Below are 72,089 nucleotides of genomic sequence, written 5' to 3'. Positions count from 1 at the left end.
TGAGACACAAACCAGTGCCTTTTTGAGATGCTGATGCCACAGCACAGTTCTGACCCCAGTTTTCATTTTTTAAAATTTGTTGAGGCACATGTTCTATGGGTTAGTATATGGCCTATTTTAGAGAGAATTCCATGCACTGATGAAAAGAATGTTTATTCCACAACTGTGGGATGAAATGTCTTGTAGGTATCAATTAGATCTATTTAGTCAATAGTGTAGATTAGCTCTGTTGTTTCTTTGTTGACCTATTTGATCTACTTGATGTCCACCTTGGATATCCCCCCAAAGATAGCTTTTTATTAATATTTGTGACATATGTATATATATAGTATACATATCTAAAACATTGTATATATATATATTTAGCATATGTGAAAATAGATACTTCATATATATGAAAATGATATAGAGAAGAGATATAGAAGTGTTGATATCCATATAATTAGAGTTGCTAAACTAAGAGGAAAAATGAAAAACATAATCGATGAAAAACTGACCAATTGTTTTATGGAATTAAATATAAAGGAATTATCATTGAAAGAGCTCATAGAGGGGCAAACATAAGTGACAAGGACAGTATTAAAACAAATTGTAAGAAATTTTAAAACTATCACAGTTGATGAGGAAATATTAAGACTGATTAGAGAGAAGGAGGCTTCAGTAATGCTGGGGCAAGAAGGAAATGAAGTGTTTTTTATAAAACATGCTGAAAGAAGAGATTTTAAAGGGTTATATATCCAGTAGAGTCTCATTTAAGTCAGAAAATATAGTAAGTGTATTTTTTGACGTAGGAGATCATAGGCAGGAAACTGGGTTGGAGGTGGAGTATCTGGGACTCTACACTGATATGGGGTGCAGGCATCCCAAGTGAAGGCTTAACCTGCTGTGCCCAAAAGCCTGAACCCAATGTGCTTATCATTCTTGCAGTCATATCTGTAGGCCACATTAAATTAAAAATGCAGGACATGTGGTTTGTGACGCGCATTGTAAGAATCCTAAGAAAATTTTTGCTTTAATTTCTAGTGGAAAGTAGAGGGCAAGCAGACACATGCAGAATTAGCAAAGCATGAAGGGTACCATCAATTTATGACCCACTCTTGTGGGAAATAATACAGTCCTGTGAGAACTACTGTGATCTAATCACTCCAGAAAGATCCAATCATCTCTCAGCACTGATACACTGGGGACCAAATTTTAACATGAGTTTCACACTGGAAAAAAAAAATAATTTAAAAAAATATTGATGGCTCTTAAAATTTACTGAGAATCTTATCCTATGGTTATAATTAAAAATCCCTTCTTATCCATCAATGTCTACATATATACATTTTGAGGCTTATTTCATACTATTACTGGTTTTTTATATTATGGAGTTTAGTGATTATATGAAAACCATGTTCATCTTAGTCTTATGAAAGTATATCAGTTTTCTTTGCATACATAAAAGAAGAGAGAAAGTGGTTCACTGAGGACAGCTTGCTTCCCATTTGGCTCTTTCCTGGTCAGTACAGGAAGGTCACATAGACTGGAAGGCTCCAAAGTTCTGGCATGTGAAGTTGATAATGTAACAGAGTGATAATAGTGACTCACCCCAGGATATTCATTGTGCTTGGAATATTTATCATCTAAGGATTGATGACTGAGTAGAAGGACTTTGCTTGTTCAAGTCATAAGTTTGGACTGTTTAACATACCTGGATTTGTCAGGTCATTATGTCTGGACTGCAGAGTATATGAATAAACAGATGATATGACTAATAATGTAAAGAACAATTCCAGATGTTTAAAACAAATCTGAGAGCCAAGAGGAGACAAAATAAATTGTAATTAAAAGGGTTATCTTTTTGGGTTGTAGGATAGTTAGGTCCAGATTCTTGTCTCCAATGTAAGAAAATAATTTGAAGAACAGAAGCAGTAAAGATCAGCAGAGGAGCAATGTTTATTTAGGTGTGAAGTTCAAGTATACACTCAGTATGGAGTGTGGGGAGCAACTCGGACTAGACTAAGTTACTGGAATTAAGACTTATTCTATGCATCTGCTTTCCCACAATATGGCCCTGAGAAGGGAAACAGCTTCTACACAGCTGCCTCCAGTTCAACCAATAAACTGTAGGACCTGCTCCTGATGGGAGGAGAGCAGCGTACTCGGCGTGTGGGTAGCAGAGTTGGGATTGGCGGAAGAGGACTATAAAGGAGGAGAGAGACAACATGGACCAGGAACATCTAAGGGGAACACCTGAGGAACACCTGTGCAGCCCCCGAGAGAGCCGGCCGGCAGTGTGCCGCTCCCCCGCGGAAGTGGGGAATGTGGCAGGGGAACCGCCCTTCCACGGAGGTGGAAGGGACGGTAGCCAACCCGGGAAGAACCAGCAGCAAACCCGGGGAGGGCCGAGCAGACGAAAGAACAGTGCAGGGTCCTGTGTCGTTCCTCCACGAAGAGGGGGAGCGACAATGGAGTATAGGCATTCTCAAGTAAAAAGTTCCACTCAGAAAGGTTTGAGGACACCCTTTTATATGATCTGGAGACATGGGTGTATTGTATTTGGCAGAGTTTAATTGAATATTCATAGGGGGTAGAATTTGGAGGTGAGAATTGAGTGCCACCCATTTCTTAACCCAGTTTTGAAAGTCTTAGTGTCATGGCATCAGGTGCATGATGGGAGGGTGAGTGTCAGCCATTGTCATTTTTTTAAAGATTTTATTTATTTATTTGACAGGTAGAGTTAGACAGTGAGAGAGAGAGACAGAGAGAAAGGTCTTCCTTCTGTTGGTTCACTCCCAAAATGGTTGGCCGGAGCTGCGCCGATCCGAAGCCAGGAGCCAGGTGCGTCCTCCTGGTCTCCCATGTGGGTGCAGGGGCCCAAGCACTTGGGCCATCCTCCACTGCCTTCCCGGGCCACAGCAGAGAGCTGGACTGGAAGAGGAGCAGCTGGGACTAGAACCTGGCGCCCATATGGGATGCCGGTGCTGCAGGCGGAGGATTAACCAAGTGAGCCATGGCGCCGGCCCCCGCCATTGTCATTTTTTAATAATGGCTTTATAACAAGTTAGAGGTCAGTCTAGAGATTTAGCTGGCATCCATGTTGATCACTTTTAGCATATGCCAGTTGTAAGAAGCAAAATTGTAGAAGCTATGGTTTTCTGCTGCACTAGAAGTAGGTGATATGGGTGCCACATGCAGGGCTGCCACAAGGGGATGGTTACTTTAGCTATCTTTGCTAGCAACCTCCCTATCTATATCAGTAGGAGCAGCAGCATTTGAATAGGCCTCATTACATTTGTTATGCTTATAGAGAATTATGGACTTAATTCTAGGGAGAAATTTAATAACTACTAGTAGATTATAATACTCTATAAGTCAGAACTTTTTTAGGCACTTGAGTAAAACAAAAAGGCAATGTAAGTCTCAGTTAACCCAGCAAAAGTCAAGAAAGAAAATAAAACAGTCAAAAATGAAATGAATAAGAAAAAGAACAAAACATTAGCCTTAAGATCAAATGTATTACTCACCTCTAGAAATGGTTTTAATTCCTTTTGATTTTTCTCATGAATAGTATCTGGGTTTGTATGACAGAGCCAAACCATCTTTGAACTATTTATGACAAGATGACATCAGAGAATCAAAATCACAGAGATGGGAAAATGCATATTAGAAATATATATATATGAAAAGAATATAAGATTAAAAGTTTTTTTTTTTTAATTTTAGAGGTAGAAGTGAAAGAGAGGAAGGATGATCTTATTCACTGGCTAACCCCACTATATGTTGGCAATAGCCACAGGTAGACAAGGGTTGGAACCAAGAGACAATCCAGGTCTCCTAGATGAGTAACAGGAATAAAATTACTTGAGCCATCGCTGCTGCCTCCCAGGGTCTGCATTGGTGGGAAGTTGGAGTCAGGTGTTAGAGCGAGAATTGAAACTAGGTGTTAGACATGGATGTCCTGAACTGGGCCACTCCACTTTAAAACATTCAATACCAGACAAACTAATAAGGAAATAGAGGCTTTAGCAATGAATTTGACAGTTATAAAGATGTTTGCCATATATACCAGTATACCTCAAAAATTATGAAAAAGTAGAATCTAAAGGTAAGTCTATGTTAGTGCAAAAATTTCCTTCTCAGTTAAAATCATTGCTTTAGTTACTTCAGAACCTTGTCTCTTGGCTTCCCTCTTCCATCTGACTACTGCTTATTTTTTCTTTGGTTTCTTTATCTTCAGGTGTCATTTATGGTATTTGGTGCTCATTTTCTCTTTTGGATAAAAAGTATCTGCTGATGATTTCCAAATTTCAGTGCAGAGTCCCAATTCCTTTTCAGATAAATATCCATGTATATTGAAGTACCTACTCCCATTTGCCAACTTGAAAGACTTACAGGGACTCCAAAACATTTCCAATGGGCATCATCATCTTCTGTTTTCCACTTTCACTTCCTCTATGGCTTCTGAACCTGCTCATTTTGCAGTGACTCCTATAGGTTACAAGTACCCCATGCAACCAGGTTTAAAAGGGGAAGACTGATTGCCCTCCTTTGTCTAGCTCTCAATCCATCATCCAGACTCACTTATTCCTCTTCCTAAATGCTTTTCATACACATGAGCTTTACTTTGTATCTAGACATTAAATTGGCAAGTTATAACTCTCCTCTCTAAAATACTGAGTGTTTGTATTTTTACTTTCTCTAATAAATTCATTCCTTTGAACTTTCCCTTTCTCTCTCTTTCTTTCTTTCTCTTTCACTCTTTTCCTCTCTCTTTCTTTCTAATTTCTTTCTTTCTAAGATTCATTTATTTATTTGAAATGCAGAGTTGGGGGGGGGAGGGAGTGAAGGAGGGAGAGAGAGAGAGAGATCTTCCACCTTCTGGTTCATTCCCCAGATGGCTTCAACGGCCAAGGCTGGGCCAGGCAGAAACCAAGAGCTGGGAGCTTCATTCAGGTCTTTCATGTGGGTGGCAGTGGCCAAGCACTTGGGCCATCCTCTATGCTTTCCCAGGCACACCAGCAGGGAGCTAGATTGGAAGTGGAACAGCCAGGATGTGAAACAGCATCTATGATGCCGGCATTGCAGGCTGCAGCTTAACCCTCTACATCACATGCCGGCCTCCTCACTCTCTTTCTAGTTCCACTTTTCTTGCCCTCTCTTCCCATCCTCCTTCCCTCCCCTCTCCTTCTTGTTTTTCTACAATTTTAAATATTTTTGTTAAATTGAGACTTTTTTGTTGATCATGGAAATGATTTAACAATAGTCATATAAAGCATCATTTTGAAATATATACTTTTAAAATTAATTAGTAGAACTTAATTGAGGAAAGTGATAGTAAAACTGAAAAGGACAAAATTTCTAAAATTATTTCATCCATTTTCGGTTGTTAACAACACTTGAAGAGTATTTGAACAATATTCCTAGATATACACAATAGCATTGCTGCTTGCTAGTAAATACACCAAGACAAAAACTATAATTCTGAGTTAATTTCTGATGCATTCATGGCTTTTTTCTTGTTCCTGGAATATAGAACAAATACTTTTGTTTACTCTTCTTTATGTCATCTGAAACATATTTCCTGCCAAGTCTCAGTGGATGCATTATGCCTTTAGTAAAAACAAATAGAATGTGTACAGAGGCAAAGCGCAAACTGGGGTAGAAGTTTACTTGTGAATTTGTGATTCTGAGGCACCTAAGAATATTTAGATTTAAATTAGAGCAAATTGTCAGTCACAGGACTTTAATTCCAAAAATAGATTTTGGGTTTTGCTATTTTTTGTGTATTGTTCACGTCCAAATATGACTTGTTAGTGTCCTTCTGAAATTCTGGTTATCCCAGGCAAATGTCACCTCTCCTTTTCTCCCAGAGTAGTATTATAGTTAACCTGTGTTGTTAAATTTGTTAGTTCTTTTTCATTGTTTGTTTATGCATTCACTATTTTATGAATTTCATAAGGCTTTCTGTTTTAATTTGAAAAAGATTTATTTATTTGAAAGGCAGTTACAGAGAGATAAAGGGAGAGAGAGAGAGAGAGAGAGGAGAGGGTAGTGGAGGGGAGGGGAGGGGAGGGGAGAGGAGAGGAGAGGAGAGGAGAGGAGAGGAGAGGAGAGAGATCTTCGATCTGCTAGTTCACTTCCCAAATGCCTGCAATAGCCAGGGCTGGACCTGGTTGAAGCTAGGAGCCAGGAACTTCATCTGGGTCTCACAAATAGATGTCTGGGGCCCAAGCACTTGTGTCATCCTCCACTGCCTTTCCAGGCACATTACCAGAGAGTTGAATCAGAAGTGGAGCACCCAGACACAACCCGGTACTTATATGAGATGCTGGTGTCCTAGTTGGGAGCTTAACCTGCTGTACCACATGCCAGCCACAAAGCTTTCTTTTATTGCACTAGCATAGTACATTTTTTTCAACTTTTATTTAATAAATATAAATTTCCAAAGTACGACTCTTGGATTACAGCAGCTTTTCCTCCCATAATCTTCCTCCCACCCGCACCCATCCCATCTTCCACTCCCTCTCCCATCCAATTCTTCATCAAGATTCATTTTCAATTATCTTTATATATAGAAGATTAACTTAGTATATACTAAGTAAAGATTTCAGTAGACTGCACCCACACAGACACACAAAGTATAGAGTACTGTTTGAAGACTAGTTTTACCGTTAATTCGCATAGTACAACACATTAAGGACAGAGATCTTACATGGGAAGTAAGTGCACAGTGACTCCTGTTGTTGATTTAACAATTGGCATTCTTGTTTATGACATTGGTCATAACTGAAGGCTCTTGTCATGATCTGCCAAGGCCTTTGCAGAAGGCCAGACACATAATGGGCACTGACAAAGTACATTCATTGGATATCTTAATTATTCATTTTATTTGTAGATATTTATAAATCAAACAACAATGCCATTTGGCTCCAACTGGTATAGTATTTCTGGTGAGGAGGAAAGTACAAACCAGTGAAAAACAATCTGTTTCACAATTACATGTTAACATATTTGACTTGAACCTTTCAATCATTACCACAACTGGAAAATAGAGGCTCCCGTGGATGACAAATGGACACAGAAATTTCAGAATTTAGTAGCTCTTTCAAAGAGATTAAAATGTTTGCCTGAAGGCATGTGAGACTCCATTCCTTAGGAAATCTTTCTGGATTAACAGAGATTGCAATAAAAGCAGCGAAAAAGACTTCCTTAAGTATATGTGAAATTATACCCAAGAAATGTAATTTTGGATCAAAACTAGACATACAGTGAAAGCAATGAAGATAAGTTTCTGAAGAGTGCTATTCTCCAAAACTTTGTAAGCTGATCAGTGAGATAGAATATTAGAAAATTTTAATTTTTTCCCCAATGGAAATCTTTGTTGTATGGGATAAAATCTCTCTGTGGCAATGACAGAATTCATAATCAGAATGCTGGGGAATGTGTTCATCGCACTGGTAAATGGCTCTGAAAGGCTCAAGAATCAAAAGACCTCCTTAGCTGAGCTTATCCTCACTTGCTTGACCATCTCCAGGATCAGTCATCTGTTGACATCATTGTTAGACTTATATATAATAGAACTCTTTCCACATTTATATGGTGATTATAAAGTTGCAAAACCTATTAACATGCTTTGGAGAATGACTAATCACTTAACCACCTGGTTTGCCACCTGCCTCAGCATCTTCTACTTCCTCAAGATGGCCCATTTCTCCCACTCCCTCTTCCTCTGGCTGAAGTGGAGAATGGGAAGAGTAGTTCTTGGGATGGTTATGTTTTCTTTTTTCTTACTGATACTTGAGTTTCTGTGGCTTGATGATTTTATTGATATCTCACTGATTTTCTTCATCACAGATAAAGGTAATCTGACTGTATTTAGAGGAACATAGAAGTCATTAGCTTGAAACCCTGGCTCTTCTGAATGTGACCTACTTCATCCCCTTTGTTCTGTCCTTGACATCTTTGCTCCTGTTATTTCTGTCCTTGGTGAGACACACTAGAAATCTGCAGCTCAGTTCCATGATTTCTGAAGACACAAGCACACAGGCCAATGAGAAGGCCATGAAAATGGAGCTGTCTTTCATTTTCCTCTTTACACTTCATTATTTTTTCCATGCACTTGACATATTGGATGTTCTTTACATTGCAGAAGAAAGAGTTCACTAGGTTTGTTACATGAGCACTCAATATCATCCCCTCTGGTCACACATTTGTTCTGATTCTGGGAAATGCAAGTGGCATCAGGCAGCCCTGAGGGCCAGGAGTCATCTTCAGAGCCCTGGGAAGAGTGAACCCTTCGCCCTTATATACAGGTTTTCCAGAATGTTTTCTAAGAGAATAACAGAATTAGGAGTCTTTGAGGATCACTTTTACTGCTGTTTTTTTTTTTTTTTTAAACTGGCTTCCTTTAATTATTATTGAACGTACCTGACCAGTTTGCATTTGATAGTAATTCCTACCTGGTTAGACAATCTAGTTAGAAGTAATCATTTTTATATAAAGTCCTGACAAGGGATGTCATCAGTTCTCAAATATGATTTCAAAGAGATAAATCATTTAATTTTATATGCAAAATATATATAATTGAAACTCACAGGGGGAAAAGTCTTCTAAATTGTAAATAACATTAATGATGAGAAATTTTACTAAAAACTTTGAGTATGATGAAATGGGTTATAACATTGTATAGATGATATACACTTATATAATGCATTTACTGGACAATGAGGGATTGATTTATAAGGCTTAACTATATATTGTGTTAAAACACAAAAGTTAAATTAAATGATGCTATGGGCATATAAGTTAAACTTGATGTAGTCCTAGGGATGCACAACACTGGCTGTGCTCTGCAGCTGGGAATGATATTAGAATTATTAACACTTCCCACCCATACATAAAACTATGCTTCTGAGCTATTTAGTGGGTCTGTGCCTTGTATTAATATGGTTTTAATGATAATATGACATCCATTTTTCTAACTAGTTTGCATTATACAAAATGAAATGTGCATATGTTATTTTGGACGCTAGCAGTACGTTATCAAAAATTATGGTTATAATCATCTTCCCTTGATGAAGGGAATGTATAAATCAAGCTGAATGTATTTTACAATTAGATATTGAGTTTTCTTTGTTTAGAAGATATTCTTTCATATAAATAAAGACAACTTTATACTCTTTAAGATAGAGCAAATAAAGATACTTGGTTTTTAGTGTCAATAAACATTTCTTTGGTAAATGAGATAAAGTAATTGGGCAGCCTTTGTTTCTAAGTGAGCCTTAGGGGTAAATGAGGAAATGTCTACCAGAAGTGAGTCCACAATTAGACCACAACCTCAGGGAGGTGGAACGATAAGAAACAGGACCTTGTTATTGACAAGAGGAACACAGCAAAGGACCAGTAAAAGAAGTGGAGGCCACAGGCTAGGCGATTGTAATTAATGTCTTGTAATCTGCATGTCTGCTTGGCAAGTGAGATCAAGCCCTACCTACACCTGTACTACTCTCACAGCAGGGGACTCAGCATCAGCCAAGCTGCAACCTAGGAAGAGCTACTGTATCACCTGCTTTGCTGGCCCGGCCCATGGAACCTGACAACAAAGAATGATGTGATTCTGTCCTGTTCTGGGACAAAAGTGTTGGGTTAAAGAAGGGAAGTATTGATTCCTGTTGACTACCCTCCTCTCACATGTGAAATAAATTTTCATTTTAAGAGTCTGAGTGTAATATGATTGTTTTTACCATTCATACAGCCAGTTGATTTATAGGAGAAGAACAAATAAACAGTTTATGCTGTTGAAATTGGCATACCTCTCACACCTGGGTCAAATTCTGAAGGCCTCTGATAAGTCATAAATCATGTTCACCAAGTCATTTTTCCTTGAACTCTGTGAAAGAGGCATATCAATTCCTCCTCAATGTCTCAGGTGGTATATGTTCTGTCTCAACAGGTGGCTCCTCCTACTAAAATTTTGATTAGAATCTATCTCCTTGAGCCAGTGTTATGTTTAATGGATATTTGCCTGATGACAAAGTCATTCCCTTTCCCACATTGTCCAGAAAAATCTACTGAGACACTAAGACCAAGCTCCACTTAAACAGATTGATCTGAAAAGTTTCTTGGTTAGTTTGGGAAACTTTTATAGGCAGCTCTTCTTGTCTCTTTATAAAGCAAAACATTCACAGATTTTCAAATATTAAAAAAAATCAATGTGAATTCATTCATGGAAGACTAAGGAAATGTGTTCAGTATTATATTGAACCTGACCTTCTAATGCTCACCAATGGGGAGATTAGTGTTAATAAGTTAATTGGACTTGACTCTCACTGGGATTAAACATGACAATAGGTCTGATCTGATTTCATCATCATTTAAAAAAATCATCTATTATTTTTCACTTTATGTTTCTGTGTGGGAGCAAACTGTTGAAATCCTTACTTAATGTATACTAAGGTGATCTTCTGTGTATTAAGATAATTGAAAATGAATCTTGATGTGAATGGAAGGGGAGAGGGAGTGGGAAAGGGGAGGGTTGTGGGTGGGAGGGACGGTATGGGGGGGAAGCCATTGTAATCCATAAGTCGTACTTTGGAAATTTATATTCATTAAATAAAAGTTAAAAAAAAATAAGTTAATTGGAAGTATCATGGAATCTGGATCATGATGTGTCAATGTCAGTCTTGTGATTTTACTATAATGAATTATAAGCTAACAGTATCACTTGTGCCAATGCAAACAGCAAAAACGTTTGAAGCTATGCTTATTTGCTACGTGGAAGTGGATTGGTGTTTACAGTTATAGGCAGGGCTGCAACCAGGGCCTGGTGACCTCAGCTCTTCCATGTTAGCCGCCTCCGGGCCTTCGTCAGGTGGAGCAGAAACATTATAATAGACCTTGTAAAATTTGATGCTTGTAGAGAATTATGGATATAATTCCCTATAGAAACTATTAATGGCAACTCCTGGTGGATTAGAAATATTGTAGAAATCAGAAATTTTTAAAATTTGAGTAAAAAAAAGGCTGTATAAAATCCTCATCAACGCAGAAAAATTCAGGGAAGGAACCATAAAGGCAACTAAAAATCAAATAAAGAAAATTAAAATGATATCAGTGATAAGATTGAATGTGATAGTCACTTCTCGAAAAGCATTTAATTCCCTTTAATTTCTCTTATAAATAGCCAGATTTTGATTTTATAACAAAGCAGAATACATTTATAAGTTATTTATAATAAACTGATATTAAAGGATAAAAACAGATTGAAATATACACATCAGATATGTACACACAAAAATAACACAAGATACAAATTTTTTTTTGTTTTATTTTAGAGGATGAGAAAAAGAGCAAACAAACAAGGGAGATCCCATTCACTGGTTCACTCCTGAAATGTTTGCAAAAGTCAAGACTGGGCAAGCGATGGAACCAGGAGGCAGGGACTCAGTCCAGTTGTGTAATGTGGGTGGCAGTAGTATCTCAATTATTGGAGCCAATATGATTGCCTCCAAGTACCTGTATTGTCAGAGAGTTGAAGATAGAAAGATGGAGTTAGGAATTGAAACCAGAACCTCCAATATGGGATGCATGTTTCATAGTTCTGGGTTAAATGCCCACTCTAGTTTGAAAGATTTAATATCATATAAACCAATAAGAAAACAGAGGATTTCACTAATGAATTTGACATTATATAACTGTTTGAAATAAATACAAAGATACAATACATTTATGAATAAGATCCTTTTTTCATAATATCCACTTTGCATGTACTTTTTGAAGACTCCTATATGTCTATATATTGTCAAATTATACCAAACATTCTCTTTTAACTTGCTAGAATACATCTGGTCCATTAATGTGGTGATAAAAGCAGAAATGTGTGCCAGTGTGTTTATACTCATAAATGTTTGCCTTGAGTTATGTCATTATTGGCTTCTGAAAAGTGATGATTAAAATTAAATGTAAGGCCGGCGCCGCGGCTCAAAAGGCTAATCCTCCACCTGCGGCGCCAGCACACCGGGTTCTAGTACCAGTTGGGGCGCTGGATTCTGTCCCAGTTGCTCCTCTTCCAGTCCATCACTCTGCTGTGGCCCGGGAGTGCAGTGGAGGATGGCCCAAGTCCTTGGGCCCTGCACCCTCATGGAAGACCAGGAGAAGCACCTGGCTCCTGGCTTCAGATGGGTGCGCTGCGGCTGGCACACCGCCACAGCGGCCACTGGGGGGTGAACCAACGGAAAAGGAAGACCTTTCTCTCTGACTCTCTCTCTCTCACTGTCCACTCTGCCTGTCAAAAAAAATTTAATTTAAATAAATGTTTAAGTGTTTTCTCATGAGAGATATCAAAGATAAAGGAGATATAACTGGATGGTGAACAAAGGGAGCATGTTTCTTTTTTCTGGCCATATTATACTAATACACATAAAGTAAATCAAAGAAGTGGAAATCTATACAAATATTAAGAAAATAACTTTCAGTGTTGAATTTTGTGTCAGATGACAACAGAACACAATTACTAGCTTTCCTTTACAGCTTTATACTATACTAAAGTTCTTGGCAAAAGCCTGCTGGCAATAGGCATAATTTGAGATTGAAAATTAGTAAAATGGTATTTTCAGCAATTTAAGATTGCAAAATTAACAACCAATTTTTTTTCACTTTAATCTTTCACATTCAATTAATGTATAAATTCTTGTTATGTTCATTATTTATGTTTATGACTGAAAAAATCCTTGGTTTTTCTCGATCTTGACCCCTCATTCTAATTAAAGGTAAAATCAAATTACCTGGGCTATTTCAACAGCCTCTTGACTAGACTCTGTTTTCACTATGACTCCCACTATCCATTATCTACTCTTCAGCTATCATCATCTTTAACAAATGCAATTTTGGTGGGGCCGCTGTTGTGGCACAGTAGGTTAAGCCTCTGCCTGTGATGCCGGCATCCTATATGAGTGTCAGTTCAAGTCCTGGCTGCTCTGCTTCTGATCCAGCTCCCTGGCTCTGAGTCTGAGTAGGCAGAAGATGATAGTCCACGTACCTGGGCTTGTACCACCCATGTAGGAGATCCACTGGAAACTCCTGTTTTGGGCTGGCTCAGCCACGGCCATTGTGACCATCTGGAGAGTGAGCCAGAAGATTAGAGATCTATCTCTGTTTCTCCCTTTCTCTCATTCTGCCTTTGAAATAAATAAATAAATAAATAAAGCAATTGTTAACATCCCAAATTGCTACTTACCCCTACCAAAGTCTTTTCACTTGTTTTACAACAAAGAAAAAATTATTTATAGGAGTATATACTTGTTCTGACCACTGACAGGGAATTTCATTCTTATCTCACAATGTACTCTCTCTTTTGCTCAACAATGGTCTCTTTAGAATGTCTAGAGTATTGGTCTTATTTTGTTGTTGATCATTGGGACCACTCCCTCTACCCAGAATACCCTTCATCTCCTTTCTCCCTACTCAACTTCTATATCCTCATCATATCTCACTTTAAATGTCACTTTCTCAGGAAAGTTAGTTCCAGAGATCATTCCTTTCCTTCAAAGTCCTCACTTTAGTTTACACTTGTACCCTGGTATAGTGTCTGTCTTCCTCCCCACATTTTGAGTTTCTAAAAAACAAAATAATGTATGACAGGGCCACCATTATATACTTCGATCTAGCACAGTCAAGGACTTGGTAGTCATTCAACAAATATTTACTTATTTAATGAATCAGTTTATTTACTTTGATCATTTTTGTGAATCTTGGTAATGAACATAAAACATAAATATATCAATATTAGCTTTGAAAACTTGTATTTAGTGCTATGTTCACTGGAATCTGAGAGTAAAGAACAAGTGACAGTATTTGTCATAATAATGACAATTTTGATCATAAATGAAGATGGTGTGATTATGTTGGTTCAAGAACACCTGTATTCCCTTCTTGAAATGAATTCATTGAAATTGTTTCCAGCCTGAATTTAGCCTGTTTTAGGGTGGCTTCTTTGGAATATGTTTGATGTTCCCTGCTACTTTTTCTTTATAGACTTGTGGAGGCTGAGGGTGTGGTGGTGATCACTGGAGCCGTTCCCTTCCCTCCAAATGTAATATAATACAACATGCTGAAATCCTAGAGGACTCCTCTACAGTAAAACAATTAAACAGCACTTTAAATATGAATGTAGACAAAAAAGACTAAAATTATTCTTTTAATTGTATTACAGTAGTTTTAAAAGTTAATACTATAATGAAACAGGAGTTTTTTCTATATAGGTTGCATCAACATTAGGAATGTATTAAACTAAAAACAAATCTTATAATAGTAAATATAAAAGCAATTATTCATTATTTGTGAATATGATAAAATGTGTTGGATATAATTTGGGGTACATTGCTGTGAGATGCTGACATTATTAAGGGTCACCTATAAGATATTAAAGAGAGGTCAGTGCTGTGGCTCAGCATGTTAAAGCCCTGGCCTGCAGTGGCAGCATCCCATATGGGTGCCAGTTTGAGTCCCGGCTGCTCTATTTTCATTACAGCTTTCTGCTATGGTCTGGGATAGCATTAGAAGATGGCCCAAGTCCTTGGGTCCCTGTACCCCCGTGGGAGACCCGAAAGAAGCTCCTGGCTCCTGGCTTTGGATCAGCTCAGCTCTGGCTATTGTGGTCATTTGGGGAGTGAACCAGTGGATGAAGACCTCTATCTCTCTCTCTGGCTTGACCTCGCTCTGTAACTGTTTTTTTTTTTTTCAAATAAATAAAATAAATCTTTTTAAAAAGATATTAAAAAGAAACTTGGTATTTAAAGCTAAACTCTTTAAACATTATCAGGGAATCTAGAATCAAACAATATATTTCAAATATATCATATGGAATTTTTCTAAACATCTTATTTTTATGAAAATACTAAGTAGTAAAGGTGACATGTTAAGAGAAGATTTACAGCTTATAAAACAAGCAAAAGAATTTCATTTACTGTAGACCTTATGACTGTCTACATTAACTACACAGAATTTATGAAAAAAATTATACTTGGTGGCTTTTCCAAGGGAAAAGACATACCACTTTAAGCAAGAGAACAATAGCAGAAAAAAAGTGGAGGAAGTGCATTCCCAGGAGAGAGTTGGAGAAAAATCTACAGTGGAAATTCTACAGAAGGAAGAGGGATGCCACAAAGCGTCATGGAAGGTGCAGACACACAGCAAGAGCATGGACAGAACACAAGATCCCTACAGGCGAGAGCTGGAGGGTACCCCAGCTTTAGAGAGCAAGATGAGAGCAGACTTCAGTGTCCTGTGCCACTAGTGATACTCCTGGAGGTAAGACTTATGGACCACACTGTATTTGAGTCTGGCCTGGAATTGGAATCATAAATAGGGGCAGGGTGCCTGAATAACCCAGTGGAAAAAAAAACACAAGTGCACCCAGAAACCAGGGGGAGGAGGCATCATTTTGACACTAGTAGTGTCATCAGTAGCTCTTGAATTCATGTATGATCAGGTGATTTTACCAGAGGGAAAAATCTACATTCCATGCTAACATTAAGTCTCAATGGAAGGGTTGACAGGGGTCTGCACACCCATGAAGTATTGTGAGGTACCCACAGCCTCTCAACATATCAAAGGCTCTGGGGCTCAAACCACCAGCATGGAGCAGAAACAAGCAGCAGGCTCTGGGAACGAATCTTCTCTCTCTGTTGATAGGCCAGAGTAGTGGGATGGAGTGGCTCCACTGCACCCTCTGATTGTGGGAGCCGTGCATGCTGCGATTGTGGGAACTCTGTGACTGCACTATAAGGTATGCATTTAGCTTGGTCTCTTGGCAACCATTGTGTCTGGCACCAGAGACTTAGAGATCCCTGATTACCTAGGGTGGGTCACTGCAGCAAGATCCGTGCTTACACTGAGGAATGCACAGATGCTTCATGCAGTTCCTGCAGATGCTCAGGTGAGTGTTGCACTGTGGGATAACCCAGGGCATTAATCACCTTGGGAGAAAGGAAGTGAGGTTGTGATTGCAACAATAGAGGTGATCATGATTGTATCCTCCACCTTGTTGAAAATAGAGATCTACCACAATCAGTTTGTGTATCACCCTGGATAGATGCCCCATCCTGGAGCACTGAACAGAGCTCCCTGGACACACCCAGCAAACACCTCTGGGTATTCACTGAAAGAGCAGACACTCCACTAAGCCACAGAGGAATAGTTAAAAGATAAATACATCAGAGGAGAAAACCAACAAATATTTCCACAAATGCCTAAAAATAAATGCAGAAATTCAAGAAACAAAAATAAGGAAGACAACATGATTCCCCCGGAGGAACACAAAAACAGTTCAATATTAGGATATGAAGATGAAGTGATTGATATATGCCTGAAAAGGAATTCAAATTCAGAAGCAATGAGAAGCAAATTCACAAGTTAAAAAAATGCATGCATGACATGTTGGAAAAATTTTAACATGAAATATAGATTTTGAAGAAAATTCAAACTGAAATACTGGAAATGAAGATTTCAGTATGGCAAATAAAAAATACAAACCATTGGAAATATCACAGTCAGACCAAAAAAAAGCCAAAAGAAAGAAATTAGAAAAATTAAAAACTTGTCTGAGATATATGGGATACTATTAAATGACCCAACATACTGGTCGTAGGAATTCCTGAAGTTGTAGAAAAGGAGAATGTGTTAGAATGCTTATTCAGTGAAATAATTACAATTAACTTCTCTCATTTAGAGAAAGAAAGGAGCAGTCAAGTACATGAGGCACATAGAACTCTTAATAGACATGACCAGAAAAGATCTTCACTACAATACACTGTAGTGAAACTTTCAACAGTAAAACATAAATAAAAGATTGTACAATGTGCATGAAATAAACACCTGATCACTTTCAAAGGATCTCCTATTAGACTCACAGCTGATTTCTCATCAGAAACCCTACAGTCCAGGACAGAATGGAAAGACATAGTCCAAGTCTTAAAAGAAAATGTCAACCCAAAGTACTGTACCCCACAAAGCATTGCATTATTAATGAAGAGCTGGTTTTTTGAAAAAGTGAGCAAAATCGAACAGCATTGACCCAATTCATCAAAAAAGAGGGAGGTGACCCAAATAAAGAAAATCAGAGTTGAAAAAGTAGATGTAACAACAGATACCACAGAAATTAAAAGAATTATCAGGAATTACTTAAAAGAGCTATATGCCAAAATAAATCAGAAAATCTAGAAGAAATGTATAGATTCCTAGACAGATACAATCTACCAAAATAGAGCCATAGAACCTAAACAGACCAAGAACCAAGACAGTGATTTAATCAGTAATGAAGTCCCTCCCAAAAAAGAAAAGTCTAGGACTGGATGGCTTCACTATTGAATTCTGTCAGACATTTAAAGAACTAATTCTAATTCTTCTCAAGCTATCTAAAACAACTGAAAGGGAAGAAATCCTCCCAAACTTCTTCTATGAAGACTAAATCATCTTAATTTGTAAACCAGAAAAAGTTACAGCAGAGAAAGACAACTGTAGATCAATTTCACTAATGAACATAATGAAAAAAAAATCAACAAAATACTAGCCAATCGAATTCAGCAACACATCTGAAAGATCATTCACCTAGACTGAGATTTATACCTGGTATGGAGGGATGGTTCAGCATATGCAAATAAATAAATGTGATCATCACATTAACAAACTGAAGAGTAAAAACCATATGGTTATCTCAGTAAGTGCAGAAACATTTGATAAAATACAACATCTTTTCATTATGAAACCTTAAATTCTGTATAGAAGGAACATTCCTCAATACAATGAAAGAAATTTATGACAAACCCACAATCAGCATCTTATTGATTGAGGAAATGTTGGAAGCATTTCCACTAAGATGCAGGGCCAGACTAATATGCCCACTCTCAACATTGCTGTTTAATATATTCTTGGAAGTTTTAGCCAGTGACATTAGTAAAGAAAAGTCTAAGGGGCACACATTGGGAAGGAGGAAGTCAAACTATCCCTGTTTGTGGATGACATGATTCTAAAAATAGGGGATCCAAAAGACTCCACTACAAGACTAAAGGGACTCAGAAAAAGAATTTGGTAAAGTGGCAGGGTATAAAATTAATACACAAAAATCAGTAACCGTTGTATATACTGGCAAATCCATGGCTCAAAAGAACTTCTAAGCTCAATCCCATTCCCTATAGATAAAGAAAAAAGTTAAATATGGAATACATCAAGGAGATGAAATATCTCTATGATGAAAATTACAAAACCTTAAAGAAGGAAATACAACAAAACAAAAAAAGTGGAAAAAATCTTCATGGAATGGAAGAATTAATATCAAAATGTCCATGCTACTGAAAGCAATTTACACATACTCATTGTAATCACAATCAAAGGCCAATAATATTCTTCTCATGTCTAGAAAAAAATGATGTTAAAATTCATATAAAGCACATAAAACCCTGGAAAGCAATCATAAACAACAAAAACACATCTGCGAGCATAACAATTTCAGATTTCAAGATGTACTACATGAAAGTTATAATCAAAATAGCTTGATACTGGCACAAAATAGATGTATAGACCACTGGAACAGAATAGAGGTTTAGAAATCCATCCGTACATCTATAAGCAATCAATCTTTGACAAAGGAGAGCTTAAATCAATCCTTGAAGCCTGGACAGTGTCTTCAACAAATGGTGCTGTGACTATTGGATCTCCATGTACAGAAGATTTGTAGTTAAGTCTTGCCTCTATAAAAATGGACTAATAAACTTGTGTGCTATGATATTCACATATTTATTCTACAGAAATTTATCTCTATACATTATTTTATGGCTTGAATAATAGTATGGCAAATATTGTTATTTATGTTCTTAGATGAATATGTGCACAAATGCGTATAAATCATTATAACTAAAACTAGACGTGTAGTATGAGTTATATTAGGCTAATTGTTCTTGTTATTATTGTCATGATTATTTTTATAAGTAGTAAAATGTGTGCCTAGATTTGCTCATGAATTCTCCATCAGATATTTTGTGGTTTCTTCCCAGCTACTTGTTGACTCACTTCTAAAATTATTCAGGTGTTTTAAAAAAGGCGGCCATTGGAGGGTGAACCAATGGCAAAAGGAAGATCTTTCTCTCTGTCTCTCTCTCTCACTGTCCACTGCTGCCTGTCAAAAAAATTAAAAAAAAAAAAACAATTAAAAAAAAAAGACAGACACAGACAAAAGGATGTAAATAACAAATCAGTGACTAGCTTGAACCTCAGTGAGAAAGACTCTAATTAGTTCAAGCATCCTTTATGCTAACATAAAAAAGGCAAGTTCTGGCAAGCCAAATTGCCTTTGTCCAGTTCTTAGACTTTTTTAAAAGATTTATTTATTTATTTGAAAGTCAGAGTTATACAGAGGAAGAAGATGCAGAGAGAAAGAAAGAAAGAAAGAATCTTCCATCCACTGGTTCATTCCCCAAATGGCTGCATGACCAGGCTTGGACAAAGCTGAAACCAGGAGTCAGGAGCTTGTTCAAGTTCGCTTATGTGGATTTGGGGGCCAAAGAGCTTGGGCCATCCTCCACTGCTTTTCCAGGCACATTAGCAGGGAACTGGATTGGAAGTGGAACATCTGGGACTTGAACCGGTGTCCATCTAGGATGCTGGCATCATAAGCAGTGACCTTATCTGCTGGTTTTCTTACACATTGTAGACTAGAGAATATCATAGATGTTTTAGATATTAACTCCAGTATTGCTTCAGATACAGATTCTCTGTATCAATACAGAGAATGGGGCTGTGGTATACTGCAACTAGATGTATTTGTAAAATGATCAAACAACTATGCTTAATTACAGTGTGTGGGGCCTGCCACAGACCCTATTCTATGCTAGTCCATGTACAGATCAACAATCAAGGAGCATTTACGTTGTATTTTTAAATTGACAATTTGTGAATTCTCACCCAGATCTTCCATGCTAAAAATTCAGGCTCAAATTTGTTAGGCAAAGAAAAATGCAGAAAGAGTGACAGAATACATCAGCATTTGTGAGTTATCAAAAGAAAGGTTATCTGGTCACACATGCTGTTATATGCAAAATTATAGTCTTTATAAAGAAAAAACATCAGATGACTGGGTAGATTTGTATCCAGAAACCTTGCTAAATGATGGTATTCTAACAATTTACAGACTGATACATTCAGATTTTCTATTAATGTCAACATAATCTGTGAAAAATGACAGTTTCTGCTTTATAATTGATTATCTTTTTTCTTTTTCTTGTATTACTATGATTGGTGAAAATCTCCAAAACACAGTAATGAAAAATATGGTGACCACTGAGCTTGTTCTAAACTCAGGGGAATGGCTTATGTGGTTCTTTAATAGGAATCACAGTTCCTCTGTGTTTCTGTAGACATCTTTTTTATTTTATATAAATCAGGAAAAATAATGTTTCAGTCTATTCTCTGCTTGCTAAAAATATCTAGAATGAATAGATGAGGAATTTACTTTTTAATGTTTTTCTCCTTTAATCTGTTCATGTATTGATTTATATTAACTGGTTTTCAACTGTGTTTTTATTGGGTTATCATTGGATCTTTAATCCAGGGTCAGTTGCCTTCTCTTTTATTAAACTGCTCTTAGAAAATTCAATACAGGGCCGGCGCCACGGCTCAATAGGCTAATCCTCCACCAGTGGCGCTGGCACACTGGGTTCCAGTCCTGGTCGGGGTGCCAGATACTGTCCCGGTTGCCCCTCTTCCTGTCCAGCTCTCTGCTGTGGCCCGGGAGTGCAGTGGAGGATGGCCCAAGTGCTAGGGCCCTGCACTCCATGGGAGACCAGGAGAGGCACCTGGCTCCTGGCTTCAGATCAGTGTGGTGTGCCGGCCACAGCGGCCATTGGGGGTGAACCAATGGAAAAAGGAAGACCTTTTCTCTGTCTCTCTCTCTCTCTCACTGTCCACTCTGCCTGTCAAAAAAAATTAAATAAAATAAAATTAAAAAAAAAGAAAATTCAATACAGAATTCCTGGGACCCTATCCATTTCTGAAAGAGAAATTCATTTGGTATGAGGAAGTGTGGATCACTATCCTTGTTGACTTGGTTATTTCAGAAAATCTTCTCTTGGCTTCCTTCTTCTACCTGACATCTTCTTAGTTTCCCTTTTGGTTTCTTTATCCTCTGGTGTTCTTGAGAATCCTTAGGACACATCATCTCCTCTGGAAAAAAGTATGATGATTCCCAAGTCTCCACGGAAAGTGCCAGTTCTTTTTCTGAGACACATCCACATGGACTCAAGTGTCTACTGCAGTTTGCCACTGGAACATTCATAAGAACTCCAAAATGTCCTAACCAGATTTACCATCTTCTAACTTTTCCTTTCTCCTCCTCTTTGTGTTCTGAACCTGTTCTTTGTCCATGACCTCTGTAGGATACAGCACTGCATGCATCCAGATGCAAAAGGAGAGGATCGAATGTCATCTCAGACTCCTCTCCTTCTAACCCTCAATCCGTCACCCAGACCTACTGATTGTCCTTCCTGAATTTCTTTTGTTTTTAATTTATTATTTTTTGACAGGCAGAGTTAGACAGTGAGACAGAGAGATAGAGAGAAAGGACTTCCTTCCGTTGGTTCGCCCCCAAAATGGCCACTACGGCCGGCGCACCACGCTGATCCGATGGCAGGAGCCAGGTGCTTCCTCCTGGTCTCCCATGTGGGTGCAGGGCTCAAGCACTTGGGCCATCCTCCACTGCCTTCCTGGGTCACAGCAGAGAGCTGGACTGGAAGAGAAGCAACCGAGACAGATCCTGGCACCCCAACCGGGACTAGAACCCAGGGTGCCGGCGCTGCAGGGGGAGGATTAGCCTAGTGAGCCATGGCGCCGGCCCCTGAATTCCTTTTATACTGAGTTGCCCTCTGTCTCTCAGCATTAAACTGACCAAAGCTATCATTCTCCTCTCTAAAAACTATGAAATTTCTGTATTTTTACTCAATCTTGCTCTAATGAATTCATTCTTCTCAACCCATCCCTTGATACCTTTCTATCCCTGTATCTTCATTTCCTCCTCTTCTCTTCCACAATCTCCTCTTCCTTATTTCCTTCTCTTTCTATAATTTTAAACATTTTTGTTGAATTGAAAGATTTTGTCACCAAAAATAATTTATCAATAGTTCATATATATCAATCTTGAAATTTATAGTTAAAATTAATTAATAGATTTTAATTGTGGATGGTGGTAGGAATATTGAAAAAGACTATATTTATAAAATGATTTCATTCATTTTGGGGTTTTGTGCAATACAAAATAAACAATACTCATAAAAAAAAACAATAGCATTGCTGTTTGCTGATAAATAAACCAAGACACAAACATAATTCTGAGTTCATTTCTGATGCATTTATGACTTTTTTCTTGTTGCTGTTGCTGATATATAGAACAAATACTTTTTTTAAACTTTATTTTATTTATTTGACAGATAGAGTTAGACAGTGAGAGAGAGAGACAGAGACAAAGGTCTTCCCTCCGTTGGTTCACCCCTTAAATGGCCGCCACGGCCGGCGCTGTGCTGATCCGAAGCAAGGAGCCAGGTGCTTCCTCCTGGTCTCCCATGTGGGTGCAGGGCCCAAGCACTTGGGCCATCCTCCACTGCCTTCCCGGGCCACAGCAGAGAGCTGGACTGGAAGAGGAGCAACCGGGACAGAGTCCAGCGCCCCAACTGGGACTAGAACTTGGAGTGCTGGCGCCGCTAGACGGAGGATTAACCAAGTGAGCCATGGCACGGGCCCCAGAACAAATACTTTTGTTTTCCCTTCTTTATGGCATCTTAAACAATTTTGTCCTTTTCTGTTAAGTCTCAGTGGATGTATTATGTCTCTGGCCAGAACAAATATAGCATGTACAAAAGAAAACAGCAGACTGAAGAACAAGTACAGGTGTGTGCACATGACCCTCAAGCACCTGAGGAACATTTAGACTGAAATTAGAGCAAATTGGTAGGTACAGGAATTTAATTTCAGAAAAGCAGTTTAGGATTTGGTATCTTTTTCTGTGTTGTTTGAGTAGTCCAAATATGACTTGTGTGTGAAATTCTGAGTATCTTCCAGGTCCCAGGAAAATACTGTTTCCTGTTTTCTCCCCTTCTAAGTCTTTGGAGTTACCCCATATGTGTTATGTTGCATTTTATGTTAGTTATTTTTTCATTGTTTCTTTCTATTTTCACTATCATTATCTTTGCAGAAGGTCAGGCACATAATGGGCACACAAAAATGTTATTGGACAACTAAATTATTTAGATTATTTCTAGGGCATTCTGTTGGGGGAAAAAGTTCATCAGGATAGAAGTGATACAAAATTTCAGGTGAGGAGGAAAGTACAAGTCAGTGAAAAAGACTTCCATTTGCATGTTAACTTACTTGATTTTAACTTTTTAATCATTACCACAAATGAAAAACTAAAGATATTGTATGTGATAAATGGACACAGAAAGTGTTGGTTTGGAATTTAGTAGCTCTTGTAAAGTAATTAAATTGTTTGCCTGAAGTCATGGGAGACATTCCTTAGGATTAGAAGCATTCCTTAGGGTTATAATAAAGAAGGAAAAATGATTTCCTTAAGTATATGTGAAAATGTGTCCAACACATGGAGTTTTGGATCAAAGACAGGGATTACAACAAAAGAATGAAGATAAGGTTCTGAAGCGAATGCCTTTATGCAAAAGTTTGGTTGTAAGTTGATCAACAAGATAGAATACTAGAATTTTGTAATTTTTTTCCTATGGAATTGTTCATTGGGTGGGATAAAATCTCCCTAACACAGATTATGGCAGAGTGCATAATCAAAACACTGGGGAATGTGTTCATCACACTGATAAATTGTTGTTTGGACCTGTTCAGAAAGGTGTGTTGGGACAATGATCTCTCTCTCTCTCTCTCTCTGTCTCTGTCTCTGTAACTCTCACTTTCAAATAAATAAATCTTTAATAAAAAAGCAAGATGTGACCTATTATTTTGTACTAAATATGAGCAAAGCATAATGCTGGACAATTTTTATATGTTGTCTGATTTTTTGGAGCAAGATTTTATTTATTTATTTGAGAAATAGAGTTACAGAGAGAGGGACAGACAGAGAGAGATTATCCATCTGCTGGTTCACTCCCCCAATGGCTACAGCAGCTGGAGCTGGACTGATCCGAAGCCAGGAGCCAGGAGCTTCTTCTGGGTCTCCCATACGGGTACAAGGGGCCAAGCACTTGGGCCATCTTCTACTGCTTTCCTGAACAACAGCAGAGAGCTGGATTGGAAGATGAGCAGCCAGGACATGAACCAGCATGGGATGCTGGAGCTGCAGGTGGAGTGGAGGCTTAGCCTACTGTGCCTCAGCACCAGCTGCTGATTTTTTTGTCAATTTCATTCATACACATTACATTTTTTGTACTCTATATATTAGCTTCCACACATAAGAGAAAATATATGGCATTTGTTTTGGGGGGATTGGCTTATTTCAGTGAACATAATGGTCTCCAGTTGCATCCATTTTGTTGCAAAAGACAGCAAAAAAAAAGATTTCCTTTTTTATGACTGAGTAGTATTCCATTGTTATACTTGTCAAAGTAAACCTTCATAAATAAAGTTGTTGCAGCATTTTAAAGGAAAATGCGATATTGCCAGTGCTAAGCAGCTCTCCTTCAGTCCCTTCCCAATCATTGTCCTCACACACCTTATTAAAGGTAGTAATTATATCCTGATTTCTTATACTACATAAAGTTTTGAATCTTTATAAAGTTGAATAAGTAAACTTCTGGGTTGTGAATTTGTTTCACCCCAAAAAAGCATATTTATTTGCATGTTTTTTGGTATGGCTAATAACATAATGAATAGTTCTGTGTATGCTGTTAGATGAATATGTGTAGAAATAGATATAAATCATTCTAATCAAAACTAGCCATACAGTGTGAGTTATATAAAGCTAAGTATCCTTGTTATTGTTGTTATAGTTATTTTTATATTTATCAAAACATATGCCTAAAGTAGTTTTTAATTTCCCCACCAGATATTGTGTGGTTTATTTCAACTGATTTATAGACTAAATTCTAACGTCACATGGTTCTTTTACAGTTGACACACATGAACAAATGGATGCAAATAACATATCAGTTACCACCCTGAACCTCAGTGAAAAGCATTCTTATTAGTATGAACATTCTTTATGCTAACATTAAAAGTCCAAATTCCAGCAAACCAAATTTCCTTTGTTCAGTTCTTGGCCTTTTTAACAAGAGGATGTCATAGATGCTTTGTATGTTCACTCCAGGATTACTTCAAATATTGATTCTCCTGGGGCCAGTGGACAACTCAGAGAATGAAGGCTACAATGTAGTGTAATTAGATGTGTTTGTAAGTGATCAAACAGCTCTGCTTAAGTACAATCTGTAGAGCCTGCCATAGATTCTATTCTTTCTATTCTAGCCCATGTGTGGCCAAAATTTTTCTCACAAACTTGAAGAGATATTTATGCTGATTTTTTAAAAATTTTTAGTGTGCTTGCCCCAGGTCTCCCATTACTGAAGATTCAGACTTCAGTTTGTTAGGCAAAGAAAATGCAAAAACAGTGACAGGCTAGTAGTCTGTATTTTGTATATTAACAGAAGAGAGGTTTTCTGATCACCCATCACTTCACATGGAAAATTTCATTGTATATCTTCAGTAGAATGAAAAAAATATTTAGTGAATGGACTGGGTGGATTTATATCCAGAAACTTTAGTAAGCGATCAAATTCTAACAATTTATGAATGGGCACATTTGGATTTTCTAAGTAATTTCAATCATAATCTGTGAGCAGTAACATTTTTTGCTTTTCATTTTCTGTATTTTATGTATCTTTCTTGCTTATAATTGATGAAACATCCAAGACATATATAGTAAGGTGGTGTCTACTGATTGGTCCCAAACTCAAGGACAACTTCTGTGATTCACTGATAGATATTATATTTGCTCTAGGTTTCTGTAGACATCTTTTTTTTTTTAATCAGGAAAAAGAATATTTCACTCTATTCCCCATTCACTAAGAATGTCTAATATGAATGGTTGTGAAATTGACTTGTATCTTGGTGTTTCTCCTTTAATCTATTAATTCTTTGACTTATATTAATTGATTTTCTAATGCTTTATTATGTGGCTCTCATTGACTCCTTAATCCAGGGAAGCTTGCCTTCTCTTCAGTTAAACTGGTGTTTGTAAAGTCCCTGAGGACTTCCTTGGACCTATTCCACTTTTGTATGTGACCTTTCATTGATATCAGGAAGTATTAATCACTCTTCTCCTAATGCTCCTTGCTTTGGTTGCCTCAGAACCCTCATCTATCTCTTGGACTCCTTCTTCCATATGATTGCTTCTTTTCCTTTGGTTTCTTTATCCTCTAGTATTCCTCAGTGTCCTTGGAGTTCACCTTCTCTCTGGACAAAAGTATGGGCAGATGATTTCCAAATCTCCATGTGGAGTCCATGCTCATTTTCTGAGACACATCCACTCATATTCCAATTTATCACTTGGATCACTTATAAGAACTCCAAAGTATTTAAGCTGGAATTGATCATCTTGTAACTTTTCATCTTTTTCTTCTTTGGCTTCTGAACCAGCTATTCCTCCAGCGACTCCTATAGGTGACAGTACTAGATGCAAAAGGCAAGCCCTGTAATCTATAGACAGTACCCAGTACTGTAACCTACAGAGAGTACTCGGTACTCAGACTTCTCTTCCCTTTTCTAGCCTTCGATCTCACCACCTAAACTTGCTGACTCTTTTTACTGAATGCTTTTCATAGCCATGACTTTCTCTCCATAGCTAGACATTAACCAAGCAAAAGCTATATTACTCCTTTTAAAAATACTATGAACATCTGCATTTTTACTCATTCTTTCCTAATAAATTTATTGTTTTCAATCCTCTTCCCTCCTTTCCTAGTCTCCTTTCTCTTGCCCTCTCTTCAGATTTCTCTTCCCTTCCACCCTCTCTTCTTCTTTCTTATTCTTCTTTAATTTTAAATATTTTGCTAAATTTAAATACTTGTGAACATAAAAAATAACTTACCAACAGTTAATACACATCATTTTGAAATGGACACTTTAAAATTAATTTCAGGAATTTAATTGAGGAAAGTGATCATAACATTGAAAAGGGATAAGTCTCTAAATTGATTGCATTCATTTTTGGTCCTTGTGTAGTATAGCATAAATAATACCAATAAATACTAAAAATAGCATATTTACTTGCTGATATTTAAACTAAGACACAAAATCTATAATACTGAGTTCATTTTGATTGTTTTAAAAAGGTTTATTTATTTACCTTGAATTTCAAAGTTATACAGAGAGATGGGGAGACAGACAGGGATCTTCCATTTGTTGGTTCATTCCCCAGATGGCCTCAAAGGCCAGGGCTAAGCCAGGGCGAAGCCGGGAGCCAGGAACTTTATCCCAGTCTCCCACATGAGTGGAAGAGGACCAAATACATGGGCTATATTCTGCTGTTTTTCCAAGGAGACTACCAGGAAGCTGGATTGGAAATGAAGCACCCAGAACACACATCAGCATCCAGATGGGATCCCAGTGTCACATACGTGACTTTACTTGCTGTGTTGCAAGTCTTGACCCCATTTTTGATGTTTTAAGACTTTTTAAAATTTTTATTCTGGGAACGTAGGAAAGGTACTTTTGTTTCCATTTCTTATGTCATTTGAAACAGTTTTCCTCCTATTAGTCTGAATGGGTGCATTTTGTCTCTGGCAAAAGAAGAGCACGTGTAAGGTCAAAGGCAAACGGGAGGAAGTTCAATTGTGAATCTATGATTCTGAGGCACCTGAGGAACATTTAGACTGAAATTCAAGGAAATTATCAGTTCTAAGACTTTGATTTGAGAAATCAGTTTGTATTTTTGTATCTTTCTGAATATTGTTTGAATAGAACATATATGACTTGTCCAGTTCCTCAGGAAATTCTGAATATCTTCAAGATTCCTGAATGTCAGCTGCTTCTTTCTCCCCCAGAGTAGTCTCACATGTGTTCCATTATATCTTAGTTCTGCTTCATTGTTTCTTTCAGCTTTCACTATTGTATGAATTACATAATTTCCTTTTTTTGCCTTAAGATAGTACATTGTAGAAGTCCAAATACATAATAGGCACTCACAAAATGTATTCCCTGAATACATAAAATATGTAGATTATTTCTAAATATTTCTATGAAAACAGCAAAGCAATTTGGTTCCAACTGGTGTAATATTTCAGTTCAGGAGCGAAGTGCAAATCAGTGAAATGATCTGATTTATATTTGCATTATTTTATATTATATTAGCCTACTGCCATAGTTGAAATTGTCTTGCCATGGGTAAGATTAATGGGCAAATCAACCTGAATATATTTTAGACTTAGACACTGAGTTTCTGAAGATACTCTTTCACATAAAAAGCTTAAATATAACCTTTTCCTTTTTACAAGATGAAAACCAAAGATCTTTAGTTTATAGCATGATTAAACATTTCTTTGTTAAACAAGATAGAGGGTCTGGCGCCATGGCGCAGTGGTGCGGCACCTGTGGTGCCGGCATCACATATTGGTGCTGGTTCTAGTCCCGGCTGCTCTTCTTCCAATCCAGCTCTCTGCTGTGACCTAGTAAAGCAGTATGGCCCTAAGTCCTTGGGCCTCTGCACCTGCGTGGGAGATCAGGAAGAAGCACCTGGCTCCTGGCTTCAGATCAGTGCAACTCTGGCTGTTGTGGTTATCTGGGGAGTGAACCAATGGACGGAAGATCTTTCTCTCTGTCCCTTTCTCTGTCTGTAACTCTACCTCTCAAATAAATAAATAAAATCTTAAAAAAAAAAAAGATAGAGTAATTCAGCCAGCTTAAGAGGACCTTATAGTTTAATGAGGAAATGCCTAGAACTATGTAGCAATGAAGCAGCAACTAGAATTAGGTAGCAACCTTATGGAGATGGAACTCCCTAGATGGAACTCCTTGCAATTAGAATTAGGCAGCAACCTTAGGGAGATGGAACTAAAATGAATAGGACTTTATTCTTTGCAACAGAAGAACAGCACAGGACAAGTAACAGAATTGAGGCTATAATTTAGGTTTATTTTAATTAATGTCTTTTAGTTTGCACATCTGTGTAGCAAGAGCAATCCCTGCAAATGCAGTATTCCCATAGCGGGTGACTCAGCAGCAGGCAAGGCTTCATCCAATCAGACACACTCCAACACATTCATTGCAGGGCAGCCTGAAGCATCTGGGGTAGAAAGACCAACGTGAACCTTTACCGTCCTGGGACAAATATATTGAGGGAAAGGAGGTTATCACTGATTCTTCTTTACTACCCTCCTCTCACATGTGAAATAAATTTTCATTTTAAGCGTCTGTTTGTAGTGATTGCTTATTTTATTCCTACAACCAGTTACTTTATAGGAGAGGAACAATCAAATAGTTTCTACTGCATAAATCAGCTTATCTCTCATGCCTAGGACAATTTCTGAAAGCATCTGGTAAGTTATAATGAGATGAAAGTAGGAAGACAAAGAGGAACTGAAAATATTTAGTATAATAATGTAAATTTGTATCTGAAGTATGATAAAGTGGATGGTGTGATTGTGTTGGTTAAAGAACATCTGTATCCCATTCTTGGCATGATTTTACTGAAATTTTTTTCAAGCCAATATTTGACCTATATTTATACTAGCACCTTTTTATTCTAATATTTTCTAAAATGAATGCCTTTGTGTGACTAATGCATCATCTGTTTCATCACTTGTTTTACCCTTGCCTATTGATTCATTCTTAATATCATCACTTTTTACCAATTTCATGATACAGGAGGCGTTCGGGCTTGTGTGAACACTGATTAGATTTCAAAGCCTCTGACAATAAATGGAGGAAACTGGGAGTTCAATGAGTTTACAGGGCAGTCTTGCACTGATAATGCTGCTGTTCTCGGGGGAATTGATATAAACAGGGTTTGAGATAAGCTGTAATAAGCTTAATCTCCAATTGTGATGGCAGGCTGAGCGTTAGGTACAAAACTGGTGTCTTGTTTGCAGCATGTTTGGGATTCCTCACTCACTTCTGTTTAGGGACATGTGGAGGCTGAGGAAATGGTAATGGTCCCTTGGGCCATTCTCTTCAATCCTCCTGTAATATAATACAACATGCAGAAACCCTAGAGTACTCCAGTACGAAACAATTAAACAAATCTGCTTTTGAATATCGAAAAATATCAAAAATACCTCAAGTGATTAATTTCACTGTATTACCTAAGTCTTAAAACTTAGGACTATGAAAAATAGAATTTGCCCCTCTATAAGAGCTTAAATACCTTAGAATATGTTCAACCAAGATGTGAAATATCTCTACAATGAAAATTATAAAATATTAAGGAAATAAATAGGAGACACAAAAAGTGAAAAAAATCTTTCATGTTCATGGTTTGGAAGAATTAATATCATCAAAATGTCTATACCACCCAGAACAAGTTACACGATCAATGCAATCCCAAATAGCTAAAGCAATCTAAAACAATGAAAACATAGCTTTAGGCATAACAATATCAGACTTCAAGACATATTACAGGGCACTTGTTATCAAGATAGCCTGGTTCTGGCACAAATCAGACATGTAGACGAATGGAACAGAATAGAAAACCCATAAATTAACTCACACATCTACAACTGACAAGTGACTTAAAAACCAATCCCTGCGGAAAGGACAGACTCTTCAACTAATGGTGCTGAAAAAATCAAATCTATATATTCTGAAGTATGAAACAAACCCTACTTTACACCTTACACAAAAATCAACTCACAATGGGTCAGGATCTAAATCTACAACCTAACGCCATCAAATTACTAGAAGAAAACATTGGAGAAACTCTATATGACCTTGGCATAGGCAAAGACTGTTGGAAAAAATTTCAGATGCACAGGCATTAAGAGCAAAAATAGATGAATAGGATTACACCATTCTACAAAGTTTCTGCACAACAAAATGAACTCTCAACAAAGTGAAGAGGTAACCAATAGAATGAGAAAAATATTTTTAAACTATGCAATTGATAAAGGATTAATATCCAGGACCTATAAAGAGCTAAGGAAACTCAACAACAACAAAACAAACAATCCAGTTAAGAAATGGGCAAAGAATATGAACAGGGAATTTTCAAAGGATGAACTGCAAATAGCCAACAGGCCCATGGAAAAATGCTCAGAATCACTAGCCATTTGGGAAATGCAAATAACAATAAGGTTTCACCTCATTCCAGTTACAATAGCTATCATCTAAAAATCAGAAACAATGCTAGTGAGGATGTGGGGAAAAAGGTACTGTTACACTGTTGGTGGAAATGTAAACTAGTACAAGCAATGTAGAATACAGTAGGGAGATTCCTCAGAGATCTGAAAATAGATGTACCATGTGACCTAGCAATCCTGCTCCTGGAAATTTACCCAAAGGAAATGAAATCAGCATATGAAAGAGTTATCAGCACAACATGCTTATTGTAACTTAATTTGTGATAGCTAAGATTTGGAATCAACCCAGATGTCCATGATCTGATGACTGGATAAAGAAAATGTATATATATATATATATATATATATATATATATATACACACACACACATACACACACACACACTATGGATTACTATTCTGCCTTAAAAAAAGAAGGAAATCTTGTCTTTGGCAACAAAATGGTTGCAATCAGAATCATTATGCTTAATGAAATAAATCTGTTCCAAAAAGACAGATATGTTTTCTATGATACATAGTGATTAATATAAAATACAAAAATGTATGGGAATGAAACAGAGATCTTTTGAGTTGATTGTTGTTTTTAGCCCCTATTTATACTCCTGTGGAATGTGGTCTTTTTTACTTGTTGAATATTATGGTTAGTGGTACATTATGTCTGTGATTATAGATTGGACTGAAATTATGTATTTGTAAAAATTAAAGAAAAGAAATAAGGAGGGAGATTGAGAGAAGGGGAAAAGGAGGGAAGTATTATAATTATCTTTTTAGATTTTTCCTATGAAATCTGTTTTCTTGTATTAATAAAACCATGATGGTTTCTGCTCTATAGTTTTTATTTTTTATGTCTTTTCTTGTCTTCATGTGATTGGTGAAAACATCCAAAACCAGGCATGGTGACCACTGGTTTGCTCCCAGATGCAAGATGAATGACTTCTGTGAATCACTGAGAGGAATCACATTTGTTCTAGGGTTTTGTAGACAAAAGAAAAGAAAAGAAAGATGTCATCCTATTCCCTGTTTACTAAGAATGCCTAGCAGGAATAGATGTGGAGTTGATTTTTTTGTTGTTTCTTTTTTAATCTTTCCACATGTTGACTTATATTAATTGGTTTTTGAATGATTTATTATTGAGATATCATTGATTCTTTAATCTAAGGCTTTTTGCCTACTCTTCAGTTTAGTTGTTGGTAAGTTTACTTTGGACACAGTCCAGCTTTGAAAGTGACCTTTCATTGGTATTTGGAAGAGTGGAGCCCTCTGTTCAGAATACACTTTGTCTTGGTTCCACCCTTGGCTTCCCTCTTACACCTGACTGCTTCTTAATTTTCCTTTGGTTTCTTTTTAAAACTTTTAAAAATTTTATTTAATTTATATAAGTTTCATGTAGTTTCATATATACAGATTTAGGAACATAATGGTACTTTCCCTCTAACCTCCCCTGCAACCCATGCTCCAACCCTCTTTCTCCTCCCTCTCACATTCCCACTCTTAATTTTTACAAAGATATATTTTTAGTTTACTTAATTATCATATAGTTAACCCTATACCAAGTAAAAGAGTTCAACAAATAGTATGAAGAAAAAATCAGCAACAACACTGTTCTTCAACAGAAGAGACAAGGGCTGTAAACAATCATCGAATCCTCTGGTGTTCCCCTGGGTCCTTGGTGCTCATCTTCTCTTTTGGAGAAAAATATGTGCAAATGATTCCCAATCTCCATGTAGAGTCCCAGTTCCTTTTCTGAGTCATATTCCTATTTATTCTAGTGCCTACTCCAATTTGCTACTTGGATGACATAGAGAATCCCAAAATGTTCAAACTGGAATTCATTTCTTCTAACTTTTTTTGCCTCCTTGTTAGCTTCTAAACCTGCTGTTCTTCCAGTGGCTCCTGTAGTTTATAGTACTCCATTCATCCAGGTGCAAAAGGAGAGGACCAAATATCATCTCAGACTCCCCTTCCTTTTGTGTTCCTCAGATTTAATATGCAGTCTTACTTGATCTACTTCTTAAATGCTTGTTATAGACATAAATTCCATTTTTCTTCCTCTTCCCCCATCTTATTCACCTGTTTCCTTTCTTTTCTTTTCCCTTACTTCCTTGCTTCCTTCATTCTCATCTTCTCCCACATCTCTGAAATAAACATTTTAAAAGTTATTTAATAGAGTTTAATTAAAGAAAGTGATAACATTGAAAGACCAAATTTCTCAGTTATTCAATTAATTTTTGGTTGTTTAGTAGCACAACATGAATCATACTCAAAATACTAATAGAATATGTGTTTGCTGATATATAAACCAAAAATAAAATCCATAATTTTAATCCATGAGGAACATTTAGACAGAAATTAGAGCAAATTATCATTTATAGAACTTTGATTTTAGAAAAGTAGTTTGGATTTTGGTATCTTTTGGAATATTGTTCAAGTAACCCAAATATGACTTGTTAGTTTCTCATGAAATTATGAGTATCTGCAGGTTCCAGGCAAGTGTTAGCTACCCTTTTCTCCTCGAGAATAGTACTGGGAGCTTACACAGCTGTATTGCATTATATTTTATTTACTTTGTCTCATTGTTCCTTTGTACTTTCACTATTGTATGACTTTCACACAACTTTCTTTTTTGAAATAACAGTACCTTATATTTGTAGAAGTCCAGTTACATAGCAGGCACTCACAAAAGGTATTCATTGAATATCTAAATTATGTAGATCATGTCTAGAGCTGTCTATGAAAAACAACAAAGCCATTTGATTCCAAGTGGTGTAATATTCCAAGTGAGGAGGGAAGTACAAGCCAGTGAAAAAGTATCTGACTCATATTTGCATTTAACTTACTTGACTTTAACCTTTAAGTCATGAGCACAAGTGGAAAACACAGGCTCCTGTCCATGGAAAAAAAAACAGACACAAAAACAGTTGGTTTCGATTTTAGTAGCTCTTTCAAAGAAATTAAAATGTTTGCCTGAAGACTTGAGAGACTGCATTCTTTAGATCCGTCTCAATTAACTCTGGACTGAAATAAAAATGGAGAAAAAAAATTTCCAAGGGTGCATGCAAAGCAGTACCCAATAAATGGAGGTTTTGATCAAGCCTGGAACTACAACAAAACAAAGACGGTAAGATTCTAAAGTGAATGCTATTCTGCAACATTTGGATGTAATTTGATAAACAAGACAGAATACTACAAATTTGGATTTTTTTCTTATAGAAATGTTCACTGGATGGGATAAAATCTCTCGTGCACTACTTATGGCAGAATGCATAATTGGAATGCTGGGGAATGTATTCATCACACTGGTAAATTGCTCTGAATGGATCAAGAAGCAAAAGATCTCCTTAGCTGACTTCATCCTCACCTGCTTGGCAATCTCTAGGTTCAGTTATCTCTTGGTGTCGTTGTTCCTGTCATGTATACTAGAATTCTCTCCACAATTATATGCTTCTTACAAAGTAGCAACATCTACAAACATGCTTTGGACAATGACTAATCACTTGTCCACCTGGTTTGCTACCTGCCTCAGCATTTTCTACTTCCTCAAGATAGCCCACTTCTCCCACTCCCTCTTCCTCTGGCTAAAGAGGAGAATGGACAGAGTAGTTCTTGGCCTGATTACATTTTGTATGTTCTTGCTGACATTTGAACTTCTGTGGCTAGATAAGTTTACTGACACCTTGTACTTCTACATCACAGATAAAAGTAATCTGACTTTCTTTTCAGAGGAAAATGGAAGTCTTTATGTGAACACCCTGATTAGTCTCACCTTGACCTACTTCATCCCATTCGTTCTGTCTCTGACCTCATTGCTTCTTTTATTTCTGTCCTTGGTGAGACACACTAGAAATCTGCAGCTCAACTCCATGGGTTCCAGAGATGCTGGCATACAGGCCCACAGAAGGGCCATGAAAATGGTGTTGTGTTTTCTCATCCTCTTCACAGTGCATTGGTTTTCCTCACAACTGATGGGTTGGATATTCTATACATGGTGGAACCACAGGTTACTTGTCTTTATTATATTGGCATTGCATATTTTTCCCTCTGGGCACACATTTGTGCTGATTATGGGAAACACCAGGCTGCGTAAGGCAGCTTTTCAGGCTCTGTGTCATCTTCAGAGAGACCTGAGAGAGGAGAGCAAATCTTTTAGCTTTATGGATAGGTTTTCCAGAGTCTTTTCTAGGGAATAACACAATAATGAGGCTTTGAGGATCGCTTTCACTGTTCTTTTTTCTCCTACTTCCTTCCTTTAAGTATGATTGAAGATACTTGACTAAGATGCTTTTGATAATTCATAACTGGTTAGGCAATATAATTTGGAAAGTAATTATTTTTGTTTAAAGCACTGCCATGGAAATTTTAATTCTCAAACATTATTTTAAAGTGAATTTAAATTGCTTAATTTCATATGCAAAAGATAAGTAATTGAAACTCACATGGATAAGGACAAGTAATACTTTAGAAATGAAGAAAAATATAAACTTGATTAGCAAGAAGTTCTTTAATATGTGGAAAGAACATTTATTTTGAAAACTAAAGTTATAATAAGAAACATGTAAAGTCCTAGTTTTTTTTAACTGAAAAGGCTATGGTTTTTATTCTAGGTGTTGTTGATTATTAGGAAATATGATACTTATGTGAACATAGCAGTATATTTGTGGTACCAAACAATTGAAACATATGCTTATAATGTGAATCTTAATTTGAATCCCCAAAAATAAACATTATGTTTTAGGTGCTTATTAGTTTTGCTAAATTCTAGTATATGTAATATGCATATTCACAGTGACTGCAGAATTTTTATCATATTATATAATAGAACTAAAAAACACTGACTCATACCCTATGTGAGAATCATACTTATATTTGTACTGTGTAAAGATTATACTTAGATTTGAGGATGATTGCATTTGTCTTGGTGCATGCATTTTCTTGCAGTCTGATTACTAGGGTCTTGAGAAAGAAACTGACAGAACATTAGGTTAAGAGATGACAAGCAGTTTTAAATGAATAACACATTTATTATTAATTATGAATATGCATATGTGAGAGTAGGCTTCAAAAAGTTCATGGAAAAAGCATACTATCTTTTCATTCCATTTTTCTACGAACTTTTTGAAGTTCCTTTATATAAACAGTTCTGATATGGAAAATATGAATTATTAACAATGTTAAGGGAGGGAAAATTTACTACATAAATTACAAATAAGGTTAATGGTGGGAGTGGAAAGAAGGAGCCATCAAAGAAAGAGGTACTTTTCTCTGAATGGAAGAGAGAACTTCACTTTGCTTATGGCCTTCTCTAAATACTTATGGAGTTTGTGTTCACAAAAGGCTTCCATAGCCTTGGCAGCTCATAGCAAGAACCTTTCATGATCACTGATGCCATAAATAAAAGTGTGAATTGTTAAATTAACAACAGAAGTCACTGTACACTTATTCCTGATGTAGGACCTCTGTCCTTAATGAGTTGTACTATGAAAATTAAGTGCAAAACTTGTTCTCAAACAGTACTTTATACATTGAGAGTGTGTGTGGTTACAAACTGTTGAAGTCTTTACTTAGTATAGATTTGGTCTTCTGAATATAAAGTTAATTAAAAATGAACCTTAATGAGGAATGGGATAGGAGAGGGAGTAGGAGGTAGGATGGGAGTGGGGGTGAGAGGGTGATTTTAGGGGGAAGAACCACTGCATTCCTAAAGTTGTACCTATGAAATTTGCATTCATTAAATAAAAGCTCTTAAAAAAGTTTAATGGTGGAAAAATTTAGTACAAAATTTTGAATATGATGGTAAGTGTTATAACTTTGTATAGGTGGTATACATTTACATGTAATGGATTTACTGGACAATGAAGGATTAATTTCAGGGTTTATTCTTGATATTGTGTTAGAGAGACAAAAATTACTCTTAAAGGTATTTTTGAGCATATAAATTAACTCTATGGAATCATATGGAAGAGTACCACTCTGGCTATGCTCTGGAGCTGGGAATGATTTAGAATTATTAACATCTCCCAGCCATTTTTTTTAATTTATTTGACAGATAGAGTTAGACAGTGAGAGAGAGAGACAAAGAGAAAGGTCTTCCTTCCGTTGGTTCACCTCCCAAATGGCAGCCACAGCCAGCACTGTACCGATCCAAAGCCAGGAGCCAAGTGTTTCCTCCTGGTTGCCCATGTGGGTGGAGGGGCCCAAGCACTTGGGCCATCCTCCACTGCCTTCCCGGGCCACAGCAGAGAGCTGGACTGGAAGAGGAGCAACCGGGACTAGAACCCGGTGCCCATATGGGATGCCGGCTCCGCAGTCAGAGGATTAACCGAGTGAGCTATGGCACTGGCCCCTCTCCCAGCCATTTGTAAGATTAACCTGAAAGTACTTCTGAATTATGTGGTGCTTCCATGTATTAATATTTTTATAATATAGCATTTGTTATTTGTTAATTTTCATTATACAAAATAAAGTGAGTATATGTTATTTTGGATGCTTAGTACTTCAACAAAAATTATAGTTGTAATCATCTTCTCTTGGTAAAGAGAATTACAAATCAAGTTGATTATATTTTACAATTAGATATTGAGTTTCTTTTTAGAAGATATTCTTACATATTAATGACTTAGATATAACTTTGTATGCTTTAATAAGAGGCAAACAAAGATACTTAGCTTTTACTGTGAATCAAAATTTCTTTGCTTAAAAGATAAAGCAACTGAGGCAACTTAGAGCAACCTTTGATTCTAATAAGTGATCCTTAGGTGTAGCTGAGGAAACCTCTAATAGAAATAAGTTCACCATTAGGCAGCAACCTCAGAGAGATGGCATGATAAAGAATAGGACCGCATTGTTTACAAGAGAAGCACAGCCAAGGACCAGTAAAAGAAGTGGAAACAATAGTTTGGATAATTGTAAATAATGTAATCTGCACCTTTGCATGGCAAATAAGATCAACCCTGCACCCCCACTATTTGAATAGCAGGAGGCACAGCAGCAGCCAAGCCACAATCCAGGAAGAGCCAATTGCAACATGTGCTTTGCAGCAGCCATGCAACCTGGAGAAGAAAGACTGACGTGGTTCTGCCCCACCTCATGACAAAAGTGTTGGGGGAAGGAGATGATTATCACTGATTGTTGTTGCCTACACTCCTCTGAAATGCGAAATAAATATTCATTTTAAATGTTTGGGTAGAATGTTGATTTCCATTCATCCAGCTAACTTAGAGGAGGTGAATAAATTACTCCCCTCTACTTCTGAAATTGTCATATCTCTCATGAACAAGTTGAGTTCTGAAGACCTCTGATAAGTCATAAATCACGTTCACCAAACCGATTCCCTTGAACTCTACAGACAATACCAGATAGGAACCCATACCTACACTGATCACTGATAAATAGGCAATCAATTTCCTCAATGTCTCAGGTGGCTTACATGGTCTTATCAGGTGGCTTCTCCCAACAAAATGTTGATTAGACCCATGTCCTTTGGGCCAGGGTCATGGTTGAAGGGATGTTTGTTTGATTGCACTGTCATTCCCAATTGCCTCTTTACAGACACTGGATGACTCACTGTCTAGAGTAATCTACATAGTCCCTAAGACAGCTTCAGAAGAACAAATTGATCTGAAAAGTTTTTGGACAACATTATAGGCAACCTTCCTCGTCTTTCTGAAAACCAAAACTTTTACAGTTTTTTAAATATTAAAAAATCTAAATGTGTCACTGAAACAATAAGGAATGCATGCATTTTTATATCAAGCACAGATTCTAATGCCTTGCAAACTTATTGCAATAACCTTATAATAAACTATTGGCCATCACTGGTTGGTTATTTTTCACTGGTGCCAGTCTAAGTGACCAAATGATTGAACCTATGGCTATGTGCTTCCCAGAAGGGGGTGGTGTGGATGTTACGTGCAGGGCATAAGCAAAGGACTAGTAACCTCAGGTCCTCCTTGCTAGTTAACCTCTCTGCCTTCATAAAATGTAGTAGGAGCCGTATAGTAGACCTCATTAAATTTGGTATGCTTACAAAGAATCATGGATTTATGTCTATGTAGAAAAATTCAATGGTAACTACTAGAAAATCAGAAATACTGCACAACTCAGACCATTTTTTGCCACTTGAATATAAAGAAAATGCAGTATAAAATCCTCACCAACCCAGCAAAATCAGGAGAGTAAAGAAAAGAACCAAAAGCAAATAAACAAGAAAAATAACATGATATCATTTATAAGAGTAAATGTTAGTCACCTCTATAAATACTTTTGATTCCAGTTAATTTCTCTCACGAATTGCAGCTCCCCTGCATTTGTATGACAAAGTCAAATCCATCGTTAAGCTATGTATAACAAAATAATACCTTAGGGTTAAAAACATACACATATGGAAAAATAGGTAGTAGACTTAGAAATACAAAAATAATTAATGTTTTGAAATTTTATTTAAGTTTTAAATACAGAGAAGACAGGCTGGGTGCTCTCATTCCCTGTGTGTGTGTGTGGTTTTTTTCCCGAAATCCTTGCAATAGCCATAGCTGGACCAGGGCTGGAGCTAGGAAGCAAGAACTCAGTGCAGGTCTCCTACATGAGTGGCAGGAACCCAATTACATGACCCATTATAGCTGCTTTCACCATCTGCATCGGGGGGCAGTAGGATGGTGGTGGATTTAGAAGTTGGACCCAGGTACTGAAAAAAGCCCTCTAATTTGGGAGGTAGATATAAAAATTACTAGGCTAAATGATCACTCCTGATCAAAAGTTTTAATATCAGACACAGTAATGAGTAAACAAAGGGATTTTGTAATGAATTTGGCAATTATATAGATGTCTGCAATATAAGCAATGATAGTTCAAAACAGTCATGAAGAAGAATTTAAAGATAAGTTTATTTTGGTGAAAAAATTTTCTGAAATCCATACATAATTTTTTATAAAATATAATTTCCTTGAAATTTTTCAAGATTCTTATATGTCTACATATTATCAAACTCTACCAAATATATCCTCCAAATTTGAGGAATTCCATTTAGTTCATTAACATGGTAATAACATCAGAAATGTGTGCCAGTGTGTTTATATCTGATAATGTATTTCCTTTGATTTAAGCCATTTTTGGCTTCTGAAAAATTATGATTAACTCTAAAATACTTAAATAAGTATGTAAGTAATTTTCTCAGAAGAAATAACAAACAGAAATAAAGAGAAAAGAGATGAACAAAGGCAAGCATTTTTTTTTTTTTGGCAAACACTTTTTTTTTTTACTATAGTGCACTACATAGTCATGGGAGAGGAGACATGTAACCAAATTAAGAAAATAAATGACAGTGTCCAAAGGCATTTCATATGAACAAGAACGTACAATTTTTAACTTACTCTCCCATACTCTCTCCAGAAAAAATTCTTGTCATGTTCATCAAAAGTTTACTTTGTTGAAAAGTCTTTCAGTTTTGTACATCTTGACCCATCATTCTGATTAACGCTAGAATCAAGTTACTTGGAACAGCCTTTTGATGAGAATTCATGATCAAATGTCTCCTTACTATCCATTCTCAACTCTCCAGCTATTGTGGTTTCTTAAAACTGCAATTCTTATTATCTTACTCTTTTGCTTACTACTTGAGGGCACTGTGTCATCTTAAAATATGCTTGAGAGAGAGCAGCAAATCATTTAGAATGTTTTCTAAGAGAATAACATAATAAGGAGGCTTTAAGTATAATCTTTACTATTTTTCTTTTACAGGATTGCATTAAAAATTGGTAAACATACCATTCCTGGCAGCTTTTGATGATATTTCATATAAGGTCAGGGAATACAATTTCGAAAGTAATCTTTGTTGTATACGGCATTGTCAAGCAATATTTTAGCCTCTAGTATTATTTTTTTAAAGATTTATTTATTTTTTACTTGAGAGTCAGAGTTACAGAGAGCGAGGAGAGGCAGAGAGAGAGACAGGTCTTCCATCCAATGGTTCACTCCCCAGATGACCGCAGTGGTTGGAGCACCTGCAACCGCGTTGGAGACCAGGAAAAAGCACCTGGCTCCTGGCTTCGGATCGGTGTAGCTCTGGCCATAGTGGCCATTTGGGGGGTGAACCAACGGAAGGAAGACCTTTCTCTCTGTCTCTCTCTCTCACTGTCTATAACTCTACCTGTCAAAAAAGAAAAAAAAAGAAAAATATATCATTGACAGGATTTTGGCCTCCCATGTGGGTATAGGGGCTCATCCTGTACTCAGCTGCCTTCCCAGGCACATTAGCTGGGATCTCAATCATAAGAGAGGCAGCCAAGAGATGACCAAATGGGATGCTGGCATCCCAGGCAATGGCTTTACACACTATGCCAACAATGCCTGCCTCTCCAATTACTTTTCAGAAATATATCCACAAATATTCAAGTGCCTACTGCAGTTTACTACAAGGATGACTTACAGGAACCCCCAATGTTCAAATAAGAATCATCTTCTAACACCTCCTCTTTCTCTTTCCCTGTGGCTTCTAAACCTTCCTCTAGTGACTCCTGTAGGTTACAGTATTCCATGCATTCAGGTGCAACAGGAGAGGATTGAAAGTCATCTCAGACTTCCTTTCCTTTTTCTAGTCCTTAAATCCTTCACCCAGATTCATAGATTCTTCTTCCTTATTGCTTTTCATAGTCATTTGTTGTGGTTCCTGGAATGCAGAACAGATATTTTGTTTACCCTTTCAATGTTATCACCTGAAACTATTTTCTCCCTGCTTGTTAAGTTTCAATGCACAGATTATGTCCCCGGCTAAAACAAGCCAAACATGTACAAAAGTAAAAGGCAAACTGGGAAATGATTTTAATTGTGAACACGCGACTCTGAGGCACCTGAAGAGCATTTGGACTGAAAACAAATCGTCAATGACAGGATTTTAATTTCAGAGAAGCAGTTTCAATTTTGGTATCTTTATATATATATATATCACTTTATATATATATATATATACACACATATATATCACTTGAACAATCCAAAATGTGACTTTTCAGTTACTTCATGAAATTCTGAGTATCTTCCACACTGCAGGTAAATGGCACCTCCATTTTGTCCCTCCCAGTAGTATTGGTAGTTACTCCATCTGTGTTATGTTTCATTATTTCTGCTTTCCCTTTGTATGAACTTCGTTATATTTTCTCTTTTTCTCAGTAACTCTTTCAAAGAAATTAAAATGTGTTTATGACTGCATCCTTCAGTGGCTTCTTTCTGGATCAGCGCTGGGATTACATGAAAGTGTATCCTACAAATGGTGGTTTGGATCAAGAACGAAATTGTAACAGAAGCAACGAAGTTTCTAAAGTTAATGCTGTTCTGTAAAAATTGATCAATGACAGAATATTACAAATTTGGATTTTTTTCCCTATGAAAATGTTCATTGCAGGGGGTAAAATCATTCTGACACTGATTATGGCAGAATGCATAATTGGAATGTTGGGGAACGTGTTCATTTCACTGGTAAACTTCTCTGAATCCGTCCAGAACCGAAAGATCTCCTTAGCTGACCTCATCCTTACCTGCTTGGCCATCTCTAGGATTGGTAATCTGTTCATGTTATTGTTACAGTCGTGTATAAAAGAACTCCATCCACATTTATATTCTACTTTTGAAGTAAAAAAACTTGTTCATATCCTTTGGAGAATGACTAATCACTTGACCATCTGGTTTGCCACCTGCCTCAGCATCTTCTACTTCCTCAAGATAGCCCACTTCTCACACTCCCTCTTCCTCTGGCTTAAGTGGAGAATGGACAGAGTAGTTCTTGGACTGGTTCTGTTCTCATTGTTCTTGGTGATATTTGATTTTCTGTGGATAGATAAGTTTATTGGTATCTTATTGACTATCTACATCACAGATAAAGGTAACAAGACTTTGAATTCAGAAGAAAGAAGTAGTTTCCATGTTAAAATTCTGTCTCTTGGTAACTTGACCTACTTTATCCCTTTTGTTCTGTCCCTGACCTCATTGCTCCTTCTGTTTCTGTCCTTGGTGAGACATGCTAGAAATCTGCGGCTCAACGCCAAGGGCTTTGGAGATGCCAGCACACAGACCCATAAAAGAGCCATGAAAATGGTACTGTCTTTCCTCCTCCTCTTCACAATTCATTCTTTTTCCATACAATTGATGTATTGGACATCCTTTACATTTTGGAAGAACAAGTTAATTAATTTTCTTGTACTAGTATTAAATATCTTTCCCTCAGGCCACACATTTCTTCTTATTCTGGGAAATGTCAAACTGCGACAGGCAGCCTTGAGGTTACTGTGTCATCTTAAAAGATGCTTAATGCTATAATGAGTACTCAAACAGTATATTTCGCTTTGTGTTTCTATGGGGGTGCAAACTGTTGAAATATTTACTTAATGTATACTAAACTGATCTTCTGTAAAAAAAAAAAAAAAAAAAGAAATTATCAACTCCCAACTTGACTCTCACTGGGATTAAACATGACAATAGGTCTGATCTGATTTCATCAGCATTTAAAAAATCATCTATTATTTTTCACTTTATGTTTGTGTGGGAGCAAACTGTTGAAATCTTTACTTAATGTATGCTAAACTGATCTTCTGTATATAAAGAGAATCGAAAATGAATCCTCATGTGAATGGAAGGGGAGAGGGAGTGGGAAAGGGGAGGGATGCGGGTGGGAGAGACGATATGGGGGGGAAGCCATTGTAATCCATAAGCCGTACTTTGGAAATTTATATTCATTAAATAAAAGTTAAAAAAAAAAAGATGCCTGAGAGAGAACAAACGTATAAGCTTTATGGGTGGATTTTCTAGAGCCTTTTCTAAGAGAATTTCATAACCAGGTGCCTTTAAGGGTCATAGCTACTGGCTCAAGTATTGTTTCAAAGAGAATTTAAATTATTTAATTTTTCTATGAAAACATAGGTCATTGAAACTCATGGGTGAAATGCTATGTAATTCTTTAAAAATTAAGTAAAATTTGATTTTCTAGAAGTTCTTTAACACATAGATAGAAAATTTCATTAGAAAACTGATATATTAATAAGGAAAATGTAACTTCACATCTCAAAGCCTTAATTGTGTTTAAATGAAAAAGTCTATGTTATTAGACATCTTATCAATAATAAGGAAATAAGATGCTCATCTGAGAATAGGAATATTACCAGCAGGGTAAAATGAAACGGACAGTTGTACTGCTAACTTTAATTTTAATTTCCAAAACAATAAACATATGATGTTTCTAGGCACTTAATAATTTTACTAAGTTCTAGGGCATGTAATACGCATTTTTGGACTATAGAATGTCTACCATATTATGTAAAAGAACTAAAAAATATACAAAAACGTTATCCCTTACATGAGAATCACACTCATGTCACTAGAATGAGAATATCATACTGACATTTTGAAAATGACTGTGCTTGTGCATGCATTTTGCGCAATCTGATCACTAGAGTTATTAGAGAAAGAAATAGAAATAAAGTCAAGAGGGAAGACACAGTAAGCAAAGGACATAACAGAATAACACACGTTTACTTGTAAATTATGATTATGCATATGTAAGAGAGTACTTCAAAACGTTTTTGGAAAATAAACCTTATCTTTAAATTCTGTTTTTACACGAGTTTTTTGAAGCTCCTTTATACAAACAGTGGTGAGATAGGAATCAAAAGTTAGATAATAAAACTATAAATTATTAAGGTTAAGGGTGGGAACAGTTACTAGAAAATTTTGGTATGATGCTATGGGTAATAACCTTGTATGGATGGTATATATGTAAATATAAAATGAATTTATTGTACAATAAAAAGTTAATTTTAGGACTTATTCTTTATGTTGAAGACACTAAGGCTATAATTAAATCATGAAATGTGGGTGTACATTAAACTTAATGGAGTGATAAAGAAGAGCATTGCTCTGTGATTGTGCTTTGGAGCTGGGAATGATATTGGAATTGTTAACATTCCCTACCCATATATAAAACTACACTGTAAGTACATCTGAGTTTTAAGGTAGTTCTACGTATTAATATGGTTTAAATGATAATATAGCATCTATTTTATTTGGTAATTTGCATTATACAAAATAAAATGTGTGCATATTATTCTGGATACTAACTTGTACTTTATAAAAATTGTAATTAGTTACTTGTCTTAGTGTGCAAATCAAGCTGAATGTATTTTAGAATTAGATAATGAGTTTCTTTTGTTTAGAAGATATTCTTTCATATACATGATTTAAGGATAACCCTGTACTTTTTACAAGATGAGAACCAAAGATAGTGTGACTAAACACTAAAAGTAATTGAGTCAACTTAGAGCAACCTTTGATTCTAATAAGTAAGCCTTAAGCGGTAAATGAGGAAACGTCTAGCTGGACATAATTCCATAATTAGGCAGCAATCTTACTGAGATGGAACTATAAGGAACAGTGCTTTATATTTGACAATAGAAGCACTGCAAAGGATAAGTAGAAGTTGAGGCTTCAGGCTGGGGTTACTGTAATTAGTATACTGTAATATGCATATCTGCTGGCAAGATTAAGTCCTGCACCTGAATTATTTTCATAGTCAGGGACTCAGCAGTAGCCTAGCCACTATTCAAGAAAAAGCCCTCCCAACATGTACAGGGCAGGGTGGGCCCCACAACCTGGAGAACACTGATGTGATTCTGTCCTACTCTGAAACAAAAATATTGGAGGAAAGAAAGAGATTATCATTGATTTTTTTTTTTTTTTGGCAGGCAGAGTAGACAGTGAGAGAGAGAGACAGAGAGAAAGGTCTTCCTTTTGCCGTTGGTTCACCCTCCAATGGCCGGCACGGCCAGCGCGCTGCGGCTGGCGCACTGCGCTGATCCGAATCCAGGAGCCAGGTACTTATCCTGGTCTCCCATGGGGTGCAGGGCCCAAGGACTTGGGCCATCCTCCACTGCACTCCCTGGCCATAGCAGAGAGCTGGCCTGGAAGAGGGGCAACCGGGACAGAATCTGGCGCCCCGACCGGGACTAGAACCCGATGTGCCGGCGCTGCAAGGCAGAGGATTAGCCTAGTGAGCCGCGGCGCCAGCCTATCATTGATTCTTGTTGACTATGCTTCTCGCACATGTGAATTAAATTTTCATTTTAAGAGTCTGAGTGTAATGATTATTTCCATTCATCTAGTCAGTTAATTTATAGGAGAGGAACAAATAAACTCATTTCTACTGCTGAAACCAACTTAACTCTGATGTCTAAATCAAGTTCTGAAGGCATCTGGTGAGCCATAAATCATGTTCCCCAAGATAGGTTTCCTTGAACTGTACATAAAATACCAGATAGAAACCCATACCTGTACTGATCTCTAAGAAAGAGGCACATCAGTTTCCTCAATGTCTCAGGTGTTTGAACTACTATATTTCAGCAGATGGCAAAATCTGATTAGACTTCATCTCCTCCTTTGAGCCAGAATCATGCTGCACTGGGTGTTTGCCTAGTTGCACAGTCATCCCCAATTTCCTCCTTCCAGACACTGGAAAATACATGGTCCAGAGGAAATCTAAACAGCCAACCCTTCTCATCTCCTTGTACACCACATCGTTTACATCTTTTCAAATCCTTTTTTTCTCTTTTTAACCATTTATATATTTATTTGAAAAGCAGAGTTACAGAGAGAGAGGAAGACACACACACACACACACACAGAGAGAAAGGGAGAGAGAGAGGTTGAGAAAGAGAGAGAGAGCTCTTCCACCCACTGGTTCACTTCCCAAATGACTACAAATACCAGGAGAAAAAAAATCAATATAAACATAGTCTTGGGAAACTACGGAAATGTATGCATTCTTTTTTGAGCTCAGGATTCTAATGCTTACCACTGTGGATATTAGCATTGTTAAGTTAACCGATCTTGTCTTCAGTTTGACATGAGGGGGAGCCAGTGGGAACATTTCCCCCAAGGACTTTGAGGGAAAACTAGAGTTCTCAGTATTCAAAATGAAAGGACTAAGCTAAGGGAAACAAAAATTTACAAGGAAGCATGTAAGCACTGCTAACAGATGGTGGTGATTAGACTGGGCAGATGCCCTTCCTGTGTAAAAAATGAAATCTCTGTCCTTTCAAGCCTGGCCTTGGCCCTAGGTGATTGCTTTTCTGTTAGAGTTCAGCCAAAGACTCAGTGAAGGTGTCTTTCTACTGAAAAAAAAAAAAAGTGTTGCTTTAATTTAGTGACTATCCAAGGAGAGGTGTCAAGTTCAAAAGAGGAAAGTTCTGGGTTGTAAGTCAAAAACAACCAGGAGGCAATTTTTTGCTTGCAAAGAAATGGATAAATTACTATTGATAGGATAGAGACAGCATCACACGTAGGGGTGAACATTTATTATCTATAGTGGGACTATTAGGATTCTAACAATGTGGGTGTAGGGAGTGGGAGAGACAAAAGAAAGAAAAGAAACTTAGATATGTTGTTCCACTGGAAATGTTATAGACACAGGACAGAAACAAGAGGAATGTATGGAGATTATGATTCAAGTTTGAAAGACCAAGGTAGTGTTAATGGTAAGAACATGTAAGATCTTCAGCGGAATCCCCTTGATTTATATTTACATAAGCAGTGCATTATGTAAGTGCTGGTTTCAGTCATTGTCACATGAGAGGTCAGTGTTTTGTTTGATTTAGGCCAAAGTGAATTTCTAATTTATTTGAGCAAGGGTGGCAGGGAGAGCGAGAGAAACTTGAGTTCCTACCCACTGATTCAGTCCCCAGATGTCTGCATTAGCAAAGTCTGCATCAGCCAAGTCTGCATCAACCAAGATTGAGTCAACTCAATCCTGGTTTCCCATGTGAGTTGCAAAAAGTCAACTACTTGAACCCTCATTGCTACCTCCCAGGGTCTCCTAGAAGGAATCTGGAATCAAGAGCTAGACGCAGTAATTGAATCCAGACACGCTGATATGGGACATAGGCATCTGATATGGGACATGGGCATTAACCAACAGGACAAACAATCACACCCCCAAAATATTTCTGAAAGCAAGTTTCACTATTCCTTCAAGGGATACCATTCATTATATTGATATACTATGTAATAGATCTTCATAAATTTTTGTATTTCAATTATGATTTTCTTCCTAAGTTTAGGCTATTATTTGAACTGTCACTATTGCCAATGCATAAATTAATCGTTGCTCATTTTATAATAACTTATATGTACACATGTAACAACTTCTTCTCTACCTTGAATCACTTGAAGAATGAATAAATAAAGGTGGTTCAACCCAGATGCTGAGAGACAGATCACCAAATATGTAGCTTTTTAAAAATGTGATCCTGGACTTGATTTTAATTCAACTATATGACACTTGTGATTTTTATCCTTGTTATAGCTTCCTTTCTTTATATTGAGATGTTCTTCAGTGTAACTATAAATTCAAATATTATTTAATGACTTAGTGTCTCCTAACTGACTTGTCTTATGATTCTTTTTTTTTTTTTTTTTTTGGTTACTGCTAAACTGCCCTACCGATGGAATGTTCTTTTCAGATAACCTTTACTCTACTTTGAGAGCATTTCTGAAAACATCATGATCTCCAAGGTCAGCTCACTTCTTGTGTTACAAAATTATTTTTGTGTATATATAATATATAATTGCATATATTATATTTAATTATATTATATTATAATTATATATAACCTATTTTGTATATTATATATACATATATATATATATAGAGAGAGAGAGAGAGAGAGAGTGTTCTATAGATCTACCACTCCTTGGACTAGAAGTAGTTCATTTCTATAAAGAATATTACAAAGGCCCTACATCCTAGGTGTTAGACCTGCATAATTTTTGTTTCTGTTTCTTTCAATTCTATACGACTTCTGGATTGGACCAGAAAGATCGCAGAAAAGTGCAATTTTTCTCAGGATTAGTACAAGTATCTTTAATGAATGCATAAATTGTCAAATTATCTATTTTTTTAGGAGTTACTTTCCTTTATTGCTCCAATACTTGCTTCATATTTTTTTTTCTTTTTCTGTGCTCCCAGCAGGATAACCAGCCAAGTCAGTACTCATTCATTTAACACACAGGTATAGAAAACTTCCATTTGCCAGGACCTTCCTGTTCCATTGATCGGAATTAAAACAACGAATGAAGCACAAAAAGAAGTTCCTTTCTTCATGGAGCTTAAGTAGTTGCTAAGACAATTAGTGGCTAAGGTTGTTTGTCAACCAGACTCAAAACTGGCTGAACAGGAATACATTGGCAGAGAATAAGCAGGCAAAACCCTATCTTGCCTCTACAGAAACTGTGGATTTGCAACTTGAGGGTAGAGAGCCATTAGCTGGTTCGGGAGGAATGTGAATGTATCCAGTGGGCTTTGAGTGCCAACAATGAAGTCCAGACAAATCATGCCAGAGTACTGAAGGGTACCTCACAGGGATTATTTTTTTCAGAAAGTAAATGGGATACTTCTGTGCAGACCGGGTTGAAACTTCGTATTAAAGTTGTTTAATTGATAAAGTAAAAAAATTAGCTAAAATATATTTTACTGTGAATTCATATTTTAAAATTCTTAAAAACTATTATTTATATATTAAAGTCAGAAAAAGAGATCTCCCTTTGCTGATTCACTCTCCAAGTGCTCACAACAGCCAGAGATAAGCTAGGATTAAGCCAGAAAACAGGCATCATTTCCAGTCTCTTTGATGGGTGGCAAGGACCCAAATTCTTAAGCCATCAGCTATTGTCTCCTAGGGGATGCATCAGCAGAAAGCTGGAGTGGAGACTGAAACTGAGCCTGGAGTACTGGCTCTCTGATATGGACGTGGGCTTCCTAAGAGGTAGCCTGATTAACTGCTCTGCACCAAAGGCTCACTCCACACGAACTGATGTTTTACATGAGAATTTACCAAGAACAGAATTGATGAAATGGAAAACCACGATGCCACTTCTCTTTTTCTTTCGCTATTTGTTATTTTACCTTAAAAAGTTGTCTTTTTTCCCCTTTCAGCTACCAACAGCTTATTCAGAAGCAAATAGTGAATACTTTATTGAGGCCAAAGGTCAAACATTCAGAGGAACAGTTTAGATAAAGGTGCAGTTTAGTATTTTTGCATATGCTTTTATATAATTCTGGAAAGTCATTTCTCCTATCTGTTTCTTCAACAAATCTTAAACAGCTTCAATACCCAATCATCCCCATGATACTAGAAATGTCTACTGACTGTAGATTTTGTAGCACACCCCTCTGTGTAACATTACATTTTGGTTATGCTTTCAACAGTAATAATTTATTATTTTTTTGTTTTACTACTCTGTGAGTATCCTGATGTTCCTTTTCATTATACTTACTTCATCTATAATAGTATGAAGTAAAACATTTTACTTTTAATTTTTTTTTTAACAGGCAGCGTGGACAGTGAGAGAGAGAGAGATAGAGAGAGAAAGGTCTTCCTTTACTGTTGTTCACCCTCCAATGGCCACCGTGGCCAGCACCCTGCGGCCAGCGCATTGTGTTGATCTGAAGCCAGGAGCCAGGTGCTTCTCCTGGTCTCCCATGCGGGTGCAGGGCCCAAGGACTTGGGCCATCCTCCACTGCACTCCTGGGCCATAGCAGAGAGTGGGCCTGGAAGAGGGGCAACCGGGACAGAATCCGGTGCCCTGACCGGGACTAGAACCCAGTGTGCCAGCGCCGCAGGCAGAGGATTAGCCTAGTGAGCCACGGAGCTGGCTGTAAAACATTTTTATGAAATGAAATTAATGAGTAATGATAAATTACATAGATTATTTTTAGAGACATATTAAAATTAAGGCACTTGAATTCAAATGGTATTGAGTTTCAGCTGAGGAGGAAAATACAAATTAATGTAAAGAAATCTGCCTGATGTTTGCACAACTGACTTTTTACCCTTGCAAATGTCTTTACAAGTGGAAAATTGCTGCCTGTGCCAACAATGAGTGGGCAATTTACTATTTAACTTGTAAACCAGGAGCTGACTTAGGGTAATATTACAGTTTTGTGTGTGTGTGTGTGAAGATCTGTGAGACTGGATATGCTTGCAGGTACTCTGCCTAGTGTGTTGGATTAATTTAAAAATGAGAAAGATATTTCATGAAGATAAGTGAGATGGGGTATCAAACAACAGAACATTCTGAGTTACATCAAGCATTTTGACTATAAAAATTAAGAGTATCAAACAAAAGAATTAAGCAACATTTTGACAGCCAGAGTACCTGCAAAACACGGTATTAGCTTTCTGGATTTTTCTGCAGTAATGCCATCTGGAATTGAAAATACCTTTTTGACAGCAGCACCAGGAGGGTAATTGCAATGTTTGAGAATGGGTATTGTACTAGTTCACTGTATTGACTGGGAGAGGAGTCCAAAGATATCATCAGCTGATGGTCTGAATAGCTCTGGAATTAGTCATCTTTAGATAGCACAATTTGATTAATTTATACTAGTATCATGGGCCTATCTATATGCCAATGACAAACCCATAAAATTTGTTGGTATTGTCTGGACACTGACCTCACCTAGCTACCTGGCTTTCAACTTGTCTGAGTGTAGTCTTTAAAACAGCCAGTTTCTCCCACTCCCTCTTTCTCTACCTGAAGTGGATAATTAGTAGAGTGCTACTATTGATTCCACTGAGGTCTTTTTTGTTAGTCTCCCAACATTTCATACATAGACACACTTGATTAATGTCTATACAAGGTATGAAATAAATGAAACTTGATCTTCAGATGTTAAGTAAAACTGTATCTCATACCTTGACTGTTTCCAGTTTGGACTCCTAAATCTCTATTCTGTATCTGACCCCACTGCTCTTTTTATTTCCCCCTTGGATGAGAGATATCAGAAATTTGCAGCTCAACATCATGGGCTCAAGGAATATTGGCACAGAAGCCACAAAAAGGCCATGAAAGAACCAGTGCTGTGGCACAGTGGTCTAAGCAACTATCTGCAGTGCCAGCATCCCATATGGGCAGAAGTTTGAATTCTATCTGCTCCACTTCCAATCCAGCTCCCTGCTAATATGCCTGGGAAAGCAGTAGAGGACAGCCCAAGTCCCTGGGCCCCTACACTCAGGTGGGAGGCCTGGAAGAAGCTCCTGGCTCCTGGCTTCAGCCTGGCCCAGCCCTTGCCATTGCAGCTATTTGGGGAGTAAACCGCCAGGTGGAAGATCTTTCTCTTTCTCTCTCTCTCTCTCTCTCTCCCCCCCTCCTCCTCTCCCCCCCTCCCCCTCTCCCCCTCTACCCCTCTGCCCCCAGCCCCTCTCCCCCTCTCTCCCTCTCTGAAACTCTTTCAAATAAATCAATGTCTTAAAAAAAAAAGAAAGAAGGCCATGAAAAGGGTGATGTCATTCCTCCTTTATGGTTCACTTTTATCTTTTCTATCCTAGTTAGGTTGGATTTTTCTTCTACCGCAGAAGCATCAGGCCAGTCTCCTTGCCACTTCGATAATGACCATTGCTTCCTTCAAACACTCCTTTACCCTGATTTGGGGAAATGGAAAGCTGAGAGAGACTGCTGTGGGGCTGCTTTTGCATCTTAAATACCACCTGGAAAGAGTGAAACTTTTCGCTTGATAGACTTTTCTGGAAATTTCTATATTTCAGGGGAATAAAAGTAATGAGGAGACACTGAAGATTCATTTTAACTTTTGTTTTCCTCACTGAATTCTTTTAAGCATTATTGGGAATTTCAAAATTTCTCTAGAATTGCCTATAAAATAACAACTGAATCATAAAACCAGATGATGAAATTAGATTTTTAAAAATGTATCTAGAGAACAGATTTCATATTTAGGATTTTAAGCACATATTGATACTTCCTACCTATCCTTCCCCCTCCTCTTTCCTTTCCTTTTAATTTTTGCAATAACACTGTCAATTTATTTTATAGTCACAGTTTTAATCCTCCACTAAATAAAGAATTCAACAAGTAAGAAATAGAGAGATCACTGTTCCACAGTATAGACAAGGGCTATAAACAATAATCAGGGGTTGGCATTATAGCACAGCAAGTTACTCCGCTGCCTGCAATGCCAGCATCCCATATAGGTGACATTTCAAGTCCTGGCTCATATACTTCACTTTTTTCTGTACTCTACATATTACCTACAACAGATCAGAGAAAATATGTTTCTCTTCTTCGGTCTGGCTTATTTCACTGAGCATAATTGTTTCCAGTTGCATCCATTTTGTTGCAAAATACAGGATTCCACTCTTTTTTATGTCTAATATTGTATCGTATGTATATACCACATTTTCTTTATCCATTCATCTGTTGATGGACATCTGGGTTGATTGCTTATTTTAGCTATTGTGAATTCAGCTGCTAAAATCATGGGGGTAGGAGCTGGTGCGGTGGCATAGTGGGTAAAGCTACTGCCTGCAGTGCCGGCATCACATATGGGCGCTAGTTTGTGTCCTGGCTGCTCCACTTCTGATCCAGCTCTCTGCTATGGCTTGGGAAATCAGTAGAAGATAGCCCAAGTCCTTGGGCCCCTGCACCTGCATGGGAGACTCAGAAGAAGCTCCTGGCTCCTGGCTTCAGATAAGTGCAGCTCCAGCTGTTGGGGCCAACTGGGGCGTGAACCAGCAGATGGAAGAGCCCCCCCCCTCTGCCTCTTAAACAAACAAAAAAACACATGGGGGTATAGATAACCCTTTCATATGCTGATTTTATTTCCTTTGTGTAAATTTCTGGGAGTGGAATGGCCAGGTCATAAAATATTGGATTTAAAAAAAAAATAGTGTGGTAGGCATTGTGGTAGAGTGGGCTAGTTCACCACTTGCAATGCCTGCCTCCCATATCAGAGCACCATTTTGAATATTAGTTCCTCTGCTTCCAATCCAGCTTCCTGCCAATATGCCTGGGGAGGCAGTGAGCAGCATCCATGTACTTGGGCCCCTGCAAAAAGACAATCTCCAAGCCGAAGGTTGTGTAATTGTGTAACATTAAGTGAAAAATAATTGAGGACTAAAAATATTGGGTCACATTAATTATTATAATAACATAAAACTTGAAACAAAGTAACTATTTCATTAGGATCCAGCTAGAAATGCAAGATATTCTACCTTTGTTGGAAGAGAGGAAAAACAACTGTGTTTTTAAAGAAATTGAAAAATTATTTTTAATTATTTCTCCTTTATAAGGATCAGAAGCATGCTAATACCAAGATGGTGGTGAACATGTGTCTTGTTTGTGCATACACTGTCATAGCATGTATACTCTCCCTTGTCAGAGAAAACTAGTACAATAAACTCATCATATATGAACACAGAAAGTTTGAAAATATCACATATTTGCATAAATTTAAATACGTGTGTGTGTATACTGAAGAATTCACTTTCAAAATAAAGAGATTTAAATGAAATCAAAGGGGCTGGCACTGTGGTGCAGCTGGTTAATGCCCTGGCTTGAAGTGCCGGCATCCCATAGGGGTGCTGGTTTGAGAGCCGGCTGCACTACTTCTGATCTGGCTCTCTGCTATGGCCTGGGAAAGCAGTAGAACATGGCCCAAGTCCTTGGACCCCTGCAACCACGTGGGAGACCCAAAGGAAGCTCCTGGCTCCTGGCTTCGGATTGGCGCAGCTCCAGCTGTTATGGCCAGTTGGGGAGTGAACCATCGGATGGAAGACCTCTCTCTCTCTCTGCCTCTCCTCTCTCTGTGTAACTCTTTCAAATAAAATGATTAAATCTAAAAAATAAATGAAATTAAAGCACTTGAAAAGAAATATAATTTTTTTTTTTTTTTTGACAGGCAGAGTGGACAGTGAGAGAGAGAGACAGAGAGAGAAAGGTCTTCCTTTGCCGTTGGTTCACCCTCCAATGGCCGCCGCTGCAGCCGGCTCACCGCGCTGATCCTGGCAGGAGCCAGGAGCCAGGTGCTTTTCCTGGTCTCCCATGGGGTGCAGGGCCCAAGCACCTGGGCCATCCTCCACTGCACTCCCTGGCCATAGCAGAGAGCTGGCCTGGAAGAGGGGCAACCGGGACAGAATCCGGCGCCCCAACCGGGACTAGAACCCGGTGTGCCGGAGCCGCAAGGTGGAGGATTAGCCTATTGAGCCACGGCGCCGGCTTGAAAAGAAATATAATTTTAAGGTCAGGTGATAAAACTGTGCTTGTCAATGATATTGCAATTTTTTTTTAATCTTTTATTTAATGAATATAAATTTCCAAAGTACGACTCATGTGTTACAATGGCTTCCCCCCCATACCGTCCCTCCCACCCACAACCCTCCCCTTTCCCACTCCCTCTCCCCTTCCATTCACATCAAGATTCATTTTCGATTATCTTAATATACAGAAGATCAGCTTAGTATACCTTAAGTAAGTATTTCAACAGTTTGCTCCCACACAGAAACATAAAGTGAAAAATAATAGATGATTTTTTTAAATGATGATGAAATCAGATCAGACCTATTGTCATGTTTAATCCCAGTGAGAGTCAAGTTGGGAATTGATAATTTCTTTCTTTCTTTTTTTTTTTTTTTTTTTTTTTTTACAGAAGATCAGTTTAGTGTACATTAAGTAAAGATTTCAGTCGTTTGCACCCCCATAGAAACACAAAGTGAAATATACTGTTTGAGTACTCGTTATAGCATTAAGCCTCAGTGTACAGCACGTTAAGGACAGAGATCCTACCTGAGGAGTAAGTGCACAGTGACTCCTGTTGTTGACTTTACCAATTGACACTCCTGTTTATGGCATCAGTAATCTCCCTATGCACCAGTTATGAGTTTCCAAGGCTATGGAAGCCCCTTGAGTTCTCCGACTCTTATCTTGTTTAGACACGGTCATAGTCAAAGTGGAGGTTCTCTCCTCCCTTCAGAGAAAGGCACCTCCCTCTTTGAAGACCTGTTCTTTCCACTGGGATCTCACTCACAGAGATCTTTTTGCCAGAGTGTCTTGGCTTTCCATGCCTGAAATACTCTCATGGGCTTTTCAGCCAGATCCGAGTGCCTTTAGGGCTGATTCTGAGGCCAGAGTGCTATTTAGGACATCCGCCATTCTATGAGTCTGCTGAGTATCTCACTTCCCATGTTGGATCACTCTCCCCTTTATTTATTCTATCGGTTGGTGTTAGCAGATACTAGACTTGTTTATGTGCTCCCTTTGACTCTTAGTCCTTTCATTATGATCAATTGTGAACTGCAATTGATCACTTGCAGTAGTGAGATGGCATTGGCACATGCCACCTTGATGGGATTGAATTGGAATCCCCTGGTATGTTTCCAACTCTACCAATTGGGGCAAGTCAGCCCGAGCATGCCCCAAATTATACATCTCTTCCCTCTCTTATTCCCACTCTTATGTTTAACAGGGTCACATTTCAGTTAATTTTCAACACTTAAGAATAACTGTGTGATAATTACAGAATTAAACCAGTCATATTAAGTAGAACAGACAAAAAAAAAATACTATGAGGGATAATGTATTAAGTTGTCCATTAGCAGTCAGGGCTATGCTGATCAAGTCACCATTTCTCATAGTGTCCATTTCACTTCAGGAGGTTTCCTTTTTGGTGTTCAGTCAGTTGTCACCGATCAGGGAGAACATATGGTATCTGTCCCTTTGGGACTGGCTTACTTCACTCAGCATGATGTGTTCCAGATTCCTCCATTTTGTTGCAAATGACTGGATTTCGTTGTTTCTTACTGCGGTATAGTACTCTAAAGAATACATATCCCATAATTTCTTTATCCAGTCTACCGTTGATGGGCATTTAGGTTGGTTCCAGGTCTTGGCTATTGTGAATTGTGCTGCAATAAACATTAGGGTGCAGACCGCTTTTTTGTTTATCAATTTAAACTCCTTTGGGTAAATTCCAAGGAGTGGGATGGCTGGGTCGAACGGTAGGGTTATATTCAGGTTTCTGAGGAATCTCCAGACTGATTTCCATAGTGGCTTGACCAGTTTGCATTCCCACCAACAGTGGGTTAGTGTCCCTTTTTCCCCACATCCTCGCCAGCATCTGTTGTTGGTAGATTTCTGTATGTGAGCCATTCTAACCGGGGTGAGGTGAAACCTCATTGTGGTTTTGATTTGCATTTCCCTGATTGCTAGTGACCTTGAACATTTTTTCATGTGCCTGTTGGCCATTTGGATTTCCTCTTTTGAAAAATGTCTATTGAAGTCCTTGGCCCATCTCTTAAGTGGGTTGTTGGTTTTGTTTTTGTGGAGTTTCTTGATCTCTTTGTAGATTCTGGTTATTAACCCTTTATCTGTTGCATAGTTTGCAAATATTTTTTCCCATTCTGTCGGTTGTCTCTTCACTCTCCTGACTGTTTCTTTTGCAGTACAGAAACTTCTCAATTTGATGCAATCCCAATAGTTGATTTTGGCTTTGACTGTCTGTGCCTCCCGGGTCTTTTCCAGAAATTCTTTGCCTGTGCCAATATCTTGAAGGGTTTCTCCAATGTTCTCTAATAACTTAATGGTGTCAGGACGTAGATTTAGGTCTTTAATCCATGTTGAGTGGATTTTTGTGTAAGGTGTAAGGTAGGGGTCTTGCTTCATGCTTCTGCACGTGGAAATCCAGTTTTCCCAGCACCATTTATTGAATAGACTGTCCTTGCTCCAGGAATTAGTTTTAGATCCTTGATCAAATATAAGTTGGCTGTAGATGTTTGGGTTGATTTCTGGTGTTTCAATTCTGTTCCATTGGTCTATCCATCTGTTTCTGTACCAGTACCATGCTGTTTTGATTACAACTGCCCTGTAGTATGTCCTGAAGTCTGGTATTGTGATGCCTCCGGCTTTGTTTTTGCAATTTTGAATATAAGAGCTTTTAAAATAGTGACTTTTAGAAGTTATTAGTATGATCATATTTAAAAACTCTCAGTAATAAAGAAATCACCATTAGGATTTACAGCTATCATAATTTTTCAATGATAGGAAAAAAACAAAAAGAAACTGCAGCAAATAATTGCTACAGATGTGGTGTAAGTTACTTTTGATGGCACAATAGGTATCAGTGTTGTGTTGGAAGAATGAAAGTACCATATAGGCTTCTTCTTCTTTTTTTTTTTTTTTTTTGGACAGGCAGAGTTAGACAGTGAGAGAGACAGAGAGAAAGGTCTTTCTTTTCCGTTGGTTCACCCCCCAATGGCCGCTGCTGCCGGCGCACCGCACTGATCCAAAGCCAGGAGCCAGGTACTTCCTCCTGTTCTCCCATGTGGGTGCAGGGCCCAAGGACTTGGGCCATCCTCCACTGCACTCCCGGCCACAGCAGAGAGCTGGACAGGGAGATGAGCAACTGGGACAGAAATCCGGTGCCCCGACCGGGAGTAGAACCCGGGATGCCGGTGCCGCAAGGTGGAGGATTAGCCTATTGAGCCAGGGCGCCGGCCACCATATAGGCTTCTAAAGTGTGCTTTTCCTTAAGGATGCTGTGCCTCACAGTGCTGTGTGGGTTATGGTGTATTAATGATGGTGATGATGTATGTATATTCAGACTTTTATTGATGTTTACAGTTTTTTTTTTTTTAAGATTTATCCATTTATTTTATAGGCAAGGTTACACACACACACACAGAGAGAGGGAAGGAGAGAGAGAGAGAGAGTCATAGAGGCCTTCGATGCACTGGTTCACTCCCCAAAGGGCTACAATTGCCGAAGCTGAGCTGATCCGAAGCCAGGAACCAGGAACTTCTTCCAGGTTTCCCACATGGGTGCAGGGGCCCAAGTACTGGAGTCATCTTCCACTGCTTTCCCAGGCCAAAAGCAGAGAGCTGGATCAGAAGAAGAGCAGCCGAGACTGTCCTTTATGGGAAGCTACCATTACAGGTGGAGGCTTAGCATACTATGCCCCAGTGCTGGCCCCAATGTTTTCAATTTTAAAATGACTCATTATGTCAGACATTGTATAAGAAATTTCCTAATGATTATCAATGAAATTATCTTGCTATAAAGAAAGGTAAAATTAAAATCACACTGGCTTTTGAGTTTGAAGCAAGTCTATTTGTCTGTTGCTGCTTTTGTTTTCTTTTCCTTTTTTTCCCGCCTTTGACATATTTTTTTTTTTTTTTGACAGGCAGAGTGGACAGTGAGAGAGAGAGACAGAGAGAGAAAGGTCTTCCTTTGCCGTTGGTTCACCCTCCAATGGCCGCCGCTGCAGCCGGCGCACCGCGCTGATCCGATGGCAGGAGCCAGGATCCAGGTGCTTTTCCTGGTCTCCCATGGGGTGCAGGGCCCAAGCACCTGGGCCATCCTCCACTGCACTCCCTGGCCATAGCAGAGAGCTGGCCTGGAAGAGGGGCAACCGGGACAGAATCCGGCGCCCCGACCGGGACTAGAACCCGGTGTGCCGGCGCCGCAAGGTGGAGGATTAGCCTATTGAGCCACGGCGCCGGCCTATATTTTTGGTTTTGCAGTAAACACATCCAAAAATTAATTACCCAGATCAATGTCATGGAGGTTTCACCTAGATATTATCCTAGAAGTTTTAAAGTTTTGGATCTTTTTAAAAAATATTTATTGTTATTACTAGATACTTGGTCTTATTTATGTGATCTGACACTTAATCTTATCTATATGATCAATTACACACTTCATTTGATCACTTTAACATGTAAGATGGCATTAGTACCACCAAGCTTAATGAAATTCGGAGTCCCAAAGTAACAATAGATAGAATTAAGAAGGAGAGACTGTTCCAACATGGGAAATAGTCCATACAGCACTCATAGAATGACAAACACCCTAAATAGCACTCAGACCTCATAATCAGCCCTTAAGGCATTTGGATCTGACTGAAAAGCCCGGCAGAACATGTCAGGCATGGAAAGCCAAAACACTGTGGCAAAAAATGATCTACATGAAGGATTTCTGTTAGTGAGATCCCAGTGGAAAGAAGAGCCATCAGAGAAGGATGTACTTTTCTCTGAAGGGAGGAGAGAACTTCTACTTTGCCTATGGCCCTGTTGAAATACTGGTGGAGTTTGTGGACTCAAAAGGCTTCCAAGCCTTGGCAGCTCATGACAAGAGCCTTGAGTGATCACTGACATCATAAATATGAGTGTCAATTGTTAAATCAACAACAGGAGTCACTGTGCACTTACGCCCCATGTGGGACCTCTGTCTTTAATGAGTTGTACTTGAGAATTAACTGTAAAACTTGTTTTCAAACAGTACTTTATACTGTGTGTGTGTGTGTGCAAATTATGGAATTCTTAGTATAGAGTTGGGCTTCTGTATATAAATTAATTATAAATAAATCTTAATGAAGAATAGGATGGGAGAGGGAGTAGGAGGTGGGACAGGAGTTGTGGTGGGAGAGCAGATATGGGGGAGAAGAACTGTTATATTCCTAAAGCTGTACTTATGAAATTTGTATTTAAATAAAAAGCTTTCTAAAAAAGAAAATTCAGTGTCACCACAAGGCCATGGCAAAAAATAATAAAAAATTTTAAAAAGATTTATTTATTTGAAAGGCAGATTTATAGAAAGACAAAGAGATAGAGATCTTCCATGTGCTCATCATTCCCCAAATGATCCCCAGGGTTGTACCAGGCTGAAGCTAGGAGCCTACAACTGCATTTGGGTCTCACACGAGGGCTGCATTGGTCCAGTCACTCATAACTTTTGCTGCTTACAAGATGCATTAGCAGGGAGCTGGATCAGAAACAGAGCAGCCAGCATTTGAATCTGCACTCATATAGACTGCTGGTGTTGCAGGCAGAGGCTTAACCTACTGAGCCAAAAAGCTGGCCACAAGTTTTAGGTCTTATATTTGTTCCTAGAGAATCAACATTTTGAGTTGATTTCCGTAGAGAGCGTGAAATGAGAGACTAGTTTCATTGTTCTGCATCTGGATATCCAGTTTATACAGCACTATTTATTGAAGAGACTGTGCTGTCCTCATTGTGTGTTCTTAGCAACTTTGTCAAGAAAGAATTGATTTTAACCTGTTTGTTTAGTGTGGGACTGTGGATTGTTTCAGTCTGCTTTTCTGCAACACCATGCTGTTTTAATTAGAGTAGCTTTGTAACATATTTAAATTACAGTAAGTGGTATCTCTAGTTTTGTCTTTTGCTTAACATTACTTTGGCTATTCTGTGTCTTTGGTGATTCTTTGTGAATTTTAGAATTTTTTTTTCTATTCTATGAAAAAAATTACATTGGAATATTGATAGGAATTTTGCACTGAATTTGTAGGTCATTTCAGTCAGTACAGACATTTTAACATTACTCCTTCCAATGCATGAACATGAGCTATCTTTCCATTTATGTGTATCTTCTTCAATTTCTAACCTGCTTAGTAAAGGAAATAATTAATAAAATGAAAACACAGTTCTTGGGTTGGTAGAAAATATTTGCCAACCAAATGTCTGATAAAGGGTTACAACTTAAAATATTTCAGGAACACAAACAGCAGCAAGAAAACAACTTGATTAAAAAATGGGCAAAGACCATTTCTTTAATAATTAATAGAGATGGTCAACAGTGGAAAGAAGTGACAATCAAAGAAGGAGGTACTTTTCTCTTTTAAAAGGAGGAGAGAACTTCCACTTTGCTTATGGCCTTGTCCAAATACTGATGGAGTTTGTGGACTCAAAAGGCTTCAATAGCCTAGGCAGCTCATTTCAAGAGCCTTGGGTGGTCACTGACATCATACATAATGGTGTTAATTTAACACCACTTAATATCACTTGTGCACTAACTCCCCATGCAGGACCTCTGTCCTCAATGAATTGCATTGACAGTTAACCGTAAAACCAAAGAGTTTTTTCCCTGTGTGTGTGTGTGTGTGTGTGTGCAAATTGTTGAAATCTTTACTTAGTGTAGAGTTGGTCTTCTGTGTACAAAGTTAATTGAAAATGAATCTTAATGGAGAATGGAACTGGCAAGGGCAGAGGGAGGAAGAGGAGGGGTGAGAGTGTGGGTGAGAGGACTGATACATGGTGGGGAAGAATGACTGTATTTCCAAAGCTGTACTTATGAAATCTGTATTTCTTAAAAATAAAGAAAAAGTAAAAAAAAATGCTTCCACACTTTTATACCCTATCATATATATATAAAATAAATGGCTATTACAAGAAATAATAGATAATTAAATGTTGGCAAGGATGCAGAGAAAAAGGACCCTGATCCCTTTAATGGGAATATAAATTATGAAAAGCTTAATGGTGATTCCTCAAAAAATAATTACTTTATGATCTGAAAATTCTACTTCTATATATATGCAAAAGATTTGAAATTAATAGGTCAACTAGATACATATGCACTGTCATGTTCATAGCAACACTTCTCACAAGAGCTGAGCCAGATTTAACCTCCAAGACCAACAACAGATGTATGCTATAGAAAATGTGGTGTATACACATTGGAATACTATCCAGCCTTAAAAACAGGAAATTTTATCATTTGTTAACAACATGTATGAGCTTGGTATGGGGGCATTATGATAAATGAAATAATCCAAGTACAGAAAGTCTACCAGTGCATTATCTCATATGTAGAACCTAAAACAGTAAATCCCATAGAAGTTGAAAATAGAATAGTGGTTATCAAAGTCTGGGAGCTGGGAGTGATACTGGTCAAAGTTTCAGTCAGACAGGAGAAGTAAGATTTTGAGATCTATTATGCAGGATGACTAGAGTTAATAATATACTGTAATCTCAGATTGCTAAGAGTAGATGGTAAATGTTCCCACAACACCTACACAAGTTTTTAAACACAAAAATAGGAGGACCACACACACACACAAAACCCCTACACTGGCTAGATTCAGATAGGATAATTTGGTTTGGAATGTACCCTTCAGGGGACAGTGTTGTGTCACAGCAGGTTAAGCCACACCTATGATGCCAACATCTCATATGAACACTGATTTGAGTGCCAGCTGCTCCATTTCTGATCCATCTCCCTGCTAACACACCTGAGAAGCAGTTGAGGACAGACCAAGTGCTTGGGTTCGTGCCTCCCATATGAGAGACTTGGATAGAGTTCCAGGCTCATGGCTTTGGCATGGCCCAGCCCTGGTCACTGAGGCCATTTGTGGAATGAAGCAGTGGATGGAAGATCTCTCTTCCTCTTCTGTGACTTTGCCTTTCAAATAGATAAATCTTAAAAAATAAGAATGTACCCCTCAGTAAATAACAAGGAAATATTACCTTGTATGTATTAGAAGATACAAATAGTATTTACTTTCAGTTTTTAAGATTTAACATTTTAGTATTACTAAACTTTAATGACAAGGGTAAAACAGACTTAAACTAACTATATATAGCCATGTCTTTTTGTACACAGTATTTAGCAGTAAATGTCTTACCAGGATGAAGCCCACAGTTTTCATGTACTAAACCTGCAGAGATGAGGCAATTAGTAGGGGTCTATTCTTAATAGTTGAAGTATGGATAATGACTGTTAAAGATGAAACTGGAACAGTGGCTGCTCATATATTGCATTCTCCTTATTAAAATATTTTGATATTACAGGTTGCATCATTTTCTGTAACAGCCTTAGTTGAAGACTAAAACCACAATCTAAGAGAACCACTACTTTCACATACACAACCAGTGTCATGCAATTTACATGTCTCCTAACCTGTACCCTATTCTTGACCATCTAATTGGCCAAAACATAAGAAAGAAAAAAAAATGCATTGCTTTCTCGTGAACTGCATTTTACTAACATAAATATTTTATAGTGTTCATGTCATGACTTTTTCACTTTGGTTATACCCAACTTACAAATTGGTTGCAAATAATTAGTTTGTAATGCCAGGCTTATCCCTGGGCCCTGCAATAGACTAAGAACTTGAGTTGAGAAGATATGTTAGTGCACTGAAATCATTTTGGATTGACAAGAATAAATCTTTATTAAAAAGCATTGCTCAGAAGGTGAGTTCCATCAATTCAGAAAAATGAGAATTTGGAGATGAGCATTACTTATATAAGAAATCCCAGTTGTACTATTGTAAAATTTAACTATTTTCAGGGTGACTAATATAGATGCATTTTCAGAAGACAAATGTAGTATTCTGGTACTTTTGCTCTTTAGCCTCATTTTAGAATGAGATACCTCTAAAAATAGTTTGCTCTCTGAATTTTAAAGCTTCTGTTAATTATATTACTCCGATTCAGTTTGAGATAATTTCAGTTTTTTTAAAATTAAATAACAAAATCATCTCTTGAAAAACTTTTTCCATTTCAAATATCTTGTTTCTTCAGATGCTGGACAATATTTACGTACCTGCAATCTCAGAACCAAGATATTCTAGCTATAGTATTTAATTGTTTAGAGATGCATTATGATATATTTTTCACATTGGTTCATGAAAAGATAAAATTTCCCTAATACATGAAAGACCTACATTCCTCTTTATTGTTCATTGATATACTCCAATTCCCATTGTGAATAATCCCACACTTCTGGTGTTGAAAGTCACAGTCAGTCAACATTTTCTAATGTTCACTGCAGATCCCTCATCAAGATAGAGATGAACAGGAGCGCCCTTAGTTGTACTGCAATTAAGCTACCAAGAATTCCAGTTTCTTCTTTTGATTTTTAGTAGTTGCTTGGCAATGTGCTTTGGCCTTTCAATGAACCAAGAGTATTGCTGGAATCAGTTTTTGTACTTCATGACTTGGCCTGGTGATAATCCTACTAAACAATAATCTATTAAATTGTCTTAATCTGGTCAGACTGCTGTAACACTGTCCTAAGTGCCATAAACCAGGGGATTTATAGGCAATCTCTCATGTCTCTGGAGGCTAAGTCCAAGAACAAAGCACTGGCAAATCTGATTTAGTGAGGATGCACTTTCTTGTTCATAGATGGCTATCTTTCACTGCTACCTCATGTGGCAAATGGGACAGTGAACTGTTTCTGCTTTAGAAGGGCACCAATCCCATTTGTGAGGGTTCTATATTTATGACCCAACATCCTCCCAAAGGCCCCACTTCCTAGTACATTATGTTGGTGGTAAGGTTCTCAACATACGAACTTTAATTTTAGTTCTGGCCAAAATTGCAAGAAAACTTCCCATACTTGTCATGATCCAAATAATAGATAAATGTGATTCAATCCAGCCCAATTTTTGGAAATGCTAATAGTTCTTGCAATAGTTCTGCTCTTGGTCAACTTGCTTGTAACCTCCCAAATCTAGACTTTAGACTCGTTTCCATGCTCAGCATTTCTTGCATTATTTTCCTTTCCCTTACCTGTCTGTCCCTAGATTCCTTAACTTTTATTTGTCACCTTTTATGCCTCCATTTGTAGGCCTTATTTTCTTCTTAGCTCTATCAAATGTTATTAAGTGCCACAAGAAAACCCAATAAAGTCAAACTCCAAAATTTTATAACAGAAAACTCAGTCAGAGCTCCTCAGGGCAGCAAAGGGCATGGCTACAAAACCAAAGGTTTCGACTCTGTGGAAGGAAGGAAGGATTTCTCTTCCATTCAGGGATTTCCTCTCTCTCTCTCTTTGCTCTCCACCACCCATTCCCACCAAATAAAACAGGAAATAGATTTCAGGTGGAAGAATACTAAAACTTGAATTTACTTATCAAATCACAATGAATATAACAGAAGGCCCTCAATTACATTTTAAAAATTCACCAACTATTACTATGGTAATATTTGTTTGGAAACTAGAGATTATTATTTTGAATTACCTATTCACTTTGGAAAGATGAACCTCTTTTGAAATTTATCTTCAGGGTAACTGGAAATAGAACTATTTTGGCTGGTGATGATGATCTTGAGAAGTTACTTAGCCTCTCTAAATCCCAGTCTCCCTACCTGAAAAAATGAGAAAAATGTTTACCTCACAGTACATTTGTGAGAATTCTGGATACCATGTATATAAATATTTCCTAGCTCCTGGTATTAAAAACTCAATGAAGTTTTAAAAATGATGGGGGTGGTAATTAATAAATTATGCATAAAAATCTCCTCTCCTATTAATTATTTGTGTAACTATATTCACTCTTTCACTATTATAGTCAAATTATAACACACAGCTATTATTCCTCATTTCTTTAAAGTCAGTTACACTTTACTTTTTTCTTTATTGGTAATCATCATCTCTTGGCTTCTTCATTCTCGAGGGACCTCCAAACCAACTAATATTCACAATGATCTGAAAATGCTTCATTTATAGGCTATAAAGTGGATTATCTTAACATAAAGGGCAACACATGTGTTTCATTTATTGACTTGATAATGTACAGAATAATTAACATCAGATCTACTGACCCATTCAAAAATATTATGTACTTTGTTTCAGGTTATGCACTAGGCTTGGGGTTGGAGCAGGAAACATATAAAATCCTTGGCCTTATAGATATTACCTGGAAGTATGCCAAGAGAAACAAAATAGCAAGTGGTTTAGTCAAGACAGAAGTCTTGTTTACTCTCCTGGGAAAGGTAAATGAATTATATTATGTAGGAGTACAAATACACTGCAAAGTTTAAGAGCAACCGTAAAGATTAAATGATAAATCTCAGCACTCACATTTTCTTAATACAGTGTTATTTGCAATATTTCAGGGTGTAAAATTGGGTAAAATACAGTATTTTTCCTTACAGAGCTTCCTATTTGGAGAACAGATAGATAGTAAGTATTTACCTATTTATAAATATTTAATCGATAGAATATTTACTTTTTCATAGAACTTCTATTGGTAGAAAACACAGATAGCAGGATGTGCTCAAAAGAGTTGGTTGAAGACAAAGGATAAAGAGTAGGAAGAACCTAACACCAGACATGGTACTGAACAAGGCAGAACACTTACGATTTTAAAACCAGAGTTTGTTGTACATGAGTGGAATACACAACACTGCAAACAGTTTAAACCTCTACCTTGGGCAATAACACTTGCCTTTTTATGCAAATGCCTTACCTAGGATCTTCTTAGAGGTTCCTACCCAGCACACTTGTCACTACCCCTCTTCTTCTTAAGGATTCAAAACCTCCACTGGAAAAGCAGGGTTTTTCTTGTGTTTTACATTTTATTCACATTTTAATACGATATTCTATATGACAAATACTGCTTTTGTGTATTTATCAAGCACAGAACCAAGCCTGGTTTTTAATTACTTTTAATTCTTAGACTAGTCTTTCAAGGCAGGTATGTTTACCTTTTAACAGCTGACAAAAGAGAGGTTAATGGGCTCACCTCAGGCCACACAATCAGAGTTTATACTTTGATAGGGGTATTTCTGACTTAAAAACTCAATTGCATTCTACTTTCTTGGCTCTTAACCCAGTGGTATACATTTTAACTAGAGAACTTTTAAAAATAAAAGTTTGTTTTTAATTATAGCATATACACAGGTAAAACGAAATCAAATAATACTGTAAGACTGGTAGTGAAAAACAGCAAGTCTCTCTGCCTTTTCTCTATCCACCCTGATATCCTTTATCCAGAGCAAACCACATTTAACTCTCAGCTGATTATTTTTCCAATTTGTTTATCCTGCTTTTCATGGACTAGTCTACATTAGACCATGATTGACGCTCCCTCATTACACCCAGCTTTCATCCTGTCCCAGCCTCCTCACGTCTGTAAATCACTCGTTAAATGACTATTCCGTATTTACATAATATTGGCTAACTTTACACAGCTAGTATTAATCACAGTTGAGGTATGCTGCATACTTTTTGAACCTTTATTTTTCCTGGAGTTCAGTTCATAATTACCTGTTTTGATCTCTTATTTTGAAAAATCTGCAGGCCACTAATTTATCAGACTCTCTGAAATAAGAAAAATCTTGTTTATTTCAAATACACTGGTCAATCTAGAATTTTTTATTGTTTTTGAGGCATCCCATCAAACTCTTCATTTTTGGTCCCTTTCTGTTGACTTCAAGCCTTCTCCGTCACCGATCCTCTTTCGGATATATAGTATATATATTAGGAACTTTAGTATATATATTAGGAACTTGACAGCTGTCCCCTAAGGAACACCTCTTCTCAACAACCCACGGTGTCTGTCCAGCTCCTGTTTTATAAGCACTACAGCTAATCCAGAAACCTTCCTCCCCACTTCATATTCTCCCTTATAAACTCTAGTTTTGCATCAAGAGCTGAAAAACATTTGCATTTACTTTGTAACCATAACTTAAATATCCCTTTAAAAGAGGAAAGCCACAGAGAGCATGATGATGACGAGTCGAATATTGTTCAGGGAACAGCCAAGTGTCCAGCAGCAAGTGGATTGCTTCTTTTTCTGCTGGGGGTCCACAGGCTGCTCACAGGGGCACTTGTAAGATTCATTTTCTTAAACTCTATTTCTTCAAAATCCTGCGGACGTCTGCGTTTGGTGTGCGACGCTTTTCCCCACTGAAAATCGATGACTGTCATCTTCTCCTCCCGTGAATAAACGGATGTCTTCCACCTATCTTGAATAACTTCAGCTTCTTATTTATTCAAGTCTTGCTTACAATCCAATCCAACGTTATCCCAGTTTACTTTTCAGTTTTTTTCCTGAATGCACGCTATGCCCTTGGTCAGGTCCTTACATCCGTTCAGAGTAGGCTTTCAGGGCGCAAAGCTTCTTAGGTGAGTTCGTGGGTCTTAACGTGATAGTCTCGGTCGCCGGAACCGCGCACTTCAATAGCGGCCGGCATTCTGTCCCGCCCAAGAAGGTCGGCTAGGAGCGAAGAGCGCAGGCGCGGGCAGAGCCCAGGCACTATCGCGAGACCGCGAAGCTCCTCGCCGGGCGCTGCGCCACGCCGCAAGGCCTCCCGGGAGTCGGCCACCATGTTGGCCTCGGGGGCCGGCAAGTTAATCCAAACGTTAAATGTGTACCTGCAAGCGGATGTTGAGGATCACTGAGCCCGCGACGTAGAAGTAGGGGAAGTTCATGCGCAGCTGCCAGGCCAGTTCGAAGAAGGCGAGGAGTGTGCGCGAGAGCCCCTTGCAGAAAGCCCCGTAGGAGCTGGGTACCGCGGCTGGGCTGGAGGCCCTGACGGCCAAGGAGGACGGAGCCGCCGTCGCGGGGGCCATGGACTCGGGTCGCTGTCCGCCCAGCGCTTGGAGCCGAGGACCTCCGCAGGCTCCGCGGGGCCTCCAGCGACGGACAGCAGCGGGAGGTTGGGACGAAGCGTCCGCTGAGTTGGCCCTGCGCCTGCCGCCGCCGCGGCGTTCTGCAGGGGTGCGCCCGGGCTGGGCTGGCGCTGGCGCTCCGCCCCTTCCTGTCTTCTTGTGATATTTACCGTTAGAACTTAACCAGTGGTGGACCTGGACGGGAGTATGTTGTGTAGCACATACTAGCAGCCGTGCAGATGTTATTTCACTTTAAAATGAAAAGTCCAAATAAAATTGCGTAATTTTCCCTTGCCACGCAGCCTGTAAAGGACAAAGCCGGGTTAAAACTCTGGTTTATCTGCTGTGTGATCTGGGATGATAGCCAGGAATCTCACCCTTTTGATTTCATACCATTAACCCTGCAGTTAGGGCAAGATGATCTTACATAAGCCAGTACAGGCACAAAGTCTTTGTAACACAGTAAAAAGTTCACAATGTCAGGCCATGGAGCCCCCTTTTCCTAGTATTAGGACTATTTAAATGGCAAGGGACAGAAATTAAGAAAAAAAAATAGAAATACACTCATGTATATGCACATATACACACACACATTTTTAGAGACAGGGCTTATGTATAAAATGATATTCTCACCCTCATAAACCCGCAAAGAATTCAGATTAGGTATGGAAGCTTCAGTCATTTTTGCATAGAGAAAATATAGCTATGGCTAGACCCCAAGATTTAGGATGCTCCTGTCTATTTCTACTTCTAAAGCTTTAATACCTTTATCATAACATCATAATGGGCCTCCCATTATCACAAGCCCTTTTGGTATTTAAATGATACATATTCATTATTTTCACTAATGTTCCATTTTAATTAGCATTGTGTTTTCCATTATAGCCTCTGCATTCATGGATTATTCAAATGTGCTTTCTGTCCTTGCACTGGTAAAAACTTAAGTGTTCAAGGAAATGAAATACATGTATATATGTCAGTGTGGATAAGTACCATGAACGTAACATTGAACAAGCAAAGTCATAATAAGAAGAAAATATATTAATAGTTAAACTTACATAAAGTCCAAAAAGCTGGGACTAAAAACTAAGATAAAGACATTAGGGTCACATACTTAAGTTTTAAAATGTAGGGAAAATTCAGGAAATTAACATCAATTGTATATGCTCATTTCATAGAAACAATGGATATTGCCTACCTCAGAAGATGTGGAGAAAGATACATTAGTTCCCCCTTATCCACAAGGGTGTTTTCTAAGACCCCCAGGAGATGATTGAAGCCACAGGCAGTACTGACCCCTATTTGAGGGGACTTCAAAAAATGTTATCGAAATGGAATGAAACTTTCTTTTGATGTAAACATAATTTAAAAATCCATCGAATTGACCGGCGCTGCAGCTCACTAGGCTAATCCTCTGCCTTGCATGCCGGCACCCCGGGTTCTAGTCCCGGTCGGGGCGCTGGATTCTGTCCCGGTTGCCCCTCTTCCAGGCCAGCTCTTTGCTGTGGCCAGGGAGTGCAGTGGAGGATGGCCCAAGTGCTTGGGCCCTGCACCCCATGGGAGACCAGGAGAAGCACCTGGCTCCTGCCTTCCGATAGGCGCAGTGCGCCGGCCGCAGCACGCTGGCCGCGGCGGCCATTGGAGGGTGAACCAACAGCAAAAGGAAGACCTTTCTCTCTCTCTCTCTCACTGTCCACTCTGCCTGTCAAAAAAAAAAAAAAAAAAATCCATCAAATTGAGATATATCCAAAAAATTGTTGAAATTTGTATTATGAAAAATCCATGTGCATAGATTTCATTTTTCTACCAAAATAAGCATTTTAATTGTATTTTTCATGAACTCCTGAAGTACCTTAATAGATACTGTCTTTTTCTATATATACTTACCTATCACAAATGTAGTATAAAATAGGCACAAAAGATAAATGCTAATAAAATAAAACTATTATACCAATATACTCTGTTAAAGTTATATGAATGTACTCTGTCTCAAAATATCTTATTATACCATACTCTCCCTTCTTCTGAAGTTATGAGCTGATACACTACCTATGTGATGAGATGAAGTAAGTGAACATTGTGATATAGTATTAGGGTACTACATAAGGATTACTTGAACACAGGCACTGCAATATTGTGACTCTGGTAATCGAGAGGAGGAAAGTCTGTCAGCTGATTTTATCCTTCAGCATTATGTGATTACCAGAATTATAAATTGTAATACTAATTGAATTATTTATATTGGGACATCCCATTCATATGCTACTGATATACTAGCAAAACTGGATCTATTCTGTGGTCACTAATGACTTCACCTGGTTTAATACTTGCTTAACACATTTTCCACTTGCTTAAGGTAGTGAGTTTCTCCTAGTTCTTTGTTTGTTTGTTTCCATTTGGCTAAAGTGGAGAGCAGAGTGATTCCTATGCCTTTCCTCATGTATTTGTTGTTATTTTAACTTTTTGAAAATTATTTTATTTATTTGACAGAGTAAGAGAGAGAGAGAGAGAGGGAGAGACAGAGAGATTTTACATCTGCTGGTTCGCTTTCCAAATGGCCAGCAATGGCCAGAGCTGGGTTAGGCAGAAGTCAGGAGCCAGAAGTTTCATCTGGATCTCCCACTGGGCTAAGCACTTGGGCCATCTTCTGCTGCTTTCCCAGGAGCATCTGCGTGGAGCTGGATCAGGAGTGGAGCAGATGAGACTGGAACCAGGGCCCATGTGGGATGCTGGCATCACAGGCAGCATCTTAACCCACTGCGTCACAGCACTGTCCCCTATTTTAATACAGAATACTTTTACTGAGCTGTGAATGAGCTTATAGAGCATGCCAAAGATACATGGCTTTGCCTTTAGAT

General features: G+C 37.9%; 3 protein-coding genes and 1 pseudogene across 3 annotated transcripts; 3 read left to right on the top strand and 1 right to left on the bottom strand.

Annotated features, from left to right (window-relative positions):
* Positions 1–7,385: 7,385 nt before the first annotated feature.
* Positions 7,386–8,239, top strand: LOC149124723 (taste receptor type 2 member 42-like; annotated as a pseudogene).
* A 26,242-nt stretch (positions 8,240–34,481) lies between these two features.
* LOC108175453 (taste receptor type 2 member 42-like) lies at positions 34,482–35,456 on the top strand. The gene has a single exon (XM_089303327.1). It carries the CDS (start codon positions 34,482–34,484, stop codon positions 35,454–35,456), a length of 975 nt encoding a protein of 324 aa, XP_089159453.1.
* A 6,938-nt stretch (positions 35,457–42,394) lies between these two features.
* LOC100346501 (taste receptor type 2 member 42) lies at positions 42,395–43,878 on the top strand. Its single transcript, XM_008249407.5, has one exon. The coding sequence runs from the start codon at positions 42,643–42,645 to the stop codon at positions 43,570–43,572; it is 930 nt and encodes a 309-aa protein (XP_008247629.4). The 5' UTR covers positions 42,395–42,642; the 3' UTR covers positions 43,573–43,878.
* A 24,061-nt stretch (positions 43,879–67,939) lies between these two features.
* SMIM10L1 (small integral membrane protein 10 like 1) lies at positions 67,940–69,192 on the bottom strand. The gene has a single exon (XM_070048455.1). The coding sequence runs from the start codon at positions 69,190–69,192 to the stop codon at positions 68,983–68,985; it is 210 nt and encodes a 69-aa protein (XP_069904556.1). The 3' UTR covers positions 67,940–68,982.
* Positions 69,193–72,089: the final 2,897 nt, after the last annotated feature.

This window comes from Oryctolagus cuniculus, chromosome 9, assembly GCF_051225735.1.
Source record: "Oryctolagus cuniculus isolate XC-2025 breed Fujian yellow rabbit chromosome 9, ASM5122573v1, whole genome shotgun sequence".
NCBI classification, from domain to species: Eukaryota; Metazoa; Chordata; class Mammalia; order Lagomorpha; family Leporidae; genus Oryctolagus; species Oryctolagus cuniculus.
Note: the sequence above shows the minus strand (reverse complement) of the source record. Positions and strands in the feature narration are given on the sequence as shown.

Excerpts from the sequence above, each read along its gene's own strand:
- LOC108175453 (XM_089303327.1), top strand. The coding sequence starts at position 34,482 with ATGTTCACTGGATGGGATAAAATCTCTCGTGCACTACTTATGGCAGAA.
- LOC100346501 (XM_008249407.5), top strand. The coding sequence starts at position 42,643 with ATGAAAATGTTCATTGCAGGGGGTAAAATCATTCTGACACTGATTATG.
- SMIM10L1 (XM_070048455.1), bottom strand. The coding sequence starts at position 69,192 with ATGGCCCCCGCGACGGCGGCTCCGTCCTCCTTGGCCGTCAGGGCCTCC.